This window comes from Dendrobates tinctorius, unplaced genomic scaffold (assembly GCF_039654945.1).
Source record: "Dendrobates tinctorius isolate UK_male_01 unplaced genomic scaffold, ASM3965494v1 ptg000348l, whole genome shotgun sequence".
NCBI lineage: Eukaryota > Metazoa > Chordata > Amphibia > Anura > Dendrobatidae > Dendrobates > Dendrobates tinctorius.
In genome coordinates, this window is record NW_027362014.1 from 1936741 (window position 1) to 2008829 (window position 72089).

A 72089-nucleotide genomic window follows, 5' to 3' on the forward strand; every position below is an offset into this window, starting at 1 on the left:
CCGCGATCTCACCCCGCACCGACCGCGATCTCACCCCGCACCGACCGCGATCTCACCCCGCACCGACCGCGCTCTCACCCCGCACCGACCGCGATCTCACCCCGCACCGACCGCGCTCTCACCCCGCACCGACCGCGATCTCACCCCGCACCGACCGCGATCTCACCCCGCACCGACCGCGCTCTCACCCCGCACCGACCGCGCTCTCACCCCGCACCGACCGCGCTCTCACCCCGCACCGACCGCGCTCTCACCCCGCACCGACCGCGATCTCACCCCGCACCGACCGCGACCTCACCCCGCACCGACCGCGATCTCACCCCGCACCGACCGCGATCTCACCCCGCACCGACCGCGCTCTCACCCCGCACCGACCGCGCTCTCACCCCGCACCGACCGCGCTCTCACCCCGCACCGACCGCGCTCTCACCCCGCACCGACCGCGCTCTCACCCCGCACCGACCGCGACCTCCCCCCGCACCGACCGCGACCTCCCCCCGCACCGACCGCGATCTCACCCCGCACCGACCGCGATCTCACCCCGCACCGACCGCGATCTCACCCCGCACCGACCGCGATCTCGCACCGACCGCGATCTCACCCCGCACCGACCGCGACCTCCCCCCGCACCGACCGTGCTCTCACCCCGCACCGACCGCGCTCTCACCCCGCACCGACCGCGCTCTCACCCCGCACCGACCGCGATCTCACCCCGCACCGACCGCGATCTCACCCCGCACCGACCGTGCTCTCACCCCGCACCGACCGCGACCTCCCCCCGCACCGACCGTGCTCTCACCCCGCACCGACCGTGCTCTCACCCCGCACCAACCGCGACCTCCCCCCGCACCGACCGCGATCTCGCCCCGCACCGACCGTGCTCTCACCCCGCACCGACCGCGACCTCCCCCCGCACCGACCGCGATCTCCCCCCCGCACCGACCGCGACCTCCCCCCGCACCGACCGCGACCTCCCCCCGCACCGACCGCGACCTCCCCCCGCACCGACCGCGACCTCCCCCCACACCGACCGCGACCTCCCCCCGCACCGACCGCGACCTCCCCCCGCAAAGAACCGCGACCTCCCCCCGCACCGACCGCGACCTCCCCCCGCACCGACCGCGCTCTCACCCCACACCGACCGCGATCTCGCCCCGCACCGACCGCGCTCTCCCCCCGCACCGACCGTGATCTCGCCCCGCACCGACCGTGATCTCGCCCCGCACCGACCGTGATCTCACCCCGCACCGACCGTGCTCTCACCCCGCACCGACCGCGACCTCCCCCCGCACCGACCGCGACCTCCCCCCGCACCGACCGCGACCTCGCCCCGCACCGACCGTGATCTCGCCCCGCACCGACCGTGATCTCGCACCGACCGTGATCTCACCCCGCACCGACGTGAGCTCTCCCCACACCAACGTGAGCTCTCCCCACACTGAGAGACCGACCGTGATCTCACCCCACACCGAGACCGACCGTGATCTCACCCCACACCGACCGTGAGCTCTCCCCACACCAAGAGACCAACAGCGCTCTGACCCCCACACCAGCCGTGATCCCATAATGGGAGATCGACCGTGCTTTCACCCCACGCCGACCGTGGTCTCTTCCCATACCGGGAACACGACTGTGATACCACTAATCCAGAAATCGCCCCAAAAAGTAACACCTGTATGACCCCAAACCACACACCATACATTGATATCACTCCTAGGATAAAAAACAAATTTCCCCAAATCCGAAGGCTCTGAAATCATCCCAAAACTGTGAGCCTGACTCTCGTTTCACCCCCAGGACAGAACCTGACCTTGAACCGTCTCCCAAATCAATGAGTCGGAGATCAGTCCGAAACCAGGCTTGTATCAGGACTTTCACTGGACAAAAATCTGCCGGACGTCACTGCACAAACCTGTACTGGTGTCATCCACGAAACCATGTTACATACTGGTATGACCCCAAGGACCCTGACCTCTTTGGCCCTGTTCTTACCCTGGGACCCCTTCTTTGACCCTGATATCACACTGGGACCCCTTCCCTGACCCTGATATCACCCCAGGAACGTTTCCCTGACCCTGATATCCCCCCCGGACCCTTTTTCCCTAAAAGAACACCCCAGAACCCCTTCCTTGACCCTGAAATCACCCATGGACCCTTTTTCCTTACCCTGAAATCACCCATGGACCCCTTCCTTGACCTTGAAATCACCCCAGGACCCCTTCCTTGACCCTAAAAAAACACCCCAGAACCCCTTCCCTGACCCTGATATCACCCCTGTACCCTTTCCTTGACCCTGAAATGACCCCAGGACCCCTGAAATGACCCCAGAAGCCCTTCCCTGACCCTGATATCACCCCTGTACCTTTTCCTTGACCCTGATATCACCCCAGGACCCCTGAAATGACCCCAGAACCCCTTCCCTGACCCTGATATCACCCTAGAATTTAATAACACACAATAAGCCTAGAGACAGGAAACCTATATTTTCGGGATCGGTATAATTAAAGCTATTCACAGCAGCGTTTTGCCACTTCTGGGGCCACCAGAAACCGAGAAAAGTCTATATGCCTCCGAGTAATATAGACATGTAATGTTTAGTATCAAAAGAAAGATAATTTTGTAAGCGAACATAAGATAACCCTGACGTCACTCTACGAGCTTCCCAGTCAAAGATGCGAAAGATAAACTTCTCTAAGAACTTTTAAAAGGGGGCGTATATCCTCTAGCTTACCCCCCCCCAGTGAGGTCAGCAAGGGAAAGGTATAAAGCTCCGATGCTGACTCAGGAGGGTGTCAGATCCAGGAGGGCCAGCCATGGAGCTGTGCCGATGGACCATTTTCCCTTGGGGAAGGCGCCCCTCCCCCCATCGACGCGTCATACCAGTGACTGAAACATAGTAAGTTCTTATTTTAATCGTCTTTTGTTTATAACTGTCTGTACATACTGTATTTTGTCTCCTTTTGTAATATCTTTGTCTTTTTGTAAACACTACCTATCTTCTTTTAAGTAAACATATAAGATTTGCTAGTTTCCTTTTCCTTGCTCTATGAACAATGGGTCGCCCTCCCAGGGCTGTGGGGTACTCGGAGCCGGCCCGTTGATTTCACTGGGGGTTGTCACGGTAGCTGTGACCCGGCCCGTGGCCCTGGGCGCCCATTGTAACCAATGGGTGAATGTTCAGTGTGCTTATGATGATTAGAGTTCATGAATGAATAGTTCGTGACGCCACCTGTGGTGTTCGGCAATGAAGATGTTAAGCCGACGCTGCAGACAGATCCTCCGGGACAGATGGTGGGGTGCAGCAATGATGTTATAGCCCTCCACAGGCAGTGCTGTAGTCCCAGGGCAGAGTAGGTGAAGTGACACGTAGATGGTGTAGTGTCAGGCGCAGGGGATGTAGCAGTGCGGAGTGTGTTGGCGCAGGAATAAGTGGAGGACACCAGGGCATTTAGTTCCAAAGCTTTACTCACAGTCTGTTGTGGCACAAGAGCCCGCATCCGCGCCGTGTCCTCTGGGTCAGGAGCTCAGCCAACTTCCAGGCAAGATGAAGTACTCCTTTCCAACACTCCGCCAACATATGTGCCTTTCTGAACGTCTCCTCTATAGCGCCTTTAGTGAAGTACTCTCAGTACTGAGTTACACTGAAGTTCCTCATGTCAGATGTTCCTATGAACTCTACTTGTACGGCAGACAGCTGTACTCTGCTTCGGGGACTCCTTACTACCTAGTCCCGGCTCACTATCGTTGCTATTGTGCCCCCAAGTCTGGTGTGGGAATAAAGTGACAACTTCTATTCCTCTGGTGTCTGCTGCAGGACCATTAGTATCCATACAACCTCGGGGACCGGACCCCGGCCTTGCGCTTAGAACTTGGGAAGGGTTCTCCTCTAAGCCTAATCCTTAGTTCTCTTCTTCTCACGTTCCGTACTAATCCTTTCCTTCTTATGGAGAGTCAGGCTTTCTATCAATGTTCCTTTCCAGTGCCAGCAGCTCCAGGTCACTGAGGTCGGCTGCAGCACTCCCTTCATCCATCCCACTCCAGGGATCTCCTCTCACAGACTGACCTCGTCTGACTCCTGTGACAAACTGACCCAATCCTACACTCTTCCCGCTCTTTTGGTGCAAAACTAAACTCCACCCGCCTCCCAGCACGCTTCGTGTTCCAAGCAGGGAGCCACCAAAGGGTGCTTTGCTACACTACTATGTGGTGTGGGGTGCAGGTGTTGGAGCGTGGTCAGGTATCTCCACCTTACCTGGATGGTGGGGTACCACACCTCAGGAGGAGGTGCAGTACCTCTGTGGTGACTGAACCCTCAGGGGCGCCACAAACAACCCACCACGTCCTCCGCGCTAAACTACGCTATCTTGTGTGGGGGTTCCTGTCCCGATATTGGTTTTAAAATCAAAGGAGGAGTGGCAGCAAAGTGTTCTGGGGATTTGGGAGGCCCTGGCAGTGACAGAACAGAGGTTTATGTGTGTATTGCCTGCCTGAGACGGGATATACAGACCGCCCTCACTGCAGAGTGCCCAATAGCCAGTACACGGCAAGGCAGCCTTTCTGGCGACTACTTATCCTAGGTTCACACATTGAAGTCAACTTTGACACAAGGCAAGGTTTTTAATATTAGACAGTGTAGGACTATCCCGAACAGAGTTACCGTGTCGTGGTAGGATGGCTTTCATGCTACTTTTGATCAAAAACAGTATTACTAAAAACTGTATTATTTAGTTGCACTTTTGCTTTTACTTGTTTAGTTACAGCAGGGTTTTTGCTAACTTTGTCTTTTGCAGGTTTTATCCTAGGTATAGTTCCCTCACTGACCTGAGGGTAAGGGGGGCGCCAGATAGCTGCAAGTTCCGAACCGGAATTGAGAGTAGGATAGACAAGTAATTCCCTGACATATTGATGGCAGAGTGGTGGGATCATAGAGCATTAGTGATCTGGTTTGAGCAATCATTCCTCTCACTAAAAGCTAGCACGGCTCTTGCAAGGACCCTGCGCAAAAATTTTTGGGGAACGAACTCAGTGTTTATTAGTGCTGAGACAATACTGTGTGTATAGCAGTTACCCCCTGCCCTTCTTTGTTTTTCTGTACTATCTTTTATTTGGCAATTATGGCTACGCTGGGAGAGGCTTGGTATAAGCAGCAGTCCAAGGACACTCTTGTTGCCCTTTGCATGCATAAACAGATTGACTCCACAGGCAAAGCCCAACTGGTTGCTGCCCTGATGCTATGTGGTTCAGAATCCAGTTCAAGAGCAGGTGGTGCTGCTGTGGAGGTCCAACCGATGCCTGCCAGCCCTACTCGCAACCAGGGTATTGTAAACCTGCGCCTGCAGATGGCCTTGGAAAAATTCCCCGCAGAGGATCAGGCGAGACGTCTGCAGCTGATCCAGCAATACTAAGAGGGCCGAGCGAGAGGCCCAAGCCCAGCGAGAGGCTGAGAGAGCCCAGAGGGAGCGGAAATAGAGACAGCCCGAATCCAGGACCAGAGGTCTTCCAGCCCAGCAGTGAGTCCAGCAACGCTGAGTTCCTTAAACCCCAGCCAGAGCACTTTCCAGTGATGGAAAAGGACAGGGACTTGGACATTTTTCTGTTCGGATTTGAAAAAGCCTGCAGACAGTACCAGCTGCCCGAGAACCAATGGGCCCGATATTTAACCCCAGGGCTCAAAGGAAAAGCTCTGGAGGCGTTTGCTTCTCTCCCTCAAGACCAAGATGGAAACTGAGGCCATCAAGCAGGCCCTGATAAAGAAGTACCATCTGACTCCTGAGGTTTACTGAAAAAAGTTTCGGAACCTCCAACGTGGCCCACACGACAGCTACAGTGATATGGTGGGCCAGAGGGGGGACTCGGCCTCCTCCACTGGAGGGGGGGGACTCGGCCTCCTCCACTGGGAGGGGGGAACTCGTGTGCGGATAAGAGCAGGGCAAGTGAGGGATTAGGTATCCTGCTCGGCGATGGGGTGATTGAACCCATATAGGGACGATAGTGAGATCAGGGCACATCCTCAGGTGAGTGCAGGAGGTGTCCATTCCCCCGCTCCCTATTGACAGGGCCCACCGTTGTAATAGTGTCCCTGGTGTTCCTTTGTGTGTTGTGCTGTTTGGTGACCGACCAACCCTTGGGTTGTGTCACACTAGGTCAGTCACTCCGTGACACAAACAGAGCAGTCAGACGTGTTTTGTAGTTGATGATGAGGCTTGCGCACATGTCAGGAGGAATTTTGGTCCACTCCTCTTTGCAGATCATCTCTAAATCATTAAGATTTTGAGGCTGTTGCTTGGCAGCTCGGAGCTTCAACTCCCTCCACAAGTTTTCTATGGGGTTAAGGTCTGGAGACCGGCTAGGCCACTACATGACCTTAATGTGCTTCTCTTTGAGCCACAACTCACAGAATCATCCAGGTGCTCATTGGAAAACTTCAGACGGGCCTGCACACAGGCTCGGACTGGCCCATAGGGTAAAAGGGAAATCCCCCGGTGGGCCCCTGTGCAGATCTGGGTCCCCAACCCCACTGTATGGGCAGTACTTGGCATAATTCACTTGATTCTCTTTGCACAGAAAATTCAGCATCTCATCATTCTCTGGTGACATCGGGGATGTCCTCCTTTCTCTGGTGACATCGGGGATGTCTTCCGCATTCTCTGGTGACATTGCGGTTTTCCTCCTCGTTCTCTGGTGACATCGGGGATGTCCTCCTCGTTCTCTGGTGACATCGGGGATGTCCTCCTCGTTCTCTGGTGACATCGGGGATGTTCTCCTCGTTCTCTGGTGACATCGGGGATGTTCTCCTCGTTCTCTGGTGACATCGGGGATGTTCTCCTCGTTCTCTGGTGACATCGGGGATGTTCTCCTCGTTCTCTGGTGACATCGGGGATGTTCTCCTCGTTCTCTGGTGACATCGGGGATGTTCTCCTCGTTCTCTGGTGACATCGGGGATGTCCTCCTCGTTCTCTGGTGACATCGGGGATGTCCTCCTCGTTCTCTGGTGACATCGGGGATGTCCTCCTCGTTCTCTGGTGACATCGGGGGTGTCCTCCTCATTCTGTGATGACATCGGAGATGTTCCTCCTCTTTCTATGGTGATATCGGGGATCTCTTCCGCGTTTTCTGGTGACATTGGGGAGGTCCTCCTAATTCTGTGGTGAAATCGGGGGTGTCTTCCTAATTCTGTGGTGAAATCGGGGGTGTCCTCCTCATTCTCTGGTGACATCGGGGATGTTCCTCCTCGTTCTCTGGTGATATCGGGGATGCCTAGTTCCGCGTTCTCTGGTGACATCGGGGATGTCCTCATTCTGTGGTGACCGAGGATGTCCTCCGTTCTCTGGTGACATTGGGGATGTCCTCCTAATTCTCTGGTGACATTGGGGATGTGTTCGTTCTCTGGTGACATTGGGGATGTCCTCCTCTTTCCCTGGGGACATAGTGATAGGACATATGTCGTTGCGGTACAGTGGCTGTACGTGATACCTATGAGATGTATTTAGCCGGGCAGAGGAATGCGGCCGCTCAGTGATGGACTCAGTCCAGACTTGTCAGAAGATGATTATCTCCTCTGCGTTCTGATTCCTTCTTCTCAGCTCTTGTCATATCTCAGCCTGAAGTTTTTGGTCACCGCACGTCTCCAACTTGTGGGGGTACATTGTCTCCACAGCCCCAACCTGGCAGCAGTGTGATTGGCATAAGAAGTGGCCACAGCAGAGTCTGGAGATTGGCGCCTCCATCCGCAGACACTTTGGACAGCAGCAATCCACTAGACTATTCTCCATGCAGGGTCTGGGACGTCCTTCTCGGGCTCCGTTGTGTGTCACTGCCGCCGCCGGCTCGTTCGCTGGTCTACATCGTATCATGGGGCACCAACTGCCTGCATTAAACCTCAATCACCGCCCCAGCGGCGCTCCGCTCACACATGACTATTGCTTTACACTGCAGCACTTCTTGTTCATGTTGACTGGTGTGCCAGATGCTCTGTAGGGTCCTCAGTATCATGGCTGGTAGGAAGAAGTTTCTCTCTGCACTTCTCACTTCCTGTGCTATCTGTACAGAGAGTGGACGACACAGCTGGATGATGGGGGTTGTAGGTGATGTGTCCGGCGGCCTCTAGAGCTGACCGTCTGATGTCGGACGAGACTGCTGGGCCCCGGAGCTGACAGTGTGATGTCAGACGAGACTGCTGGGCCCCGGAGCTGACAGTGTGATGTCAGACGAGACTGCTGGGCCCCGGAGCTGACAGTGTGATGTCAGACGAGACTGCTGGGCCCCGGAGCTGACAGTGTGATGTCAGACGAGACTGCTGGGCCCCGGAGCTGACAGTGTGATGTCAGACGAGACTGCTGGGCCCCGGAGCTGACAGTGTGATGTCAGACGAGACTGCTGGGCCCGGGAGCTGACAGTCTGATGTCAGACGAGACTGCTGGGCCCCGGAGCTTACAGTGTGATGTCAGACGAGACTGCTGGGCCCGGGAGGCGACAATCTGATGTCAGACGAGACTGCTGGACCTCTGAACTGACAGTCTGATGTCAGACGAGACTGCTGGGCCCCGGAGCTGACAGTGTGATGTCAGACGAGACTGCTGGGCCCGGGAGCTGACAGTCTAATGTCAGACGAGACTGCTGGGCTCCGGAGCTGACAGTCTGATGTCAGACGAGACTGCTGGGCCCCGGAGCTGACAGTCTGATGTCAGACGAGACTGCTGTTGGCTCCGGAGCTGACAGTCTGATGTCAGACGAGACTGCTGTTGGCTCCGGAGCTGACAGTCTGATGTCAGACGAGACTGCTGTTGGCTCCGGAGCTGACAGTCTGATGTCAGACGAGACTGCTGTTGGCTCCGGAGCTGACAGTCTGATGTCAGACGAGACTGCTGTTGGCTCCGGAGCTGACAGTCTGATGTCAGACGAGACTGCTGGGCCCCGGAGCTGACAGTCTGATGTCAGACGAGACTGCTGGCTTCCGGAGCTGACAGTCTGATGTCAGACAAGACTGCTGGGCCCGGGAGCTGACAGTCTGATGACAGACGAGACTGCTGGGCCCGGGAGCTGACAGTCTGATGTCAGACGAGACTACTGGGCCAGGGAGCTGACAGTCTGAAGTCAGACGAGACTGCTGGGCCCAGGAGCTGAGAGTCTGATGCAGACGAGACTGCTGGGCCTTGGAACTGACAGTCTGATGTCAGACGAGACTGCTGGACCTCTGAACTGACAGTCTGATGTCAGACGAGACTGCTGGACCTCTGAACTGACAGTCTGATGTCAGATGAGACTGCTGGACCTCTGAACTGACAGTGTGATGTCAGAAGAGAATGCTGGGCCTCGGAGCTGACAGTCTGATGTCAGACGAGACTGCTGGGCCCAGGAGCTGACAGTCTGATGTCAGACGAGACTGCTGGGCCCAGGAGCTGACAGTCTGATGTCAGACGAGACTGCTGGGCCCAGGAGCTGACAGTCTGATGTCAGATGAGACTGCTGGGCCCGGGAGCTGACAGTCTGATGTCAGACGAGACTGCTGGGCCCGGGAGCTGACATTCTGATGTCAGACGAGACTGCTGGGCCTCGGAGCTGACAGTGTGATGTCAGACGAGACTGCTGGGCCTCGGAGCTGACAGTGTGATGTCAGACGAGACTGCTGGGCCTCGGAGCTGACAGTGTGATGTCAGACGAGACTGCTGGGCCTCGGAGCTGACAGTGTGATGTCAGACGAGACTGCTGGGCCTCGGAGCTGACAGTGTGATGTCAGACGAGACTGCTGGGCCTCGGAGCTGACAGTGTGATGTCAGACGAGACTGCTGGGCCTCGGAGCTGACAGTGTGATGTCAGACGAGACTGCTGGGCCTCGGAGCTGACAGTGTGATGTCAGACGAGACTGCTGGGCCTCGGAGCTGACAGTGTGATGTCAGACGAGACTGCTGGGCCTCGGAGCTGACAGTGTGATGTCAGACGAGACTGCTGGGCGCCGGAGCTGACAGTCTGATGTCAGACGAGACTGCTGGGCCTCGGAGCTGACCGTTTGATGTCTGACGAGACTGCTGTACCCCTGAACTGACAGTGTGATGTCAGACGAGACTGCTGGGCCCCGGAGCTTATCTCAGATGAGACTTCTGGGCCCTGGTGCTGACAATCTGATGTCAGACAAGTTTGCTGGGCCCGGGAGCTGACAGTGTAATGTCAGACGAGACTGCTGGGTCCCAGAGCTGACAGTCTGATGTCAGACAAGACTGCTGGGCGCCGGAGCGGACAGTCTGATGTGTGGGACATTAGTTACTGCTGTTTCCATGGTAACCGCATGTTCTTGCAGCGGCTGCAGGTTCCGTCTGGTGATGAGATATTCCTGCACCGTGCGTCTGTAGGGGGCTTCATCATATCCAGACTGCAGATATTACCCCCCAGCCAGCACCAGGAGGGGGAGCTGACAACCTCATACGTGCACGCCCTGGTTGTCAGCAGTGATGGAGGAGTTGCGGCGTGGTGGTCTGTACACCAGTAATAACGTTAAAGCCTTACGTTGGGGTTTCCACTATTGGGTGACGACGGAGTGTTAGAAGTAAAGGATAGGAATATTTTATGGCCGTTCATCCAGACTGCATCCCCGGCCTTGGCAGTTAGGGTCAGGCTGCACTAATATCACGGCCACTGCTGGACGTCATGTGTGTGGTAGTTCAGCACTTAGATTGCTGAGACCTGTTGTCCCTTTTCCTGTCCACCTATGTTTAGCTGCAGTTTACTGGTACCTCCTCAGCTCTCTGCTGGCTGCGGCTCCTCTCCTATATAAACCCCAGCAGCCTGGTGTTAGTGCACCTAGACCTGGTCTATCCCATCTTCTGCTCTTGTGTGGTAGTCTGTGTATCCTGTTGTCTGACCTCAGATTGTATTTCGACCACACGCTTGCCTCCTGATTTTGTTCCTGATGTAACTTCTTGGTTTTTATTTCAAGTGACAACCTCTCTTGCCTCTGGCTTGCTCCTGCGGCCAGCAGCCCTTCTGTGGGAATAATCCAAGGGCGACATCCTGCTGAGGATTAGACTCTAGGCCACTGACTCAGAGATGAACGGCCCAGCCCTTCACCATGTTTCATTCTGGATTCACTCAACAAATGTTAGTTCCCATTTCCTAACTCTTCCTATGTAAGTCCGAGGCTGTGTCAGAAACACCGCACTGCACTTGCTCACTGAGCCAGTGCGCGTGTCTTGAGTGAAACAAACTGTGCCCAAAGATACCTGTGGAGCGGTGAAGATGCATGCTGCAGACAAACAGGACCTGAAGCATGTGACTGCTGGGGGCGGAGCCGGCCACAGGTCCCCCAGAGGAAGCAGGAGCAGAGAGAGATTGCTTGAGACAAATAGGACCTGAAGCACCTGACTGCTGGGGGTGGACCCGGCCACATGTCCCCCAGAGGAAGCAGGAGCAGAGAGAGATTGCTTGAGACAAATAGGACCTGAAGCACCTCACTGCTGGGGGCGGAGGCGGCCACAGGTCCCCCAGAGGAAGCAGGAGCAGAGAGAGAGATTGTTTCAGACAAACAGGACCTGAAGCACCTGACTGCTGGGGGCGGAGCCGGCCACAGGTCTCCCAGAGGAAGCAGGAGCAGAGAGAGATTGCTTGAGACAAACAGGACCTGAAGCACCTGACTGCTGGGGGCGGAGACCGCCACAGGTCTCCCAGAGGAAGCAGAAGCAGAGAGAGATTGCTTCAGACAAACAGGACCTGCAGGACCTGAAGCACCTGACTGCTGGGGGCAGAGCTGGCCACAGGTCCCCCAGAGGAAGCAGGAGCAGAGAGAGATTGCTTCAGACTAACAGGACCTGAATCACCTGACTGCTGGGGGCGAAGCCGGCCACAAGTCCCCCAGAGGAAGCAGGAGCAGAGAGAGATTGCTTCAGGCCAGATAGGACCTGAAGCACCTGACTGCAGGGGGCGTGGCCTAAGCACCATAGAGCTAGGAGCTGAAGAAAAACTCCTAGAAGGGTAACTACAGGACAATGTTACCAAGGGGCATAGACAGGGATGTAAACCAGATCAGGTCAGGGTCAAAGCATGAGATAGCACGACAGCACCAAAGGATTAGACAGAACGGATAGTCAGGATGTAGCCAAGGGGTCATACACAGAGAGGGCAGCAAAGTACAAGAGGGGCAGGCAAAACTCGTAACAGGGACACAGCCAAATCAGAACCAGACAGACGTAAAGAAGCACAGGCACAAAGTACAAACACAGCAGGGTCACACACACTTGGCCAAGGGTCAGAGTATAAGCGACAAGGAATGACCCTACAATGAGGCTATAAGAAGCCTCCCAGAATCCCAGAGTGAGGCCGTCCAGGTTAACCCAAAACCACCTAATCCCAGAAACTCAGCAGACCATGACAGGGTGCCGCCATGTTATTCTGCAAAATTGTCTGTCTTACCTTGAGGAATCTGCGGCTTCAGGCCTTCATTGTTTGTGGTTCTGCAGTGTCTAAAGATCTTGGCTTCCCCTGTACTAATATGTTTCGGGCTCTGTAATGTCTGCCTGTTACTCAGAATGCTGACATGTTCAGGGGCGACCATGTGGTCCTCTCTGGGTAACCTCCTGATATTATGGCCTCATCAGCTAGGTACATATTTCTGGGGTATATCTTGTCTGATAAATGGGCCCCTCTAAGGACTACGTTGTAAAGGATTTGGCTTTGGGCTTGTGTTTCCACCACCCGGTTGCCTCCTGATTGTGCCCTGACGTGACTTCTTAGTTTTGACCTCGTGTTACCACCGCTCCTGCCTCTGGTTTGCTCCTCTGGCCGGCAGCCCTTCTGTGGAAGTAATCAGGTGGACCCTGTTATAAGACCTCATCCCTGTAGGGTGAAGGCTTGGGGTCCACCTGGAATCTGCTGAACACAGTGGTCTGCACCAAGTCTTTCTGAGCCTGTCCCAGACTCTCCATTGTGTGGATCACCTCTGTCAGTCGCCTCTAGCAGCGCTGGGAAGAGCCCGACTAGTCTGAGCTCCAGTCTTGGTCCCTGGCCGGAAGTCTGTTTTCACAGAAATCACCACAACTTGTTTTGCATCTGCAAGTTGGTCAAAAAATTGTGACATTTCAAATATGTTTACTCCAGATTTTGATGGCAAACTGTTGGATGAATCCTAGTCTGGCTTCAGACATCCACAGTGTAAGTACAGTTGGCGACATACTTACGGGCTCTGGGCCCCGACCCAAGCTGCCAGCCGGGTCTATGGCTATGAGGCATGGCGGCATTGTATTCCTTCATCCCTTCATGGTGAGGCCTCATCATATTGCTGGCAAGCCTCACGCACCCGTCCATAAACCTGACATGTAAGAGCCGGAGTGCGAGGCGTTCCCACATTATTCTGCCCCCTGAAATGTGATCAGTAATAATTACATCTCAAAGCAACAAACCAGACGAGATCGTCCAGACTCCATATAGAGGCCCTGCTGATCCCAGCCGTCGCTCCAGAAACTGGTTCCACAGGTGTTCAGGCAGCGGCACCGGGAGGAAACCACCACTCTGACTGGTGTCTGACTGATGTACGTGTGTGTCACTGGTGTATGCGTGTGTCTGACTCATGTACATGTGTGTCACTGGTGTATGTGTGGCTAATGTACGTGTGAATCCCTGGTGATGTGACTAATGTACGTGTGAATCCCTGGTGATGTGACTAATGTACGTGTGCATCGCTGGTGTATGTGTGCATCGCTGGTGTATGTGTGCATCGCTGGTGTATGTGTGCATCGCTGGTGTATGTGTGCATCGCTGGTGTATGTGTGCATCGCTGGTGTATGTGTGCATCGCTGGTGTATGTATGTGTGCATCGCTGGTGTATGTGTGCATCGCTGGTGTATGTATGTGTGCATCGCTGGTGTATGTATGTGTGCATCGCTGGTGTATGTGTGCATCGCTGGTGTATGTGTGCATCGCTGGTGTATGTATGTGTGCATCGCTGGTGTATGTATGTGTGCATCGCTGGTGTATGTGTGCATCGCTGGTGTATGTATGTGTGCATCGCTGGTGTATGTGTGCATCGCTGGTGTATGTGTGCATCGCTGGTGTATGTGTGCATCGCTGGTGTATGTATGTGTGCATCGCTGGTGTATGTATGTGTGCATCGCTGGTGTATGCGTGCATCGCTGGTGTATGTGTGCATCGCTGGTGTATGCGTGCATCGCTGGTGTATGCGTGCATCGCTGGTGTATGCATGAATCGCTGGTGTATGCGTGAATCGCTGGTGTATGCGTGAATCGCTGGTGTATGTGTGCATCGCTGGTGTATGTGTGCATCGCTGGTGTATGTGTGCATCGCTGGTGTATGCGTGCATCGCTGGTGTATGCGTGAATCGCTGGTGTATGTGTGCATCGCTGGTGTATGCGTGCATCGCTGGTGTATGTGTGCACACTGGTTTATGTATGTGTGGTATCTGGCCCAACCCTCCTTTCCAGGGACACTGAGGTGTCCATCTTTTTTTGTTTCCTGGACTCCAGGGGATTTCCCCCCTCCAGAAGGACGTCCATCTTCCTGAGGAGGGACCCGCCACTCCCTGAAAGCCCATCAGATGTTGCCCCCGGCTCTTTTGTCCCATCCTCCATCGATGAGCTTGGAATCGGTTGGGGAGGGCGATCAGAGGGGAGCCGGGGAGCCCTTATTTGGGCACTTTCACGGTTGTGGGTTGGGAAGGGGTTTTTTTTACGCTCTTCTTCCTTTTGTTATATTTGAAACTGTCAGGAAAATGTAAGTTATTTCCTAATATCCTAGGTACACATCCAGGGCTGCCTGTTGCCCCCCCCCCCCCCCCCCGATTGGTTTGTGAGAGACCAATCTCACAAGCGATCCCCCTCGCAGCTGCAGCCCCCTCAGTCTGCCTCTGTGAAATTCTATCCACCCCCCCTCCCTTCAGCAGATGGTCACTTTTATTGCTCTGGTTAGTTAAGTGTGGGTTTTCTTTTTTTCCCGCCAGATTTTCCTTGTCTTTTCCAGGTCGAATTTAATAACACACAATAATCCTAGAGACAGGAAAAATAGATTTCCAGGATCAGGGAAATTAAGGCTACGCACGGCAACGTTTTGCAACCGGTATGGCCATCAGAGTCCCGGGAAATAGTTTCTGCCCCCCAGTAACTTGCAGACATGTCATATTTGGTCTCAAAAGAATGGTCACATCGCAGGGGAAAATGTAATGCCCCTATCGTCGCCCTGTGAGCCCCCCAGCCAAAGATATGGAAGATAGGAGTTTTTAATAATTTTTCAAAAGGGGCGTATGTCCTCTAACACAGCCCACCAAGTGAGGTCAGCAAGGGAGGAGTCCCTAGGTTTGGGGGCCATGCATAAAACTCTATAATCTCTCTCTCTCCTCGGGCATTTTCCCATCCTCCTTCAAACACGCCATCGTTACTCCATTACTAAAGAAACCTGCTCTCAACCCATCCTGCACAAACAACTACAGACCAGTCTCCAATCTCCCCTTCATCTCTAAACTATTGGAACGCCTAGTTTACTCCCGCCTTACCCGTTACCTCTCCATTCACTCCCTTCTAGACCCTTCACAGTCCGGCTTCCGCCCCCTACATTTGACTGAAACTGCACTCATCAAAGTGACCAATGACCTTCTGACAGCAAAACGTAAAGGAGACCACTCTCTGCTCATTCTTCTTGACCTATCTGCAGCTTTCGATACTGTTGACCACCATCTCCTACTCTCTAGGCTCCAGTCACTAGGCATTAAGGACACTGCTCTCTCCTGGTTCTCTTCCTATCTCTCTGACCGCTCCTTCAGTGTTTTGTTCTCTGGCTCCACGTCATCTCCTCTTCCTCTCACTGTCGGGGTACCTCAGGGCTCAGTCCTTGGCCCCCTTCTCTTCTCTCTCTACACAGCCCCAATTGGACAGACCATCAGCAGATTTGGCTTTCAGTACCATCTTTATGCTGATGACACACAGCTATATACGTCTTCCCCCGACCTTACCCCCGCTGTACTACAGAACGCCAGTGACTGTCTGTCCGCAGTCTCCAATATCATGTCCGCTCTCTATCTGAAACTCATCCTCTCCAAAACTGAATTTCTTCTGCTCCCGCCGTCTACTAACCTCCCTAAATCTGACATTTCCTTCTCCGTGGGTGGTACCACAATAACACCCCGGCAGCAGGTGCGCTGTCTGGGTGTTATGTTTGACACCAATCTCTCCTTCACATCCCATATACAATCTCTTTCCCGCTCTTGCCGCTTACACCTAAAGAACATCTCTAGAATCCGCCCTTTTCTCACCAAGGAAACAACAAAACCCCTCACTGTAGCATTGATCCACTCCCGCCTGGATTACTGCAACACTATTAATTGGCCTCCCCGTCACTCGACTATCCCCTCTCCAGTTCATCGTTAATGCAGCAGCCAGGATCGTCCATCTGGGTAATCGGTACTCGGACGTGTCCGCTCTTCGCCAGTCCTTACATTGGCTGCCCATTCATTATAGGATCCAATTCAAAGTACTTGTTCTCACCCACAAAGCTCTTCACAGTGCGGCACCCCCTACATCTCCTCCCTCATTTCTGTCTATCGGCCTAGCCGACCGCTGCACTCTGCAAACGACTTTCAACTAACCTCTGCACTAATCCGTACCTCCCACTCCCGACTCCAAGACTTCTCCCATGCTGCTCCTATCCTCTGGAATGCTCTACCCCAAGAAATTAGGACTAACCACAATTTGCATAGTTTCAGACACTCCCTCAAAACACATTTGTTCAGAGCGGCCTATCACATTCACTAATCACAGTCATTCTCTGTGTAAGTGTGCGTGTGTAGCCCATTCACTATCTCCATCCATCCCCCATTCCCACAAGATGGCTGCACCTTCATTGTAGATACACCCCTGTGCTCTGTATCTCCCCCACCTCACTGTAGATTGTAAGCTCTCACCAGCAGGGGCGGCTGATTTTGTCTTATTTTGCTTTAATTATTGTATTGTTAACGTTGTTACTTATGACTTGTGTTTTGAAACTGTTAAACTGTGAAGCGCTGCGGAATGTGATGGTGCTATATAAATATAGATTATTATTAGTATAAAACTGAAACCCTGAATTGGTGGAGGTGTCAGATGCCTAGAGAGCCAGCGAAACATCATGCTGTGCTGATGAACAATTTTTCCTTGGGAAGATTCTCCTCCCCTCATCGACACGCCCTACCTGTGACTGAGAGTAAGTTTCTTATCTTAATCCCTTTTATTTGTAACTGTCTGTACATACTGTATTGTGTCTCCTTTTGTAATATCTTTTGTATTACACTGCCTGTTCTGCTCTCTGAATACAGGGTAAATATGTTTGTATCATTCTGGTTAGCACCATCTAGTGGTGGCTGAATTTATAGTTGTGTCTTAAAGGGAATCTGTCACCCTTTTTTTTTTTTAATATGAGCTGCCGGCACCGACATCAGGGACTTATCTACAGCATTCTGTAATGCTGTAGCTAAGCCCCCGATGTAACCTGAAAGATAAGAAAAAAGAGATTATACTCACCGGGGGGGCGGGGTCCGGTGGGTGTCGCGGTCCAGCGCCTCCCATCTTCATACGATGCCGTCCTCTTCTTTGCTGCCTGTCGTGGCTCTGGCGCCTGCGCACTGCAGTATTCTGAGGGAGAGTAGTGCGCCCGCGCAGGAGCCACGACAGGAAGGAAAGAAGAGAACGGCATCGTATGAACATGGGAGGCGCTGGACCGCGACACCCACCGGACCGCCCCACCCCCCGGTGAGTATAATCTCTTTTTTCTTATCTTTCAGGTTACATCGGGGGCTTAGCTACAACATTACAGAATGCTGTAGATAAGCCCCTGATGTCGGTGTCGGCAGCTCATATTAAAAAAAAAAAGAGGTGACAGATACCATTTAAATAGCATTTACAGCCTGCGCCTTTAACAGAAGTGTTCCAAGTGGGATTGTAGCAATGCATTCTGGGATGAGGAAGATGCCATTTTATTCTGTGTATTTCATAAGGACACACGTGTTTATCTGTCCTCCTATCCGGGTAAAGCATACCTGGTAAGATTAATATCTTTCTTGCAATGCAGTTTGTTCAGAGATGTTATTAACTGTACAGCAGCCAGTGCTCAGTGGATGTAATTAGACACCTGTGTATTCCATGTGAAGTTTGCATCACATTGTTATACTTCCTGTAATTGTGTTAGCTGTGTGATCATCTGCCCAATACTTACCCATGTCGCTTGTATTCTTTATAGTTTTACCGCATGTTCTATACTCTTCACCAATAAACAAGTTAGACTACAGAGAACGGTCTGCTTATTTTGGAAGATAGAAGGTGGTTTATGCTGTATGCTAGAGTGCACACCGTGTCAAAGTGTATGAAGGCAGAACATTGCCTATATTTTCTGGAGTAAACTTATAAATGTACTAGTTTCGTTCTCCGACATGTACTTCGCACCAAATCACGCTACCTGTGGGTTGGTTCCTGACCCGATATACTGTAAGCTAGTATCAAACGAGGAACTGGTGGCAGCATAGCGTCCTGGTGGTATTGGGGAACCCTGGCAGTGATGGATCAGAGGTTTATGTGTGTATTCCCGGCCTGGGACTGATGATATACATACCACCCTCACTGCAGAGTGCCCGCTAGCCAGTACGTGACAGGGCAGCCTTAATTACACTAGGTGCAGTTTCCTGACTGACTTGAGGATAAGGGGAGCACCAGAGAGCTACAAGTTCCTAACTGGAACTGAAAGTGGAAACGAAAGCTGTGTGGGGTATTATATCCATGAGAAATTCATGACAGGCACCTCCACCCTTTTCTCTAGGCTGCTCTACAATCTCCTCATCCAAACTTTCATATTGGGAGGAATTATCGGGATCAGCTAACTCCTCCTTCTCCATCCTCCTGATCTCTTCGCATACCTCTTCCTTTTAATCATCCTCCTCTTCCACATGGTTGGGAGTCCGTGACACCTCCAGGAGCCCCACCGATCAGGGTTCTAAACCGGTCATTGTTCTCCAGCTTTTCCTGGTAGAAGCCGCTGCCGGTGAGAATGACTGCCCTCCTTTTCCTCTAGCTTCTGGATGGACCCCTTCTGCCTCTTCCCCATGACGGAGAGGTCCAATCTCTTTGAGCCATAGGCTCTGTTTGCTTTGTCTCTTGCTTCCCTCAATTCCTCCTGTCCTGGAAAAACCGCAGCTTTTTTGCGGCCTCTTCGTATTCGCAGAGGTGCATGTGAATGCGGGAACCGTAGGTGGTGACAAGCTCCCGCGCTCCCTTACTGCCCCAGTCATGGGGCACCGCCACTGCACTTTTGCCAGTCCCTTACCTCTGGGAGGAGCCGCCATGGCTTCAGGGGTCCTGGGGTACACCCGAGGTCCTTGTCTGAGGCCCCAGGCTTGCTCCATCCAGGGATCCGCATGACCGGGTTGACTCCTTAGCCGGTTCTTGTGGCCTCCCGCCGGCCTGGACCGACAGGTGGAAGCCGGGGGGGCCCAGCCCCAGGATCCAGTCCAATCAATGCCTTTTCTTTGCTGAGAAGGGGTAGACAAAAAGTCCCAGGTGGTAGTTTCTTCCTCTCTTCCTAGCTCCTGCAGCACACATACACCTGCAGCAGACTCTTCCTCCACACAAGACCTACCGTATACCAGGAACACCCCACAAGACCTGCCGTATACCCGGAACACCCCACAAAACCGGCATATCACAGGAACACCCCACAAGACTGTCGGTGTACCAGGAGCATCCCACAAGACTGACCGTATACCAGGAATACCCCACACGACCTGCTGTATACTGGGAACCCCCAACAAGACCTGCTGTATACCGGGAACACTCTACCAGACCCTCTATATACTGGGAACCCCCAGAAGATGTGCTGTATATTGGGAACCCCCCATAAGACCTGCCATATCCTGGGAACACCCCACAAACATAGCAGCATAGTTAGGAACGCCGAAAAAAGACATTAGTCCATCCAGTTCAGCCTATATTTCATCAGAATAAATCCCCAGATCTACGTCCTACTAAAGACCCTAATAACTGTAAGATACAATGTTGTTACGGTCCAGGAAGACATCTAGGCCTCCCTTGAACCCCTCGACTGAGTTCGTTATCACCACCTCCTCAGGCAGGGAATTCCAGATTCTCACTGCCCTAACAGTAAAGAATCTTCTTCTATGTTGGTGGAAAAACCTCTCCTCCAGACGCAGAGAATGCCCCCTTGTGACCGTCACCTTCCTCGTATAAACAGATCCTCGGAGAGATATTTATATTGTCCCCTTATATACTTATACATGGTTATTAGATCGCCCCTCAGTCTTCTTTTCTTAAGACTAAATAATCCTCGTTTTGCTAATCTCTCTGGGTATTGTAGTTCCCCCATCCCCTTTATTAATTTTGTTGCCCTCCTTTGTACTCGCTCTAGTTCCATTTTATCCTTCCTGAGCAGCAGTGCCCAAAACTGTACACAGTACTCCATGTGTGTTCTAACCAGGGATTTGTACAGAGGCAGTATAATGCTCTCATCATGTGTATCCAGACCTCTTTTAATGCACCCCATGATCCTGTTTGCCTTGGCAGCCGCTGCCTGGCACTGGATGCTCCAGGTAAGTTTATCATTAACAAGGATCCCCAAGTCCTTCTCCATGTCAGATTTACCCAGTGGTTTCCCGTTCAGTGTGTACCTGCTGTATACTGCGAACACCCCACAAGACCCGCCGTAACCAGGAACACCCTACAGGACCTGCCATATACTGGGAACATCCCACAAGACCTGCCGTATACCAGGAACCCCCCACAAGATGTACTGTATACTGATAACACCCCACAAGACCTGCCGTATACCAGGAACCCCGCACAAGACCTGCCGTATACAAGGAACCCCCCACAAGACCTGCTGTATACTGGAAACACCCCACAAGACCTGCCGTATATCGGGAGCACCCCACAAGATTCACTATATGTTGTGAACACCCTACAAGACCCTTTGTATACTGGGAAGATGTGCCGTATATTGGGAACACCCCACAAGACCTGCTGTATACCAGGAACCCCCCACAAGACCTGCTGTATACTGGAAACACCCCACAAGACCTGCCGTATACCAGGAACCCCCCACAAGACCTGCTGTATACTGGAAACACCCCACAAGACCTGCTGTATACAAGAAACCCCCCACAAGACCTGCTGTATACTGGAAACACCCCACAAGACCTGCCGTATATCGGGAGCACCCCACAAGATTCACTATATATTGTGAACACCATACAAGACCCTTTGTATACTAGGAAGATGTGCCGTATATTGGGAACACCCCACAAGAACTGCTGTATACTGGAAACACCCCACAAGACCAACCGTATACCAGGAACATCCCAAAAGACCTGCTATATACCAGGAACCCCCCACAATACCCACTCTATATTGTGAACACCCTACAAGACCCTCTATACTGGGAACCGCCTCAGAAGACCTACCATATACTGGGAACATCCCACAAGACCCTCTGTATAATAGGCAACCCTCAGAAAACGTGCCGTATACTGGGAACACCCCACAAGATCTGCCATATACCTGGAACGCCCCACAAGAACTGCTGTATACTGGGAAGCCCCCAGAAGACCTGCCTTATACTGGGAACATCCCACAAGAACAGCTGTATACCGGGAACAGCTCACAATATCTGCTGTATACTGGGAACATCCCACAATACCTGCTGTATACTGGGAACACCCCACAAGCCCCAGTGTATATTGTGAACACCCTACAAGACCCTCTGCATACTGGGAACCCCCCAGAAGACGTGCCGTATATTGGGAACCCCCCACAAGACCTGCCGTTTACTGGAAACATTTAACAAGACCCTCTATATACTGGGTAACCCCCAGAAGATGTGCCGTGTATTGGGAACACCCCACAAGAACTGCCGTATACTGGGAACCCACCACAAGACCTGCTGTATACCAGAAACACTCCACAAGACCTTCTGTATAATGGAAACACTCCACAAGACCTGCCGTATACCAGGAACACCCTAAAAGACCTACTGTATATGGGGAACATCCTACAAGACCTGTCGTATACTGGGAACACCCCACAAGACCCGCCGTATACCAGGGACACCCCACAAGAACTGCTGTATACTGGGAACCCCCCACAAGACCTGCCATATACCAGGAACACCCCACAAGACCTGCCGTATACTGGGAACATCCCACAAGATGTCTGAACTGCTGTATACTGGGAGCACCCCACAGGACCTGCTGTATACTGGGAACACCCCACAAAACCCACTGTATATTTTCAAAACCCTACAAGACCCTCTGTATACTGGGAACCCCCAGATGTGTCGTTTATTGGGAAACCCCAACAAGACCTGCCGTATACTGGGAACGTCCCACATGACCCTCTGTATACTGGGAACCCCCCCAGAAGACGTGCCGTATCCTGGGAACACTCCACAAGACCTGCCGTATACCGGGAACACCCCACAAGAAGTGTATACTGGGAACCCCCCCACAAGACCTGCCGTATCCTGGGAACCCCCACAAGACCCTGTATATACTGGGAACCCCCAGAAGATGTGCCATATATTGGGAACACCCCACAAGACCTGCCTTATATTGGGAACCCCCCACAAGACCTGCTGTATACTGGGAATATCCCACATGACCCTCTGTATACTGGGAACCCCCCAGAAGACCTGCCTTATACTGGGAACACCCCAGAAGACGTGCCGTATATTGGGAACACCCCACAAGACCTGCCGTATACTGGGAACGTCCCACAATACCCTGTTTATACTGGGAACCCCCAGAAGACCTGCCATATATTGGGAACACCCCACAAGACTTGCTGTATACCGGGAACTCCTCACAAGACCTGCCGTATACCGGGAACACCTCACAAGACCTGCCGTATACTGGGAACACCCCATAAGACCTGCCGTATACTGGGAACGTCCCACATGACCCTCTGTATACTGGGAACCCCCCTGAAGACCTGCCTTATACTGGGAACACCCCACAAGACCTACTGTATTCCGGAACTCCCAAGTCAGGATGATTGTGCATGTCACCGTCGCCACTCTGCCTGATCACTAGAGTGCTAGTTCAAGGATCCGGCAGCTGGTTGCCATGTGCACTCATGGTTTCTGGCGTCTCCCATCCTCGACGCTGTAGCTTCATGACTTTGTGCTGGAAAGAGAACATAACTCACGGGATGCCGGTGCTGCCCGGACCACGTGTGCTGCCCAGCCTGGGGCCGAGATCAGTCAGGGCAATGGGGGGGATACAAAGGGTCAAAAGTGCTGCGGGCATTGTCGGCACAAAAAGAGTCCTTTTCGTATGGGAAGTCATAGTGTTAAATAGTGGAGCAGGATCGTCAGCAGCATAGAGGATGTCAGGAGAGCAGCGAGCTGATGCTATATCCCAGAGAGGGCTCGGTCACACTGGAAAATCGGACCAATGTTGTTCCACGAGGCCGCACAGATCTGCAGCGTTTTTCTCCGCTCTATTCAGCTGCAGTTTGACTCCGAGATCAGACAGTGCGAGAAAAGAATGTCGCTCCGCACAGAGATCATCGCCGCGTCCCACGGTCACAGATGATTTACATTCTGTAATGTGGGAAATGCTAAATGGTCGTGTAAAGGATTAATAGCTGCTGAGTAAGAAACCGCACTGTACACAGACGGCAGAGAATCGCGCCACTCTCCAGGATGAGAATGGGAACAAGCACTTTGGCTATGTGCACACGCTGCAGATTCACCTGCGTTTTTTTCCACGCTGAACCGCAGGTAAAGTGACCTGCAGTTTAGTCTGCGATTTTGCCCTGCGGTTTCACACCTATACTATGTTAAAGGTGTGAAACCGCCCTAACAATTGACATGCTGCGGTTTGTAAACCGCAGGAAAGCCGCCCGGAAAAAAACGCACCGTCAGCACAGCGTTTTTGAAAACCCATAGGGTTTCATTGTACTGTACTAGGTCAGCGGAACTGCTGCGTTTCCGCAGGGCCAAAACCGCTGCGGAAACGCAGCAGAATCCGCAACGTGTGCACACAGCCTTACACGCCAGTGTGAATAAACCCTAAGCGGAAGATGAGCAGGGGATTGCAGAGGCACATGTATCTGAAGCCTCAGCCGCCTTCCCTGCCTTCTACCTGCAGATAATTGTAGATTGTTCTCCCTGGTTTCGCCCGGAGCTCAGTGCAGATATTTTGGGGATGAGAGGGTCCATTGTGTGAAGAAGAGCATAACTCGGATCTGAAGTGAGAAAGTCTGAGTTACGATAGTGGACGCACTGCCAATGTTTGGCACCATGCCCTCTCCACCCTTTGGCCTCCTTCTCTGCCCTGGGGGTCTATGTGTTCTGAACATTTTTCCAGTAAGGACAAAACGGGGAAGAAAAGTAATGATCTGTATACTGGATATAGCAGTACTCCAGCCAACCAGGACCTTATCCAACCAACCATGCTACTAGAACCTCATCCAAAGATCCATACACCTGACAAATGCTATTGAGGACTCTGCTATTAGAAGTGGAAAGGAAGAACAAAGACGAAAGAATCTAATTAATAAAAATATTGGAGAAAGAGAAACCAATCACAAACTAAAATGTCTCTATACTAATGCACAAAGCATGGGCAACAAACAAGGAGAATTGGAACTACTAACACAGGAAAAGAAATATGATGTCATTGGAATCACTGAGACTTGGTGGGACAATACACATGATTGGAATACAAGACTAGAAGGATACAACTTATTTTCAAGAAACAGACTTGATAAACGAGGAGGGAGTGTTGCATTGTATGTTCGAAACGCGTATATCTGCACAGAGATTGAAGCTTCAGAGACTGGGAGTTCTGTGGAAACTTTGGGTAAGAATACAAGGACAGAACAATGGAAAGGACACCATTGTAGGCATTTACTACAGGCCGCCTGTGCAAGCCGAAGATATGGATGAACTCTTTATGCATCAAATGGCCAAGTTCTCCAAAAAATATGACATAGTTGTCATGGGAGATTTCAACTATCCAGACATTTGTTGGGAATCTCTCTCAGGCAAAACTAACAGGTCAAGGAAATTCTTATCCTCTCTTGCTGACAACTTTATCTTCCAAAAGGTAAGGGAGAAAACAAGGGGAACTGCTACCTTGGATCTAATCCTTATAAACAGGGAGGAAATGGTTGAGGAGGTAAAAGTGGCTGGGACCCTAGGAGGTAGCGACCATGCTATTTTAGAATTTTGGATAACTAGAGGAGGAAGACCTGTGAAGACTCAGACGTCAAGGTTAGATTTCAGAAAGGCAGATTTTAAGGGATTCAGAAAGAGAATTGGAGGGATCCAATGGCTGGATATCCTTAAAGACAAAAATGTCCAGGAAGGATGGGAAATCTTGAAAAATGAAATTCTCAAAGCATAGTTGTTAACAATTCCGAAAAGAGGGAAGAATAGGAAGCATTTAAGGAAACCAGGATGGATGAACACAGAACTTAAGCACATGCTAAAAAGGAAGAAATAAATGTTTATAAAATGGAAAGAGGGAGGCATATCTAAAGAAGAATATAATGCTGTCTGCAGAAACTGCAGGGCACAAATCAGATTACTAAAGCTGAAAATAAATTGAGGCTTGCAAGAGATGTCAAAAGCAATAATAAAGGATTTTGGGGATATGTCAAAAGTAAAAGAAAAGTCAAAGATGCTATAGGATTTTTACAGGATGAAAATGATGAAATGGTAAGACAGGATGTTGAGAAGGCTGAACTTTTAAATTCCTATTTTGCATCTGTTTTCTCTCAGAAAGGAAATGTAACATCAACAGTTATTCACTGTCCTATTAAGGGAATAGAAGAATCCAGGATATCTATAAACAGAAAGATAGTGAGGAAACACTTAGCTAACCTAAATGAATTCAAGTCTCCAGGTCCAGATGAATTACACCCCAGAGTACTGAAGGAGATAGCAGAAGAAATTTTTGAACCCCTCTCCATAATCTTTGAAAATTCTTGGAGAACAGGAGAAGTGCCAAAAGACTGGAGAAGAGCAAATGTTGTTCCTATCTTCAAAAAGGGGAAGAAGGTGGACCCAGGTAACTATAGGCCGGTGAGTCTGACTTCTATACCAGGAAAGATCTTTGAACAAATTATTAAACAACATGTATGTCAATACCTGGATAAGAATGAAGTGATTAAACAGAGTCAGCATGGGTTTGTAACTAATAAGTCATGTCAGACTAACTTAATTTCCTTCTATGACGGTATCACTGATTGGGTGGATCAAGGAAATGCTGTAGATATAGTATATCTTGACTTCAGCAAAGCATTTGACAAAGTCTCTCATACTATCCTTATTGAAAAAATGACTAAGTATGGAATGGACAAGGCAACTGTTAGGTGGATTCATAACTGGCTTAGTGATCGGACCCAAAGAGTGGTCGTAAATGGCTGCACATCCAGTTGGAAGAATGTCTCAAGTGGGGTACCACAGGGCTCTGTCCTGGGCCCTGTATTGTTCAACATCTTTATCAACGATTTAGATGAAGGAATTAAGGGTAAACTGATTAAATTTGCTGATGACACAAAGCTAGGAGGGATAGCTAATACTAGAGAAGAGAGAGAGAGGATTCAAAAAGATTTAAATAAACTGGAGAAGTGGGCAGCAACTAACAGAATGGTTTTTAACAGGGAGAAATGCAAAGTACTACATCTGGGCAATAAAAATGAAAAAAGCATATATAGAATGGGAGGAATAGGGCTAAGTGACAGCACATGTGAAAAAGATTTGGGTATACTAATAGATCACAGACTGAATATGAGTCAACAGTGTGATGCAGCAGCAAAAAAGGCAAATGCAATTCTAGGATGTATTAACAGAAGCATGCAGTCTAGATCACGTGAAGTCATTATTTCCCTCTACTCCTCGTTGGTCAGACCTCATCTGGAATATTGTGTCCAGTTTTGGGCACCACATTTTAAAAAAGACATCAACAAACTGGAGCAAGTTCAGAAAAGAGCAACCAGAATGGTGACCGGTCTGCAAACCCTGTCTTATGAGGAAAGGTTGCAGGATTTGGGAATGTTTAGCTTGCAAAAGAGAAGACTGAGAGGAGACTTAATAGCTGTCTACAAATATCTAAAGGGCTGTCACATTGTAGAAGGATCGACTTTATTCTCATTTGCACAAGGAAAGACTAGAAACAATGGGATGAAACTGAATGGGAGGAGACACAGATTAGATATTAGAAAAAACTTTTTGACAGTTAGAGTGATCAATGAGTGGAACAGGCTGCCACGAGAAGTGGTGAGTTCTCCTTCAATGGAAGTCTTCAAACAGAGGCTGGACAGACATCTGACTGTGATGATTTAGCGAATCCTGCTTTGAGCAGGGGGTTGGACCAGATGGCCCAGGAGGTCCCTTCCAACTCTACGATTCTATGATTCTATGATCCAAGACATTGTCCAACCAACCAGGACCACATCATCTAACCAAGCAAGGCCTCATCTCACCAAACAACCAGTGTCATGGTTAGGACATGGTTAATGTCCTGTTTTCTCAGGGCAAATTTTGCTGGCCTCCCTTTGGATCTGGGAGGGGTATTTATACTCACTCCAGACTAGGATTCCCTGTCAGCTATACTGTTATTCTGGCTGTGTGCCTGACCCCCTGGTGTGCATGTATACTGCATTGCTTGTCTGCTTCCCGTGTATGACCCGGTCTGTCCCCTCACTCTGTTCTCTGTCTCACGTTTTGGTACTATTGTCTTCTCCGGTTCTGACCTCCTGGCTTGGCTATTGTTACTCCGTTACAGTTTGTTCCTATTGTACCGTCTATTGCCCGTTCTGGTTTTCTGATCTATTGCTACGTCCTGACTATCCGTTCTGTCTAACTCTTTGGTACTGTCGTGCTATCTCGTGTTTTGACCCCGACTTGATCTGCTTTATGCCCCTTGGTAACTTTGTCCCGTAGTTACCTTTCTAGGAGTTTTCCTATAGCTCCTAGCTCTCTGGAGTTTAGGCCATGCCCCCAGCAGTCACGTGCTTTAGGTCCTGCTGGTCTGAAGCAATCTCTCTCTGCTCCTGCTTCCTCTGGGGGACCTGTGGCCGGCTCTGCCCCTTGGCAGTCACGTGTTACAGATCCTGCTAGTCTGAATCACGCATCTTCACCGCTGCTGCCCCGCTCCACATGTATCTCTGTGCACAGTTTGTTTTACTCAGGACACGTGCACTGGCTCAGTGAGCTAGTGCAGTGCGGTGTTCCTGACAACCAGTACCTCATCCAGCAAAACAAGATCACATCCAACCAAGGAGGATCACATCCAAGCAAGCATCCAGAACTTTATTGAACCATGAAACCAGAATCTCATCCATCGAAGCAACAGGACCTCATCCAATCAAGCAACTAGGACCTCATCCAGCTATCCAGGAATTTCGTACAACCAACCAAGATCTCATCCAACCATGCAACCATCACCTCATTCAACTATGCAACCAGGACCTCATCCAATCAAGCATCCAGGACATCACCAAGCTACTTGGACCTTATCCAGCCAAACGACTAGGACCTCATCCTGCCAAGCATACAGGACCTCATCCAATTACGCAACCAGGACCTCATCCAATCGCACAACCAGGATCTCATCCAACCAACCAGGACCTCATCCAGCCAACCAGCACCTCCATCCAGCCAAGCAACCAGGACCTCAAACAACCAAGCAACCAGGACCTCATACAACCAAGCAACCAGGACCTCATACAACCAAGCAACCAGGACCTCATACAACCAAGCAACAAGGACCTCATACAACCATTCAAGGCCTCATCTTACAACCAACCAGGACCTCACTAACCAAATAGGATTTCAACGAGCCAACCAGGATCTCATCCAAGGAAGCGACCATGATCTCATCCAACCAATCGACCGACCAACCAACCAGGACCTCATCCAACTATCCAAGGCCTCATCTAACCAACCAACCAGGACCTTATCCAGTGAACTGGGACCTAATCAATCCAATCAACCAAGACCTCGTCCATCCTATCTGAGTCTTCCTTCCAGTCAGGGATATAACTGGGACAGCTGCCTCGTGTGTCTACCTGAGGTCACCAGCAGTGACTGGGCCCTGCTTCTGAGGGCACCTGATATCTTGACTTCAGCAGTGCAGAGCTCCAGTGGTCATTTTGCTATTACTCTTTTATCATTCTTTGATAAATTACTTTTTAGCAGTATAAAAAATAAATGCAGCCAAGACCCTGAAAAATGCAGGGCCAGGAATAATGTGGGTGATATGAGAGAACGGATATCTGCGATTGGCCTGATGAACAGTGATGTCCTGTGGAGAGCCTGGGCTTGGCGGGTCGAAAAATGCAGGAACCTAGATACCCCCTGACGCTCTGGTAGTCATTCTGCAGGACTTACTGGTCTCACATTTTTGGCCTCGTCTTCAGGATGTGACAGTGATTTATGGGGAGGTGGCGGCTACACTGATAACTTTTCACCACTGTCATTTAATAATCTTGTAAGGTGCAGATAACCGCAAGTGTCTTGTCCTCCGCCATTTACATAGATTGATCGTGGGTCCGCAGGCTCATAAATTACAAGAACTTCACATGGATGGAGGATAAACCGCAGGGATCCAGGAAGATCCCAACAGATTCACCGCCCAGCCTCGCTACCATGATCAATGCACGAAGGTCCACAAATCCCTTGTAGGGAGTAGCAAGAGTGGACCCTCTGTGTCGCGGTACCGGGATCCCTGGGGCGAGCTGGCCAGGTGGTGCTGACCCCTATACAGGGACCGTTAGGAGCAGGCCCGAAGGAGTCGGATAACGCAACAGCTGATACCAAGAGGGGCGGCTCAAGTGCGGATGAGACAGCAAGTCAGAGGAACAGGAGCGACCGTAATCAGGAGCAACTAGAGTCAGGAGTAACCGGATTCAGGAGCGACTGGAGTCAGGAGTAACCGGAGTCAGGAGCGACCAGAGTCAGGAGTGACCGGAGTCAGAAGCGACCAGAGTCAGGAGCGAGCAGGGTCAGGAGCGACTAGAGTCAGGAGTGACCAGAGTCAGGAGCGAGCAGGGTCAGGAGCGACTAGAGTCAGGAACGTCTGGTGACAGGCGCGACAGGACGGGGCCAGAGTATTGTACAGGAAGGTGTCAGGGTCCTGACAGCGCCGGCGTGCAGCCTCCGCTAAGCAGGGACTCACCCGCACCGTAGGGACCCCTGGGGACAAGAACAGCCGGAAAATAAAGATGCACAGGACCTGAATATAGAAGTTTAGTAAGCCGGCACAGGACCTACGGTCATGTGAACGGTCATGTGGCTGCAAGGGGGCGGGGCTTAGCGTCCTGCTTTCAAAGAAGGTAGAAAACTCAAAGTCGTGCAAAGTGGGGGTCATGCACAGTACAGGCAAGCGAGGTACAGGAGGGATAAACAGACGGGAGGTCAGACAAGCCAAAGATCATACACAAGATATCAGTAAAGTACCAGGGATGAGACAGAACGGATAGTCAGGGCCAAGCAGAGATCAAAACCAAACAGACGTAGGAGGTACCAGGCAGAATCCAAATCAAAATCCAGAGAACAGACCGAGTCATACACAGAGAATCATGCAACCAGAACACAGCACTAACACACTCAGGGGTCACCACACAATGCCAAGGGCGAAAGTATAACTGATAGGGGATGGGAGCTTCCGGAGGCTATAAGAAGCCTCCCCAGAACCAATGAGAGGCCACCATAATAGGTCCCAGGTGTGCAGTTGAGAGTCTGCACTGAGGTCAGAACATTAACCCCAGCAGTGCCGGTCACCCAGCACTGGTATCATGACAGAAGGCACACGATAATCAGGCGCCTCCAGGAAGGAGGAGCCGCCTGATATACTCCGCGCCGGCTCCCGATTGGAGATCACTCCTTAGGGACGGTTCTGAAGGGTTAAGAAGGGATGGGAGCGCGCGCACGCGGCCTAAGGCGCATGCCCGGAGCTAGAGCAGGGCAGAAGGAGGAGGGAGGAGAGAGCCCACGCTGGATCCCCCGGGCGGCAGGACAGGATGCAGGAGTCGCAGCGCGGCGCCGGGAGTGGTAAGCATGGGGCCGAGAGACGCAGAGACAGCAGGAGCGGGCACCGGCATGGCAGCCGACGCCGGCGTGATAGCTGGCGCCGGCATGACAGTACCCCCCCTTTATGTCTCCTCCTCCTGAGATTAGTCAAGAATCTGTTCAGAATGCAGGGGGCATCAACATTCTCTCGAGGCTTCCAAGACCTTTCCTCAGGACCGAACCCTTTCCAATCAATAAGGAAGAAGGTCCTTCCCCTAACCCTCTTCATGGCCAAAATATCTCTCACTTCAAAGATGTCATTGGCCTCTACTGGCTGAGGAACAACAGGAGGCACAGGGCAAAACTGATTGAGGATGACTGGTTTCAGGAGCGAGACGTGGAAGACGTTAGGGACCCGGAGTGAAGAGGCAGCCTCGATTTATAGGCCACATTGTTGATGCGTCCAAGAATTTCAAAGGGACCGATGTACCGGGGGCCCAGCTTATAGGAAGGGATATTCAAGCGGATGTGCTTGGTCGACAGCCAGACTTTGTCTCCTGGATGGTATGGTGGGAGATCCCTCCGCCTCTTGTCGGCATGTCTTTTCATCCGGACTGCGGCTTGTACGAGAGCCTCCTTGGTCCTCCTCCAGACTTGGGAAAACTCTTGGGAGAGGGCATCGGCAACAGGTACACCAGAGGACGAAGATACTGGAAGAGGTACACCTGGGTTCTGACCGGATACCACAAAAAACGGGGACTTGGTGGTGGCTTCACTGGAATGATTGTTATGGGCGAACTCTGCCCACGGACGCAGATCAACCCAGTTGTCTTGATGGGCGTTAGAAAAGTTCCATAGGTAGGAGGTCAAAACTTGGTTAACCCGTTCGACTTGCCCGGTAGTCTGTGGGTGATAAGCGGAAGAGCAATCCAGAGATATGCCCAAGAGTTTACAAAGTGCTCTCCAGAAGCGAGAGGTAAACTGTACCCCACGGTCAGACACGATCCGCTGAGGAAGCCCATGCAATCTGAAAATCTGATTAATGGAGATTTTGGCCAATTCAGGGGCCGTGGGCAAGCCAGGTAGCGGAACAAAATGGTCCATTTTGGAAAACCGAATGACTACTACCAGGATAGTCATGCATCCGGAAGAATGGGGTAAATCGGTAACAAAATCCATGGCGATATGTTGCCAAGGAGCTTCGGGAACAGGCAATGGCTGAAAGAGGCCAGAGGGCAAGCTTCTAGGTACCTTATTCCTGGCGCAAATTGAGCAGGAGGCCACGAAGTCCAACACATCTTGGCGGAGAGAGGGCCACCAGTAATAACGGGAAACCAGAGCAAGAGTCTTCTTGGTGCCAACATGTCCAGCGATCTTGGAGGAGTGACCCCAGTGTAGTACTTCTACCGTTTTGCCTTGCTGGACGAGGGTCTTACCAGGCGGCACGGAACGAAGACTCACGGGAGCCACCGTGATAAACCGGGCAGGATCGATAACATGCGACAGAGCCTCCTCCACTTCGGGTGACTGCAAGGACCGGGAGAGTGCATCTGCTTTGGTATTCTTGTCACCGGGTCGGAAGTGGAGCTCGAAGTCGAAGCGAGAGAAAAACAATGACCACCTGGCTTGTCTGGAGTTGAGTTTTTGAGCCGACTTGAGGTAGGCCAGGTTTTTGTGGTCAGTGAATATTGTGAAGGGATGGACTGCCCCTTCCAGAAGATAACGCCACTCCTCCAGCACCATCTTTATGGCCAGCAATTCTCGATCCCCAATCGTGTAGTTACATTCTGAGGGTGAAAATGACTTGGAGAAGAACCCGGACGGAGCCAAGCGCCCAGTAGTGGTCTTTTGGGAGAGAATCGCCCCAGCTCCCGTAGAAGAGGCGTCCACCTCTAAGAGGAAGGGCTTGCCGACCTCTGGCCGATGCAAAACCGGGGCTGTGGCAAAGGCCTGCTTCAGGGCGAGAAATGCGTTGTTACGTGTTACAGAACCGTTCAGCACCCAGAATATGTTGTGCAGTTATATGTATGTATAATAGGTTCTATGTGAGATGCATGTCCCTAATGCATCAGCCCACAGGCTGCACCCCTGGGCAGAGGGGACACGATATTCTCCTTTTGTCCGCCCTCCCCCGACCTTTGTAATTCCCACAGTAAACATTGGCAGGCTCCGGCCACCTGCGGCTTTTGTAATGCATGTCTGGCCTGCCGCTTTTCTATTGGCCTGCACTCTATATCTGTGTGATATATTCTGTGTCCTGTGAGTAAAGTGTTGTCAGACTGGAAATACGTGGAGAAGCAGTGATCTTTTATATGCGCCCATGTAACCAAGGAATTCCAGCCAGTGTCATTCATTCAGACTCCAGCCAGCGCAGAGCGGACCTCCGAAAACACGGGGTGGTACTGAAAGAGGTACTCCAGCTTGGTTAGACCCCGTTACATGCGTCCTCAGCTTCTGAGGGCCAGATGTTCGGCCTTGCTCCCTTCTGGGTAAGAGCCACAATAGGCTTGGTTAAAGAGGATAAGTGTGGGACGAATTGCCTATTATAATTTGCGAAGCCCAAGAATCGTTGGATGGCTTTCACTCTGACAGGTCGCGGCCATTTGAGCACCACGGACAATTTCTCTGGGTCCATTCGCAACACCGAGTCCGTGATAATATACCCCAAGAAGGGTAGGGAGGTCTGTTCAAATAGGCATTTCTCTATCTTGGGATAGAGTCGATTCTCCCGCAGGCATTACCAGGCAAACGTTCCTCTTGTGAGAGGACAGGTATGAAAAGATGAGGATGTCATCTAAGTATACCACGAGGCATGAGTACAGAAGATCCCGGAAGACTTCGTTAACAAATTCTTGAAAGACCGCTGGGGCGTTACAAAGTCCAAAGGGCGTGACCAAATATTCATAATGGCCATCCCGCGTGTTGAAGGCGGTCTTCCACTCATCTCCGGCACGTATTCGGACCAAATTGTAGGCCCCCCGTAGATCCAGTTTAGTAAAGATCCGGGCCCCACGTAGGCGGTCAAAAAGTTCGGGGATAAGTGGTAGAGGATACCTATTCTTGATCGTGATGTTATTTAAGCCTCGGTAGTCGATGCAAGGTCGAAGGGATCCATCCTTCTTCCGAACAAAGAAAAACCCGGCCCCTGCTGGGGAAGCCGACTTCCGGATAAAGCCCCTAGCTAAGTTCTCCCGGATGTACTCCGTCATGGCTGAGGTTTCTGCAGGTGACAACGGGTAGATTCTGCCTCTGGGGGGAGTAGCTCCAGGAACTAGCTTGATTGGGCAGTCATAGGCCCGATGCGGGGGAAGGGTCTCAGCTTCCTTCTTGTCAAAGACATCCGCGAACGAATGATAGGCCACGGGAAGCCCAGGAAGGTCCGTGGGTCCTTGGTGCAGACTGGTACAGGTATCTGGCAGCAGACAACGTTCTTGGCAAGAGTGAACACAGCGAAGGACTTCCCCAGAGCGCCAAGCTAAGACTGGCTCATGAGACCGGAGCCAGGGCATGCCAAGAAGCAGAGCATGAGACAAATTAGGCAAAACATAAAAAGCAATTCTCTCCTGGTGTAGGGCTCCGATTTGCATCTCCAGCTCGAGAGTGACCGTGGTGACGGGGACAGGTAATGGTTTGCCATCCACAGAGGTGATCACGTGGCGCTTCAAGGGTGACAACAGGAATCAGGAACTTGTCCACCTCTTCCAACTGAATGAAGTTGCCTGCCGCACCTGAGTCCACATATGCATCCACAGATCTACGCTCCAAACCTAGGAGAAGTAATGCTGAGATAGTAAGGGGTAGAGAGGGAACAGAGTCACCTAGGGAGGCCACTCTTATCTGGCCTAGGCGGAGGAGTTTCCTGGCCTCTGCGGACAGAAACGCAGAAAGTGGTTGGTTCCACCACAATAGAGGCATAAACCTTGATCCAATCTTTCCTTGCGCCGCAGCTCAGGTAACTTTACACAATCCACCTGCATGGCCTCCGGGGCACAATTACTGGCAGGCTTGGTCTAACGAGGACTAGGGACTGGGTTAAACCTAGACGGGCCTCTCTCCCTGACTGACTCGCGAGAACGTTCCTGGAACCGTAAATCAATACGAGTGGCCAGAGATATAAGGTCCTCTAAAGAAGTGGGAGTGTCCCGACCAGCAAGCTCGTCCTTGATTTTCTCCGAAAGCCCCCTCCAAAAGGCCCCTACCAGTGCCTCATTATTCTACCCCAGCTCTGAGGCCAGTGTCCGGAAGCGAATGGCGTACTGTCCCACGGTAAGAGTTCCCTGTCGAAGATTGAAAAGGGACTCAGTGGTGGTGGCCAGACGCCCTGGCTCGTCAAAGACCTGGCGGAAGGTGTCCAGTAAGTCTTGTATGCTGGATACTACCGGGTCATCCCGTTCCCACAGGGAGTTCACCCATGCCAAGGCCTCCCCCTCGAGATGGGACACGATAAATGCCACCTTAGCCCTATCAGTCGGGTACTGCAGGGGCAGCAACTTGAAATGTAGGCGGCACTAATTAAGGAACCCTCGGCACAATTTGGGATCCCCGCTATATCTTGGAGGCTTCCCCAGACGTGGCGGCGGGTGAGGTGCAAGATCGCGGGGCGGAGCAGAGACCGCGGCAGAAGACTGAAGGGACTGTAAACGATCATCAACGGAAACCATGTAACTAAGAATATGGGACTGTGTATCACGCTGCTGCACGAGCTCCTGCTGGAGTCCCGCCAGCAGAGGGCGCTCCCTGGATCGGAGGTTTGAATGGCGGACAACCGAGTGTCCATGGACTTCATAAATGCTGTAATCCGGATTTGGTTCTCCCGCAAAAAGAGTTATTCTTTTTGGGTCGCTGCCGAGGCACCAGCCGGGTCCATGGCCTGATTATGCTGTAGGGAGTAGCAAGAGTGGACCCTCTGGGTCGCGATACCGGGATCCCTGGGGCGAGCTGGCCAGGTGGTGCCGACCCCTATACAGGGACCATTAAGAGCAGGCCCGAAGGAGTCGGATACCGCGACAGCTGATACCAAGAGGGGCGGCTCAAGTTCGGATGAGACAACAAGTCAGAGGAACAGGAGCGACTAGAGTCAGGAGCGACCGGAGTCAGGAGCGACCGGAGTCAGGAGCGACTAGAGTCAGGAACGTCTGGTGACAGGAGCGACAGGACAGGGCCAGAGTATCGTACAGGAAGGCACACGATAATCAGGCACATCCAGGAAGGAGGAGCCGCCTGATATACCCTGCGCCGGCTCCCGATTGGAGATCACTCTTTAGGGACGGTTCTGAAGGGGTTAAGAAGGGATGGGAGCGCGCGCACGCGGCCTAAGGTGCATGCCCGGAACTAGAGCAGGGCAGAAGGAGGAGAGAGCCCACGCTGGATCCCCCGGGTGACAGGACAGGATGCAGGAGTCGCAGCGTGGCGCCGGGAGCTGTAAGCAGGGGGCCGGGAGACGCCAGAGGCAGCAGGAGCGGACACCGGCATGGCAGCCGACGCCGGCGTTATAGCTGGCACCAGCATGACATCCCTCCTTATGGCCGTGTTCACATCCCTGGTTTTTGGTTCATTCTGGACACCTCATATATGTGCACCAGGCTATCAAATGGCCGGTTCGGCATCACTGGCCATACTCTGAGCAAGGACCACATCACGAGAGCCAGCTAATCACGAAGGACAGAAGGGCCGCATTCCTCATACAGTTGTGTTCAAAAATTTGCATATCCCGGCAGAATGTTTGCTTTCTTGGGCTTTTTTTCAGAGAATTAGAATCACACCAAAACTGAAGCCATTTATTATCAAACTAATGTGTTTTCTCTTTTTAAATCATAATGACAACCCAAAACATCCAAGTGACCCTGATCAAAAGTTTATGTGAAGAAGTCAGAGTATATCTTAATTACCTAGACGACTATGTTTTTGGCAAACCAAAAAGAATTGACTTTATCTGTATATTGGCTTGTGGATTTAAGTGTTTATTTCTGGGGGATCAAGAAGACAGTTGCAAACTGATATACTGTGTAAAGGTACTGTCACACTTAGGGATGTACCAGCGATATGACGCGGTCAGGATCGCTGGTGCATCGCTAAGTGGTCGCTAGTGAGCTGCCACACAGGCAGATCTCACCAGCGACATCACTGGGGACGGGGGTCGCTACTTACCTGTCACACTAGGCGATCCTGCGTCCTCCCGCCCGGCTCCACGCTCGTCGCTCGTCTCTCCACAGGAAGGGCCGCAGGAAGCTGACGACGAGAAACGGTCCTGGACGTTCTCGCGCGATCAGCGATAAGCAGCGGGGGAGCGAGTCGGAGGAAAGTATCAGACACAGCGATATCGCTATAACGTCACAAGTTATAGCGATATTGCTAGAGACATCGCTTAGTGTGACAGGCCCTTTAGTCTGTTATAGAGATTTGTACATAGTGTGTGTTTATCTTTGTTTATTGTCTACTGATATGCTAATTGTGCATTGTATTCTGGAAACTGTTGACTTCAAAAGTAAAGAGGGAAAAGAATGTGAGTGTGGACTGAAGGACGCTGGCTAATTCTAAAAATAGCTCTGGTATAAAGATACTCAGAGAGCAGACAGAGCTACCAGTCGGACATTCTGCAAAACACCCAACGGACGAGAGACAGGACTGCATTCATCATGGCACCATCACGAGGGACATGGATCTATGATTCTATAGGAAATAACCTAGGGGTTTTGGGCTCTGGTTGGAAGGACACAGATCTGATCCAGTGACCATCTCTGAATCATGGATATATTTGGAGAAAGCCAGGTTTTGGGACGCGCTGGTCACCTGGTTCCATGGAGATGGTCGGATAAGCCAGGTGGTGACTCTCGTATCAACTGGCTTTGGACCTTGTACGGACTCTATGGACTGATCTCTGTCATCTCCTTATGCTTGTCGATATCTCTTCTCTGTGTGTGTATCACAGGTGGAATAGCGACCCTGGGAGCTCCGACGGAACATCTACCTTGATCCCGCCGAGTCAGTGGAAGGGTGAGACCCTGTAAGGTGCACCATCTTGGGGGTAATTGCTGGGACTGTTCTGTTTCCTATTGGGAGTTGTGGGTCAATAAAGTATTGCCACACTGTTTTACCCTAACCCTGCGTTGTCTGTGTAGCGTTGTGCCCACGTTTAATGGGAGAGCGGGCGCTAGGCAGGACGATCCCTGGTCCATGCTGTTTTGGCTAACAGGCTTGGGCGCCCGTCGACATCCCCCCCCGTTTCCCCGCAATTGATGGTAGCAGTGGGATACTACTCAGTCCAGGGGAGCTGCAGGGGGCTGGTGTACTCACACACTGTCCAGGGCTCCACAACCAGGGAGGAATACAGACAGACTCAGAAGACCAGTGATGCTTTGTTTGCTATTGGGTGTTGTGGTTCAATAAAGTATTGCCACGCTGTTTTACGCTGTGTTGTCTGTGTAGTGTATTACCCACGGGAAGATATAGCGGGCGTTCAGTGGTATGAACCCTGATCCATGCAGTCTTGCTAAACGCAGCCGGACCAGTAGATGAGAGCACCTACTGACCCCGTTTGTCCACAGTTTACATACCCCATTTCATAATACCGTGTATTGCCCCCTCTAACATCAATGACAGCTTGAAGTCTTTTGTGGTTGTTGTGGATGAGGTTCTTTATTTTCTCAGATGGTAAAGCTGCCCACTCTTCTTGGGGAAAAAGCCTCCAGTTCCTGTAAATTCCTGGGCTGTCTAGCATGAACTGCGCGCTTGAGATCTTCCTAGAGTGGCTCAATGATATTGAGGTCAGGAGACTGAGATGGCCGCTCCAGAACCTTCAGTTTGTTCTGCTGTAGCCAATAACAGCTCAACTTGACTTTGTTTTGGATCGTTGTCGTGTTGGAACGTCCAAGTATGTCCCATAGGAAGCATCGGTGCTGATGATTGCAAATTTTCCTCAAATATATGAAGATAATGTGCTGCATTCGTCTTTCCTTCAAGTTTGACCAAGTTTCCTGTGCCTTTATAGCTCACACATCCCAAAAATATCACCAATCCAACCTCCGTGCTTTACAGTAGTACTGGTGTTCATTTCATCATAGGTCTTGTTGACCTCTCTCCAAATGTAACGTTTATGGTTGTGGCCAAAAAGTTCAGTTTTGGTCTAATCACTCTAAATTATCTTGTTCAAGAAGTTTTGAGGCTTGTCTCTGTGCTGTTTTGTGTACTGTAGGCGAGATACTTTGTGGCATTTGCGCAATAATCGCTTTCTTCTGGCGACTCAACCATGCGGCCCATTTTTCTTCAAGTACCTCCTTATTGTACATCTTGAAACAGCCACACTGCTAGTTTTCAGAGAGTCCAGTATTTCAGCTGATGTTATTTGTGAGTTTTTCTTTGCATCCCGAACAATTTTCCTGGCAGTTGTGGATTAAATTTTTGTTGATCTACCTGACCATGGTTTTGTTTTTATAGAGCCCTTGATTTTCCATTTGTTAATCACAGTTTGAAAGCTGCTGACTGGCATGATCAATTCCTTGGATATCTTTTTGTATCCCTTTCCTGTTTTATACAGTTCAACTACCTTTTCCTGTAGATCCGTTGACAATTCTTTTCCTTTCCCCATGACTCACAATCCAGAAACGTCAGTGGCTGGATGAAAGATGCAAGAGTCTGTCTGGATCCCAGAAACTCACTCAGCTTTTATGCGCACACTGATTATAAGCAAACAGGTCACAGGTGAGGATGGTATTACCTTTAGTAGCCATTCACACCCATTTGTGTCAACTTCTGTGCAAGTTATCAGGCCAAAATCACCAGGGTATGCAAACTTTTGATCAGGGTCATTTGGATGTTTTGGGTTGTCATTATGATTTGATTTAAAAAGAGAAAACACAGTAGTTTGACAATAAATGGCTTCACCCAACCACTAAACCATGAGTGGAGAAAAAGTTCTGGTGTTATCATTCATATTCTCTGAAAAAAGGCCAAGAAAGCAAATATTCTGTCTGTAAACTTTTGAGCACAATTGTAAGTGAGGGGAACCTTGCGTCAGTTAATCCACTGCACACAACACCCTCACTTACATATTGAAAAACATTTTTGGGGGGGGACAAAGAACAAAAGGATTTAATAATAAAATAATTTTTATTATTGTTTCTTCTCTTACGAGGCTACAACAGAAAGAACGAAGCATCACAGGCGCAAAACAAAATGGCCAGTGACTGCCAGGAAGAAGAGGCGCAAAACTCAATGACAAGTGACTGCGAGCAAGCTGAGGTGTGAAACTAAGTGACTGCGAGCAAGAGGAGGTGCAAAACTAAATGACCAGGGTCTGCCAGGAAGAAGAGTCACAAAACTAAATGACCAGTAACTGCCAGGAAGAAGAGTCACAAAACTACATGACCAGTGACTGCCTGGAAGAAGTGCGACACTAAGTGACCAGTGACTTCCAGGAAGAAGAAGAGCAAAACTAAGTGACCAGTGACTGCCAGGAAGAAGAGGCGCAAAACTCAATGACCAGTGACTGCCAGGAAAAAGAGGAGCGAAACTAAATGACCAGTGACTTCCAGGAAGAAGAGAAGCAAAACTAAGTGACCAGTGACTGCCAGGAAGAAGAGGAGCAAAACTAAGTGACCATTGACAGCCAGGAAGAAGAGGCGCAAAACTAAATGACCAGTGACTGCCAGGAAAAAGAGGAGCGAAACTAAATGACCAGTGACTTCCAGGAAGAAGAGAAGCAAAACTAAGTGACCATTGACTTCCAGGAAGAAGAGGAGCAAAACTAAGTGACCAGTGACTGCCAGGAAGAAGAGGAGCAAAACTAAGTGACCAGTGACTTCCAGGAAGAAGAGGAGCAAAACTAAGTGACCAGTGACTTCCAGGAAGAAGAGGAGCAAAACTAAGTGACCATTGACAGCCAGGAAGAAGAAGAGCAAAACTAAGTGACCAGTGACTGCCAGGAAGAAGAGTCACAAAACTAAATGACCAGTAACTGCCAGGAAGGAGAGTCACAAAACTACATGACCAGTGACTGCCTGGAAGAAGTGCGACACTAAGTGACCAGTGACTTCCAGGAAGAAGAAGAGCAAAACTAAGTGACCAGTGACTGCCAGGAAGAAGAGGAGCAAAACTAAGTGACCATTGACAGCCAGGAAGAAGAGGCGCAAAACTAAATGACCAGTGACTGCCTGGAAAAAGAGGCACAAAACTAAATGACCACTGACTGCCAGGAAGAAGAGGCGCAAAACTAAGTAACCTGTTACTGCCAGGAAGATGAGGCGCAAAACTAAGTGACCACTGACTGCCAGGAAGAAGAGGAGAAAAACTAAGTAACCTGTTACTATCAGGAAGAAGAGGTGCAAAACTAAATGACCAGTGACAGCCAGGAAGAAGATTCAACTCCCCTTACTTGGTCTTCTCCCGGCTTTGCTCAGTGGATGACTTCACAAACTCCCCTCTCCTGCTCTCTGACCACAACCTTCTATCATTCTCTATCAAGAATTGCCATCCCGCCCAGGTCACCCCCACTTACCACACTTTTAGAAACATACAGGCCATTAACACCCAGAAACTTATGAAGAACTTGCAGTCTTCATTGGCCCCTATCTCCTCCCTCTCCTGTCCTGATTCTTCACTGAAGCATTACTGTACAATGAAACACTTCAAAGTGCCCTGGATGAAACCACCTCCTATACATAGAACACCACAACACAGATGGCAACAACCCTGGCTCACGCTGCGAACACGCTTCCTACAGCGGTGCTCCAGGTGCGCTGAACGTCTGTGGAGAAAATCCAATCTACACGAAGATTTCATCCATTATAAGTTTATGCTTAAAACATACAACACTGCCCTTCACCTCTCCAAACAAACCTATTTCACCACCCTCATCACCTCACTGTCCAATAACCCGAAACGTCTCTTTGACACTTTTCCTTCTCTACTCAACCCAAGAGTACAGGCCCCAACCACGGAGCTCCGAGCTGACGATCTGGCCAATTACTTCAAAGAAAAAACTGACCATATCCGACAGGAAATTATCTCCCAATCACCTCATACCATGCACTCTCCTCCCTCCCCCACTGCATCTAGCTCACTCTCTGATTTTGAACCAGACACAGAAGAAGAAGTAAGCAGGCTCCTTGCATCTTCTCGCCCAACCACTTTCACCAGTGACCCTATCACATCTCCTCCAGTCCCTTTCCCCTGCTGTTACCACTCACCTAACAAAAATATTTAACCTCTCTCTCTCTTCTGGTATCTTTCCCTCCTCATTTAAGCATGCCGTCATACATCCACTACTTAAAAAACCATCCCTCGACCAAAACTGTGCCGCTAACTATAGACCTGTCTCTAATCTTCCCCTCATCTCTAAACTCCAGGAACGCCTGGTCCACTCCCGTCTTATCCGCTATCTCTCTGATAACTCTCTTCTCGACCCTCTCCAATCCGGTTTCCGCTCTCTACACTCTACTGAAACTGCCCTCACTAAAGTCTCTAATGATCTACAAACAGCTAAATCTAATGGTCATTACTCCATGCTAATTCTCTTGGATCTCTCTGCAGCATTCGACACTGTGGATCATCAGCTCCTCCTCACTATGCTCCGCTCCATCAGCATCAAGAACACCGTTCTCTCCTGGTTCTCCTCCTATCTCTCCGACCGCTCCTTTACTGTATCTTTTGCCGGTTCCTCCTCCTCTCATCTTCCCCTTACTGTTGGGGTCCCCCAAGGATCGGTTCTAGGCCCCCTCCTCTTCTCCTTGTACACTGCCCCTAATGGTCAAACAATCAGTAGATTTGGTTTCCAGTACCATCTCTATGCTGATGACACCCAATTATACGCTTCTTCTCCTGACATCACGCCAGCCTTTCTAGAAAACACCGGCGATTGTCTAAACGCTGTGTCTAACATCATGTCCTCACTATATCTGAAACTGAACCTGCCAAAGACTGAACTCCTTGTGTTTCCTCCCGCTACTAATGCACCTATACCCGACACTGCCATTTCCGTGTGTGGTTCCACTATTACTCCCCAGCAACAGGCCCGCTGTCTTGGGGTCATACTTGACTCCGAGCTTTCCTTCTCCCCCCACATCCGATCACTGGCTCGCTCTTGTCATCTGCACCTCAAAAACATTTCTAGAATTTGACCTTTTCTTACTTTTGACTCCGCAAAAACTCTTACTGTTTCTCTTATTCATTCTCGTCTCGACTATTGTAACTCCCTTCTAATCGGTCTCCCTCTTACCAAACTCTCCCCTCTCCAATCTGTCCTGAATGCTGCAGCCAGGATCATATTCCTCACCAATCGTTACACCGATGCCTCTACCTTGTGCCAGTCATTACACTGGCTACCCATCTACTCCAGAATTCAGTATAAACTTATTACCCTCACCCACAAAGCCCTCCATGGCTCAGCACCACCCTACATCTCCTCCCTTGTTTCAGTATACCACCCTACCCGTGCCCTCCGTTCTGCTGATGACCTGAGGTTAGTATCCTCAATAATCAGAACCTCCCACTCCCATCTCCAAGACTTTACACGTGCTGCGCCAATTCTTTGGAATGCACTACCCAGGTCAAAACGATTAGTCCCCAATCCCCACAATTTTAAGCGTGTCCTGAAAACGCATTTATTCAGACTGGCCTACCGCCTCAACACATTAACCTAATCTATCCCTGTGTGGCTCATTTCAAATTTTTTCCCCTAACCAGGTTCCTCGCATCATGTTCCCACATGCTTTATGCATTTAATAGCCCTCTGTGTCTGTACTGTTACATATTTAGACTGTTAACTGGTTCATGCAGCAACAGGAACACCCGAGTCTTACACTAGGGATGGTCCAAACCATAAAAACAATAAAAGCAACTGTTACCACCCACCTTTCGTGTCTCCCTTTTTTCCTCATAGACTGTAAGCTTGTGAGCAGGGCCCTCACTCCTCTTGGTATTTTTTATAATGTGATTATTGTTATGCTGCAATGTCTATTGTCTGTACAAATCCCCTCTGAAATGTAAAGTGCTGCGGAATATGTTGGCGCTATAGAAATAAAATGTATTATTATTATTAAGAGGTGCAAAACTCAATGACCAGGGACTCCCAGCAAGAAAAGGCACAAAATGTGACCGAAAAGGAGATAGTGCAGAAGGATCCTCATGTGACAAACGCAGCGGGATGGAGACCGTCCTGCAGAAACTGATCCGGAAACCAGGAACTACCCTCCAGTCACCTCCAGAGCTGCAGTCACTATTCTGCTCTTCCATCATGGCTTATCCTCCAGTCACCTCCAGAGCTGCAGTCACTATTCTGCTGTTCCATCATGTCTCGCTGGCTCCATGGTAGCAGCTCTGGGATGTTCTGGTGACGTTGCGTTTCCCAGTGCATGGTCTGCACAGCGCTGTACGCAGCTCCTTGTCTTCTGCTGATTACTGTGATATACTTGATAGAAGCTGCAGCCTCTGGAGATTCCGGCAATGACAGCTGAAGGTGAGCGCTGACAGCCTGACTCCTCGCCTGCAGAAACCACTGATCGCAGCTGATGAGCAGATGATCGGAGACTTTGTTGTGGAATCTAACCAGAATGAATATTCAGCAGCCGCCACTGAGTCCAGGGACTATCAACCCCTCATCCTCCACACAACTGCTGGGAGGAGGAGGATCACTACTGTCTGGTCACTCAGAGGTTAATAGTAAGAACTTTCCCAAAACACAAAGCGCCAATCTTGTCTAACAAGTATTCAGTATGTATTATACTGCAGCCAATCACTACCTGCGAGACCTGATCACTGACAAAAAGCTAGGAGCAGTATTATAGTAGTTATATTCTTGTACATAGGGGGCAGTATTATAGTAGTTATATTCTTGTACATAGAGGCAGTATAATAGTTATATTCTTGTACATAGGGGCAGTATTATAGTAGTTATATTCTTGTACATAGAGGCAGTATAATAGTAGTTATATTCTTGTACATAGAGGCAGTATAATAGTAGTTATATTCTTGTACATAGGAGGCAGTATTATAGTAGTTATATTCTTGTACATAGAGGCAGTATTATAGTAGTTATATTCTTGTACATAGGGGCAGTATTATAGGAGTTATATTCTTGTACATAGGAGGCAGTATAATAGTAGTTATATTCTTGTACATAGAGGCAGTATAATAGTAGTTATATTCTTGTACATAGAGGCAGTATAATAGTAGTTATATTCTTGTACATAGAGGCAGTATAATAGTAGTTATATTCTTGTACATAGGAGGCAGTATAATAGTAGTTATATTCTTGTACATAGAGGCAGTATAATAGTAGTTATATTCTTGTACATAGGGGCAGTATTATAGTAGTTATATTCTTGTACATAGAGGCAGTATAATAGTAGTTATATTCTTGTACATAGGAGGCAGTATTATAGTAGTTATATTCTTGTACATAGGGGGCAGTATTATAGTAGTTATATTCTTGTACATAGGGAGCAGTATTATAGTAGTTATATTCTTGTACATAGGGGGCAGTATTATAGTAGTTATATTCTTGTACATAGGGGCAGTATTATAGTAGTTATATTCTTGTACATAGGGGCAGTATTATATTAGTTATATTCTTGTACATAGGGGGCAGTATTATAGTAGTTATATTCTTGTACATAGGGGCAGTATTATAGTAGTTATATTCTTGTACATAGGGGCAGTATTATAGTAGTTATATTCTTGTACATAGGGGCAGTATTATAGTAGTTATATTCTTGTACATAGGGGCAGTATTATAGTAGTTATATTCTTGTACATAGGGGGCAGTATTATAGTAGTTATATTCTTGTACATAGGAGCAGTATTATAGTAGTTATATTCTTGTACATAGGGGGCAGTATTATAGTAGTTATATTCTTGTACATAGGGGCAGTATTATAGTAGTTATATTCTTGTACATAGGGGCAGTATTATATTAGTTATATTCTTGTGCATATGAGCAGTATTATAGTAGTTATATTCTTGTACATAGGGGCAGTATTATAGTAGTTATATTCTTGTACATAGGGGCAGTATTATAGTAGTTATATTCTTGTACATAGGGGCAGTATTATAGTAGTTATATTCTTGTATATAGGAGCAGTATTATAGTAGTTATATTCTTGTATATAGGGGGCAGTATTATAGTAGTTATATTCTTGTACATAGGGGCAGTATTATAGTAGTTATATTCATGTACCTAGGGACAGTATTATAGTAGTTATATTCTTGTATATAGGGGGCAGTATTATAGTAGTTATATTCTTGTACATAGGGGGCAGTATTATAGTAGTTATATTCTTGTATATAGGGGCAGTATTATAGTAGTTATATTCTTGTACATAGGGGGCAGTATTATAGTAGTTATTGTACATAGGGGCAGTATTATAGTAGTTATATTCTTGTATATAGGGGCAGTATTATAGTAGTTATATTCTTGTACATAGGGGGCAGTATTATAGTAGTTATATTCTTGTATATAGGGGCAGTATTATAGTAGTTATATTCTTGTACATAGGGGGCAGTATTATAGTAGTTATATTATTGTACATAGGGGGCAGTATTATAGTAGTTATATTCTTGTACATAGGGGGCAGTATTATAGTAGTTATATTCTTGTACATAGGAGCAGTATTATAGTAGTTATATTCTTGTACATAGGGGCAGTATTATAGGAGTTATATTCTTGTACATAGGGGGCAGTATTATAGTAGTTATATTATTGTACATAGGGGCAGTATTATAGTAGCTATATTCTTGTACATAGGGGGCAGTATTATAGTAGTTATATTCTTGTATATAGGGGCAGTATTATAGTAGTTATATTCTTGTACATAGGGGGCAGTATTATAGTAGTTATATTCTTGTACATAGGAGCAGTATTATAGTAGTTATATTCTTGTACATAGGGGCAGTATTATAGGAGTTATATTCTTGTACATAGGGGGCAGTATTATAGTAGTTATATTATTGTACATAGGGGCAGTATTATAGTAGTTATATTCTTGTACATAGGGGGCAGTATTATAGTAGTTATATTCTTGTACATAGGGACAGTATTATAGTAGTTATATTCTTGTACATGGGGACAGTATTATAGTAGTTATATTCTTGTACATGGGGGCAGTATTATAGTAGTTATATTCTTGTACATGGGGGCAGTATTATAGTAGTTATATTCTTGTACATAGGGGCAGTATTATAGTAGTTATATTCTTGTACATAGGGAGCAGTATTATAGTAGTTATATTCTTGTACATAGGGGGCAGTATTATAGTAGTTATATTCTTGTACATAGGGAGCAGTATTATAGTAGTTATATTCTTGTACATAGGGGCAGTATTATAGGAGTTATATTCTTGTACATAGGGGCAGTATTATAGTAGTTATATTCTTGTACATAGGAGCAGTAATATAGTAGTTATATTCTTGTACATTGGGGCAGTATTATAGTAGTTATATTCTTGTACACAGGAGCAGTATTATAGTAGCTATATTCTTGTACATAGGGGGCAGTATTATAGTAGTTATATTCTTGTACATAGGGGGCAGTATTATAGTAGTTATATTATTGTACATAGGGGCAGTATTATAGTAGTTATATTCTTGTACATAGGAGCAGTATTATAGTAGTTATATTCCTGTACATAGGAGCAGTAATATAGTAGTTATATTCTTGTACATAGGAGCAGTATTATAGTAGTTATATTCTTGTACATAGGGGGCAGTATTATAGTAGTTATATTCTTGTACATAGGAGGCAGTATTATAGGAGTTATATTCTTGTACATAGGAGCAGTATTATAGTAGTTATATTCTTGTACATAGGGGCAGTATTATAGTAGTTATATTCTTGTACATAGGAGCAGTATTATAGTAGTTATATTCTTGTACATAGGAGCAGTATTATAGTAGTTATATTCTTGTACATAGGGGCAGTATTATAGTAGCTATATTCTTGTACATAGGGGGCAGTATTATAGTAGTTATATTCTTGTACATAGGAGCAGTATTATAGTAGTTATATTCTTGTACATAGGAGCAGTATTATAGTAGTTATATTCTTGTACATAGGGGGTAGTATTATAGTAGCTATATTCTTGTACATAGGGGGCAGAATTATAGTAGTTATATTCTTGTACATAGGAGCAGTATTATAGTAGTTATATTCTTGTACATAGGGAGCAGTATTATAGTAGCTATATTCTTGTACATAGGGAGCAGTATTATAGTAGCTATATTCTTGTACATAGGAGTAGTATTATAGTAGTTATATTCTTGTATATATAGGGGGAGTATTATAGTAGTTATATTCTTGTACATAGGGGGCAGTATTATAGTAGTTATATTCTTGTACATAGGGGCAGTATTATAGTAGTTATATTCTTGTACATAGGAGCAGTATTATAGTAGTTATATTCTTGTACATAGGGGGCAGTATTATAGTAGCTATATTCTTGTACATAGGGAGCAGTATTATAGTAGCTATATTCTTGTGCATAGGAGTAGTATTATAGTAGTTATATTCTTGTACATAGGGGCAGTATTATAGTAGTTATATTCTTGTACATAGGAGTAGTATTATAGTAGTTATATTCTTGTACATAGGAGCAGTATTATAGTAGTTATATTCTTGTACATAGGAGCAGTATTATAGTAGTTATATTGTACATAGGAGCAGTATTATAGTAGCTATATTCTTGTACATAGGGGGCAGTATTATAGTAGTTATATTCTTGTACATAGGAGCAGTATTATAGTAGTTATATTCTTGTACATAGGGAGCAGTATTATAGTAGCTATATTCTTGTACATAGGGAGCAGTATTATAGTAGCTATATTCTTGTACATAGGAGTAGTATTATAGTAGTTATATTCTTGTACATAGGGGCAGTATTATAGTAGTTATATTCTTGTACATAGGAGTAGTATTATAGTAGTTATATTCTTGTACATAGGGGCAGTATTATAGTAGTTATATTCTTGTACATAGGAGCAGTATTATAGTAGTTATATTCTTGTACATAGGGAGCAGTATTATAGTAGCTATATTCTTGTACATAGGGAGCAGTATTATAGTAGCTATATTCTTGTACATAGGAGTAGTATTATAGTAGTTATATTCTTGTACATAGGGGCAGTATTATAGTAGTTATATTCTTGTACATAGGAGTAGTATTATAGTAGTTATATTCTTGTACATAGGGAGCAGTATTATAGTAGTTATATTCTTGTACATAGGGGCAGTATTATAGTAGTTATATTCTTGTATATAGGAGCAGTATTATAGTAGTTATATTCTTGTACATAGGGGCAGTATTATAGTAGCTATATTCTTGTACATAGGGGCAGTATTATAGTAGTTATATTCTTGCACATAGGGGCAGTATTATAGTAGTTATATTCTTGTACATAGGGGCAGTATTATAGTAGTTATATTCTTGTACATAGGAGCAGTATTATAGTAGTTATATTCTTGTACATAGGGGCAGTATTATAGTAGTTATATTCTTTTACATAGGGGCAGTATTATAGTAGTTATATTCTTGTACATAGGAGCAGTATTATAGTAGTTATATTCTTGTACATAGGGAGCAGTATTATAGTAGCTATATTCTTGTACATAGGGGCAGTATTATAGTAGTTATATTCCTGTATATAGGGGGCAGTATTATAGTAGTTATATTCTTGTACATAGGGGCAGTATTATAGTAGTTATATTCCTGTATATAGGGGGCAGTATTATAGTAGTTATATTCTTGTACATAGGAGTAGTATTATAGTAGTTATATTCTTGTACATAGGGGCAGTATTATAGTAGTTATATTCTTGTACATAGGGGTAGTATAGTAGTTAAATTCTTGTACATAGGGGCAGTATTATAGTAGTTATATTCCTGTATATAGGGGCAGTATTATAGTAGTTATATTCTTGTACATAGGGGCAGTATTATAGTAGTTATATTCTTGTACATAGGGGCAGTATTATAGTAGTTATACTCTTGTACATAGGGGCAGTATTATAGTAGTTATATTCTTGTACATAGGGGCAGTATTATACTAGTTATATTCTTGTACATAGGGGCAGTATTATACTAGTTATATTCTTGTACATAGGAGCAGTATTATACTAGTTATATTCCTGTACATAGGAGCAGTATTATAGTAGTTATATTATTGTACATAGGGGCAGTATTATAGTAGTTATATTCTTGTACATAGGGGCAGTATTATAGTAGTTACAGTTGTGGCCAAAAGTATTGACACCCCTGCAATTCTGTCAGATAATACTCAGTTTCTTCCTGAAAATGATTGCAAACACAAATTCTTTGGTATTATTATCTTCATTTAATTTGTCTTAAATCAAAAAACACAAAAGAGAATGAAGCAAAAAGCAAAACATTGATCATTTCACACAAAACTCCAAAAATGGGCCAGACAAAAGTATTGGCACCCTCAGCCTAATACTTGGTTGCACAACCTTTAGCCAAAATATCTGCGACCAACCGCTTCCGGTAACCATCAGTGAGTTTCTTACAATGATCTGCTGGAATTTTAGACCATTCTTCTTTGGCAAACTGCTCCAGGTCCCTGATATTTGAAGGGTGCCTTCTCCAAACTGCCATTTTTAGATCTCTCCACAGGTGTTCTATGGGATTCAGGTCTGGACTCATTGCTGGCCACCTTAGAAGTCTCCAGTGCTTTCTCTCAAACCATTTTCTAGTGCTTTTTGAAGTGTGTTTTGGGTCTTTGTCCTGCTGGAAGACCCATGACCTCTGAGGGAGACCCAGCTTTCTCACACTGGACCCTACATTATGCTGCAAAATTTGTTGGTAGTCTTCAGACTTCATAATGCCATGCACATGGTCAAGCAGTCCAGTGCTAGATGCAGCAAAGCAACCCCAAAACATCAGGGAACCTCCGCCATGTTTGACTGTAGGGACCGTGTTCTTTTCTTTGAATGCCTATTTTTTTCTCCTGTAAACTCTATGTTGATGCCTTTGCCCAAAAAGCTCTACTGTTGTCTCATCTGAGCAGAGAACATTCTTCCAAAACGTTTTAGCCTTTTTCAAGTAAGTTTTGGCAAACTCCAGCCTGGCTTTTTTATGTCTCGGGGTAAGAAGTGGGGTCTTCCTGGGTCTCTTATCATACAGTCCCTTTTCATTCAGACGCCGACGGATAGTACAGGTTGACACTGTTGTACCCTCGGACTGCAGGGCAGCTTGAACTTGTTTGGATGTTAGTGGAGGTTCTTTGTCCAACATCCGCACAATCTTGCGTTGAAATCTCTTGTCAATTGTTCTTTTCCGTCCACATCTAGGGAGGTTAGCCACAGTGCCATGGGCTTTACACTTCTTGATGACACTGCGCACGGTAGACACAGGAACATTCAGGTCTTTGGAGATGGACTTGTAGCCTTGAGATTGCTCATGCTTCCTCACAATTTGGTTTCTCAAGTCCTCAGACAGTTCTTTGGTCTTCTTTCTTTTCTCCATGCTCAATGTGGTGCACACAAGGACACAGGACAGAGGTTGAGTCAACTTTAATCCATGTCAACTGGCTGCAAGTGTGATTTAGTTATTGCCAACACCTGTTAGGTGCCACAGGTAAGTTACAGGTGCTGTTAATTACACAAATTAGAGAAGCATCACATGATTTTTCGAACAGTGCCAATACTTTTGTCCACCCTCTTTTTTTATGTTTGGTGTGGAATTATATCCAATTTGGCTTTAGGACAATTCTTTTTGTGTTTTTTCATTTAAGACAAATTAAATGAAGATAATAATACCAAAGAATTTGTGTTTGCAATAATTTTCAGGAAGAAACTGAGTATTATCTGACAGAATTGCAGGGGTGTCAATATTTTTGGCCGCAACTGTATATTCTTGTACATAGGGGCAGTATTATAGTAGTTATATTGTTGTACATGGAGCAGTATTATAGTAGTTATATTCCGGTACATAGGGGCAGTATTATAGTAGTTATATTCTTGTACATAGGGGCAGTATTATAGTAGTTATATTCTTGTACATAGGGGTAGTATTATAGTAGTTATATTCTTGTACATAGGGGTAGTATTATAGTAGTTATATTCTTGTACATAGGGGGCAGTATTATAGTAGTTATATTCCGGTACATAGGGGCAGTATTATAGTAGTTATATTCTTGTACATAGGGGGCAGTATTATAGTAGTTATATTCTTGTACATAGGGGTAGTATTATAGTAGTTATATTCTTGTACATAGGGGGCAGTATTATAGTAGTTATATTCTTGTACATAGGGGTAGTATTATAGTAGTTATATTCTTGTACATAGGGGGCAGTATTATAGTAGTTATATTCTTGTACATAGGGGGCAGTATTATAGTAGTTATATTCTTGTACATGAGGCAGTATTATAGTAGTTATATTCTTGTACATAGGGGCAGTATTATAGTAGTTATATTCTTGTACATAGGGGGCAGTATTATAGTAGTTATATTCTTGTATATAGGAGCAGTATTATAGGAGTTATATTCTTGTACATAGGAGCAGTATTATAGTAGTTATATTCTTGTACATAGGGGCAGTATTATAGTAGTTATATTCTTGTACATAGGGGCAGTATTATAGTAGTTATATTCTTGTATATAGGGGGCAGTATTATAGTAGTTATATTCTTGTACATAGGAGCAGTATTATAGTAGTTATATTCTTGTACATAGGAGCAGTATTATAGTAGTTATATTCTTGTACATAGGAGCAGTATTATAGTAGTTATATTCTTGTACATAGGGGGCAGTATTATAGTAGTTATATTGTACGTAGGAGCAGTATTATAGTAGTTATATTCTTGTACATAGGAGCAGTATTATAGTAGTTATATTCTTGTACATAGGGGCTGTATTATAGTAGTTATATTCTTGTATATAGGGGGCAGTATTATAGTAGTTATATTGTACGTAGGAGCAGTATTATAGTAGTTATATTCTTGTATATAGGAGCAGTATTATAGTAGTTATATTCTTGTATATAGGGGGCAGTATTATAGTAGTTATATTCTTGTACATAGGAGCAGTATTATAGTAGTTATATTCTTGTATATAGGAGCAGTATTATAGTAGCTATATTCTTGTACATAGGGGCAGTATTATAGTAGTTATATTCTTGTACATAGGAGCAGTATTATAGTAGTTATATTCTTGTACATAGGGGCAGTATTATAGTAGTTATATTCTTGTACATAGGGGCAGTATTATAGTAGTTATATTCTTGTACATAGGGGAAGTATAGTAGTTATATTCTTGTATATAGGAGCAGTAGTATAGTAGTTATATTCCTGTACATAGGGGCAGTATTATAGTAGTTATATTCTTGTACATAGGATCAGTATTATAGTAGTTATATTCTTGTACATAGGGGGCAATTTTTATTGTATAAAACCAACAAATACAATTAAAATAAACAGAATTCTTCCTTAATACAAAACATAAATTCTCATGAATGCATCAGACAATAATTATAGAACTAAATTAATACATTAGGAATAAAGGTAACTTAGAGTTCACTCCTGTGGAAGGAAGAATATGAAATAAACACTTTTAGTAACACGATCATGTTATTATCCCACAGACACATTCCTCCATAGTTTCTCATTACTCTGACTTTTCTTTATCTCTATCGCTCTCATCCATCTGAGCTCGGACAGTATCTTTGTGGCTGCGGTGACGGGATGGAAGGGCTCACTGTGGAGGGACACTCGGGTTCTCATGTGCCAGTGGTAATACTTAATGGTGGTAATGATCAGGTACATTGTCCCCCTGTCGATGGTACCGTCAGTGGATGGGACACCATAGATAATGTCAGGTTATTCAGGGACAGCAGTCTGGGGATTTTCAGCTTGGTCGATACTTCCGTCCATATTTCCCTACCTCCCCAGCAATCACAAATAAAATGCTCCATGGTTTCCTCCTGACAACCAAGGGGACAGTTCCGATCCGAAACACTTAAATATTTTAAGTTCCCCCTCACAAAGAGCTTCCCATGTAGCGACAGCCAAGCAATGTCAAAAAACTTTGCTGGAAGTCGCCTCCCGTTGAGGAACCGGAGACTGTCCTGAAGGGTCCTGGTGGCACAATCCCTTAGGGCCAGTGGAGAGTGGAAGAAAGTCCTACATATATGAGCACACAGATCTTTCCTCGTATTACTCTCAATGTAAGATTTCTCCAGTCCCCACTTCCTGACACACTTCAGACCATATTCCAGATACTGGGGGAGGTGGTCACCTGTCCATCTCCTCTTGAGACTGCCGCCTCGCACCCAAGATTCCGCAAAAGGCAATATCCAATACCTGATACTATTCGCCCACAGGGAGCTACTGTTTGAGTCCATGCTCCCAAAATTTACTTTCAGAAACAAGGAGTCAAAGAAAACCCTTGGATTCACCATATCCAGCCCGCCCTCACTCCGCCGTAGGTACGTTATTCCCCTCTTTATCAGGTTCATCCTGTTCCCCCACAAGAGCTGGAAGAACAGGCTGAGGAGCCTCGCCGAGAAGGATTCTGGCAAAGGAAAAACGACAGAGACATACAAGAAGACGGGGACCAGGTAAGTCTTCAACATAGCAACCCTTTCTCTGTAAGTCAGCCTCCAGTTCTTCCATCGCTGAACCTTTGCATTTCCGGTCTCTAATTTTTCCTCCCAATTTAGGCTGGCATTATCTTCCCTCCCAAATTTAACCCCTAAGATCTTAATATGGGTGGAGGCCTTAACAAACTGCGGCAGATCAAAGTCTGCGTCAGATTGCAATGTCCACAGAGCTTGACTCTTCTCAAGGTTGACCAGAGACCCAGAGGCCTCTGAGTAACTTCTGATGGCCGCAGACAACATCTTCACCTCATGAGGATTAGATATCACCAGCGTCACATCATCCGCGTAGGCAACCACCTTCAGAGGCAAGCAGTGGGGGACCGGCACCCCCCAAAAGTTACACTCCTGCAGTGACCTCAAAAACGGGTCTATGGCAAAAACATACAGGAGTGGACTCAGCGGGCAGCCCTGTCTCACCCCCGCCTCAACTCCAAAAGTGCCACCCTGCCAACCATTAATCAGAGGAAAGCTCACCGCCTCTCTGTACAAAGTCTTCAGCCAATCCACAAATTGTCCTGGAATACCGTACTTTGACAAAGTGGCCCACAGATAATCATGATCAACTCTGTCAAAGGCTTTAGCCTGGTCCAGACTGACAACATATCTCCCACACCGCAGAGCTTTACATCTCTCAAACATCTCCCGTATCGAGATGACTGCTCCAGAGATGTTCCGCCCTTTTACCGTGCCAAACTGAGAGCCTACCAACAGTGTCGGGGACAAACAGACTAACCTAGAAAACAGGATCTTTGCCAGAATCTTCCTGTCAACATTCAAGAGGGCAATTGGCCTCCAGTTCTTGATGTCGCTCGGCTCCTTACCTTTAGACAGCAGAATTAATGAGGACACTCTCATGGATGGAGGTATCAGGTGATTTTCTAGACAATTTTTGTAAACTTCCACAAGAATTGGAGCCAGGAGGTCTCTGAATTTCTTATAAAATTCTGCTGTTATACCATCCGGACCTGGTGCCTTCTTCAGATGTAACTTATCAATGGCCTCCTTAACCTCCTCCACCGTTAATTCTGCTGTCAAAGGAGAAAAGTCCAGATCATTAATATCAGGTGTTGGAGTTGCCTCCAAGAATTGAGTCATTTTATGTTTATCCAAAGCCTTCCTCTGAAACAAGTCAGTATAATAAGATTTCACAACCCCCAGGATACCCTCCCGAGATTCCTGCAACACACCCTGGGAGTCAATGAGACCTGTGACCAATTTATTGGCCACCCGCTCCCGGCAATTCTCAAAGGGATCAGGTGCCCCTAAGACCCCATAATCCCGTTCAAGAACCAAGGAGGTATACCTGCTGTACTGATACTGCCTTATCTCAGATTTCAACTGGTCGATCTTCTCTTTGTTACCCCCGCCCTCCGAATAGAGTGACTCCAATTCTTTGCGCAGCCTTAGGTACTGGCTATACTTACTCCTGCCTTTCTTAACTGACAGTCTCTTCAAGAGGTATCTGATATCATCCTTGACGTCCTCCCACCAGTCGGCCATGTTGTCATAGAAGTCCACTCTCTGTAGATGACCCTGCAAAAGGGAGTGGACACAACTCTGGACAGAGACATCATGGAGGAGGCTAGAATTGAGTCTCCATAACCCCCTACCAACATCAGCTCGCTTAGTGGCCCCGAGGCAGAAATATAGGGCAAGATGGTCTGAGTATTGGACGACTCTCTCACTCATGGCACCAATGACTTCCATGGGACTTAGAAAAGCCAGATCTATTCTACTGCCTCTATTGGAGCAGGAATAGGTTAATTTTGGCTTTCGTCCTCCCCGTTTAAAGACATCCCCTAATCCGGCCTGCAGGACTATGTTATTCAAGATCCTACCATCTCTCGTCACGGTTCTACCTGAGGAGCTGTCACCTGATGTCAGTATGGCATTAAAGTCCCCCGCCATTATCACTGGAAGAGAGGTGAACAGATAAGGCTTGACATCATTAAATAACTGTATCCTGTCAGTCACTGTCTGTGGCCCATAGATGTTAATAAGCCGGAGTCGCCTCCCATAGACAGTGACTTCCAGGACCAGACACCTTCCCATAACCACCTCCGTCATCCTATGTACTGTCACATCCCTGGTGTTAAACAGAATGGCGACCCCGGCGTACGGCTCCACAGCCAGTGACCAAAAAGAGGGACCAGACCGCCATTCCCTCTCAGCCTCCCTCATGAGCCCCTGAGTCGTCAGCCGCGTCTCCTGCAGAAAGAGGACATCTGCGTCCAGGTATCGGAGATGGTCATAGACAGTGTGCCTCGTCCTCCTCACCTTAATGCTGTTCACATTACTGGATGTTACTTTTAATGAGAAATCCGCCATCACAATACCACAACAGAGGAGCAGAGATGTAAAAGCCGCCATCATAAGTCTGGGTCACAGATGTTCTGACTACCACCGGTCTCCATGTCAGACTGTATCTCAGTGTCAGCAGGTACGGGCTTCCGTTTTGTAGGGGGATGGTCCGCTACGTCCCTGTCATACTCAGTCTCTATTCTTTTTATCTCTTCCTCCAAGTCCCCATCAGACTCAGACAAAACATCAAACTTATTGGACACGACCATCACACCTGCCGAACTCTGGACTTTTTTCCTGCCACCCTGGCTAGTGACATACTCCTCCTCAGGTTTACGGGAGGCCTTGTCCTTTTTTTTCCTTTTTACCTGATTACAGCCACTTTCTTCAGCTAGAGATGGTGATACTGAAGTGGTGGCTACATGTGGCTGCTGGACCTGAGGGACGACCTCCATGCTCCCCTCTGTACCCTCTGTACAAAGCTGCTCTGATGTTACCTGAGCGGACCCCTGGTGGACCTCTGACCTGGTCAGTACTGTCCCTGACATTAAAGCCTCCTCCTCCTGAGCCTCTGTCCCTGTCACTAACTCCTCATCAGGAAGGAGCTTGCATATACTGTGCCAGGCATCAGGACAGTCCCTGTGAGGGTGGCCGATCTCCCCACAGAGGTTGCACTTGATGTTCTGGCAATCTGCCGCTAAGTGGCCGACTTCCCCGCACAGGCTGCACTTTACCACGGTACAGGTGTTTGCCAGGTGACCCACTTTACCACACTTATAACACTTTCGTGGCTGCCCAGGGTAGAAGCAAACCTCCTTCTCCCTCCCGATAAAGAAGGAGTTGGGTAAGTGAGCCGTGATATTGTTGTGCTGGTGCAATTTCACCAGCACCTTCCATCCACCGGTCCATATACCGTCCTCATCCCTGTTTTTGGTGAGGTCGGAGACAAGGTCACAATGTCTCCGGAGCCACACCACAATGTCCTGCGGGGGAACAGCCTCATTCCAAAAGATGATGTTAACCGTGGCAGTATCTAGCTTAGATATTGGAATGAAGCTAAACTTATTCCAGCCATCAGCGTCCCTGAATTTGGGGAAATTGGCCCAGAATCTGTCCAGATCAGACATAAGCTTAAAGCTGATGTCATAGCCCTGTCTGTCTGGCAGATTGATGACCGCCAAGATATTAACCGGCGCAAACCCCATCTGGTGGCACAGAAGCTCCCTGACCACCAGCCTCCTGTCCGGCAGATCCTCCTTGGCACCTCTGTGCCTGAACCGCACCACATTCCTCCTTTTGAAAGCCTGCCCAGTGTAATTGGCGCCGGAGGTAAAGGACGGAGCGCCGCGGCTCCAAACATTACTGGGAGGGACCTGTGGGGCCACACTGGGCTGACTGACAGGGCGAGGGTCTGCAGCGGAGGGGCCTGTTGCACCTTGTGTGCTGGAAACCAAAGGGGGGAAATCACAGACATTTTGCACATTATTATCATCATCATCAATCTCAATAGCGTCATCAGGATGCGCAATGTCCACCACAGTCTCTGTACCCCCTTCAGCCCCCAACCCCACATGAACAGTATCAATATCCCCAGAATTAGTGCTCTCCTGGACACCAACAGTAGATGCAGTCTCATGTCCACTGTCTTGCTGTTGTGCTGGGCATGCTGGGACTTGTGGTACCGCTGGGATCTGAGCCTCTTGCTCCTGCTTGGGGTCTGCCGCAGGTAGTTGCGGCTGCTGGTGCAGTATCTGACCCTCCTTAAAACAGAAGCTAGCGGGCTGCAGCACCGGCCGTACCTGCTGCCGGGTCCCCCCTGGGACAATGTCTGTGCGGGAACCAGCAGAGTCCTGCGTGCAGGACCTAAACCGCTCCTGGTTCCTATATGTCTCTGCCAGGGGCCCCATCCTCGCCAGCACACAGTCCATGTCCCGCACCACAGTCGCCAGCTCTACTCCCAGTGCATTCAGTCTCTGGTCATATACAGAGTGATCCCCAGGATTAGCAGCCTTCACCTTGTAAATACAGTCAATTTCCATTTGCAGAAGATTCCTCTGCTGCTGCAACTCACCCATCCTCCTGACCAGTCCTGGTATCTCCTCTGCCAGCTGTAGCTCCGGGGCACGCGGCGGCTCCTTCTGGGGTCTTGCTTTAGGGGTTGACTCCTTGGTTTTTAATGTCGCTGGTTTTGTGGCTCCAGCCTCCACAACACATTTACCGCTGCCACCAGCCTGCAACCTCGTGCGTCCAGAGCTCGCCATGCTGGTCACCACATGTCCCAGCTGAAGGTTCTCCTGGAGTGTTTGCTTCTCCAGAGATGTCCGTCTCTGTCTGCCTGGAGTGAGCTGCACACCTGAAGCTGGTGATGGACTCTGCCTCACCTTCTGTGCAGCCACCTGCCCTCCAGCACTCAGGTTCTCAGCAGAAGATGCCTTCTGGGATTTCCTTCCAGGCTCTGGACACTGTGCCTTGACTGGCTGACTGTTTAACTGCACCATCCTTGCACACAGACAAAGCTTTCTCTTGTTTCTTTCCTGTGCTGAACTTCAACACAGGATCTTTCTCCATGCTGCTGGGACTTCCATTCTGAGGTTTAATTTCCCCAGAGGCAACTCTGGGATTTCCATCCACATGAGAAGGATGGGAGTTTCCTCCCAGTGTAGGCCTGGAAGCCTGGGCCTTGCTTGGGGAGCTTCCCCGCCCAGGGTGGCCCCTCCCTGGGCTTGCTCCAGACATGAGGAGAACCACAGACACACAACCTCACAGCTAGGAGGCAGTATTATAGTAGTTATATTCTTGTACATAGGAGCAGTATTATAGTAGTTATATTCTTGTACATAGGGGCAGTATTATAGTAGTTATATTCTTGTACATAGGGACAGTATTATAGTAGTTATATTCTTGTACATAGGGGCAGTATTATAGGAGTTATATTCTTGTACATAGGGGCAGTATTGTAGTAGTTATATTCTTGTACATAGGGGCAGTATTATAGTAGTTATATTCTTGTACATAGGAGCAGTATTATAGTAGTAATATTCTTGTACATAGGAGCAGTATTATAGTAGTTATATTCTTGTACATAGGGGACAGTATTATAGTAGTTATATTCTTGTACATAGGAGCAGTAATATAGTAGTTATATTCTTGTACATAGGGGACAGTATTATAGTAGTTATATTCTTGTACATAGGAGCAGTATTATAGTAGTTATATTCTTGTACATAGGGGCAGTATTATAGTAGTTATATTCTTGTACATAGGGGCAGTATTATAGGAGTTATATTCTTGTACATAGGGGCAGTATTGTAGTAGTTATATTCTTGTACATAGGAGCAGTATTATAGTAGTTATATTCTTGTACATAGGGGCAGTATTATAGTAGTTATATTCTTGTACATAGGGACAGTATTATAGTAGTTATATTCTTGTACATAGGGGCAGTATTATAGGAGTTATATTCTTGTATATAGGGGCAGTATTATAGTAGTTATATTCTTGTACATAGGGGCAGTATTATAGTAGTTATATTCTTGTACATAGGGGCAGTATTATAGTAGTTATATTCTTGTACATAGGGGCAGTATTATAGGAGTTATATTCTTGTACATAGGGGCAGTATTGTAGTAGTTATATTCTTGTACATAGGGGCAGTATTATAGGAGTTATATTATTGTACATAGGGGCAGTATTATAGGAGTTATATTCTTGTACATAGGAGCAGTATTATAGTAGTTATATTCTTGTACATAGGGGGCAGTATTATAGTAGTTATATTCTTGTACATAGGAGCAGTATTATAGTAGTTATATTCTTGTACATAGGGGCAGTATTATAGGAGTTATATTCTTGTACATAGGGGCAGTATTATAGGAGTTATATTCTTGTACATAGGAGCAGTATTATAGTAGTTATATTCTTGTACATAGGGGGCAGTATTATAGTAGTTATATTCTTGTACATAGAGGGCAGTATTATAGTAGTTATATTCTTGTACATAGGGGCAGTATTATAGTAGTTATATTCTTGTACATAGGGGCAGTATTATAGTAGTTATATTCTTGTACATAGGGGCAGTATTATAGTAGTTATATTCTTGTACATAGGAGCAGTATTATAGTAGTTATATTCTTGTACATAGAGGGCAGTATTATAGTAGTTATATTCTTGTACATAGGAGCAGTAATATAGTAGTTATATTCTTGTACATAGGGGACAGTATTATAGTAGTTATATTCTTGTACATAGGAGCAGTATTATAGTAGTTATATTCTTGTACATAGGGGGCAGTATTATAGTAGTTATATTCTTGTACATAGGAGCAGTATTATAGTAGTAATATTCTTGTACATAGGAGCAGTATTATAGTAGTTATATTCTTGTACATAGGGGGCAGTATTATAGTAGTTATATTCTTGTACATAGGGGCAGTATTATAGTAGTTATATTCTTGTACATAGGGGGCAGTATTATAGTAGTTATATTCTTGTACATAGGGGCAGTATTATAGTAGTTATATTCTTGTACATAGGGGCAGTATTATAGTAGTTATATTCTTGTACATAGGGGCAGTATTATAGTAGTTATATTCTTGTACATAGGAGTAGTATTATAGTAGTTATATTCTTGTACATAGGGGACAGTATTATAGTAGTTATATTCTTGTACATAGGGGCAGTATTATAGTAGTTATATTCTTGTACATAGGGGGCAGTATTATAGTAGTTATATTCTTGTACATAGGGGCAGTATTATAGTAGTTATATTCTTGTACATAGGGGAAGTATTATAGTAGTTATATTCTTGTACATAGGGGACAGTATTATAGTAGTTATATTCTTGTACATAGGAGTAGTATTATAGTAGTTATATTCTTGTACATAGGAGCAGTATTATAGTAGTAATATTCTTGTACATAGGAGCAGTATTATAGTAGTTATATTCTTGTACATAGGGGACAGTATTATAGTAGTTATATTCTTGTACATAGGAGCAGTATTATAGTAGTAATATTCTTGTACATAGGAGCAGTATTATAGTAGTTATATTCTTGTACATAGGGGACAGTATTATAGTAGTTATATTCTTGTACATAGGAGCAGTAATATAGTAGTTATATTCTTGTACATAGGGGACAGTATTATAGTAGTTATATTCTTGTACATAGGAGCAGTATTATAGTAGTTATATTCTTGTACATAGGGGGCAGTATTATAGTAGTTATATTCTTGTACATAGGGGCAGTATTATAGTAGTTATATTCTTGTACATAGGGGGCAGTATTATAGTAGTTATATTCTTGTACATAGGGGCAGTATTATAGTAGTTATATTCTTGTACATAGGGGGCAGTATTATAGTAGTTATATTCTTGTACATAGGGGCAGTATTATAGTAGTTATATTCTTGTACGTAGGAGCAGTATTATAGTAGTTATATTCTTGTACATAGGGGCAGTATTATAGTAGTTATATTGTTCTACATAGGAGCAGTAATATAGTAGTTATATTCTTGTACATAGGGGCAGTATTATAGTAGTTATATTCTTGTACGTAGGAGCAGTATTATAGTAGTTATATTCTTGTACATAGAGGCAGTATTATAGTAGTTATATTCTTGTACATAGGAGCAGTATTATAGTAGTTATATTCTTGTACATAGGGGCAGTATTATAGTAGTTATATTGTTCTACATAGGGGCAGTATTATAGTAGTTATATTCTTGTACATAGGGGGTAGTATTATAGTAGTTATATTCTTGTACATAGGGAGCAGTATTATAGTAGTTATATTCTTGTACATAGGGAGCAGTATTATAGTAGTTATATTCTTGTACATAGAAGAAGTATTATAGTAGTTATATTCTTGTACATAGGGGCAGTATTATAGTAGTTATATTCTTGTACATAGGGGGCAGTATTATAGTAGTTATATTCTTGTACATAGGGGCAGTATTATAGTAGTTATATTCTTGTACATAGAAGAAGTATTATAGTAGTTATATTCTTGTACATAGGGGCAGTATTATAGTAGTTATATTCTTGTACATAGGGGCAGTATTATAGTAGTTATATTCTTGTACATAGAAGAAGTATTATAGTAGTTATATTCTTGTACATAGGGGCAGTATTATAGTAGTTATATTCTTGTACATAGGGGGCAGTATTATAGTAGTTATATTCTTGTACATAGGGGCAGTATTATAGTAGTTATATTCTTGTACATAGGGGCAGTATTATAGTAGTTATATTCTTGTACATAGGGGGCAGTATTATAGTAGTTATATTCTTGTACATAGGGGCAGTATTATAGTAGTTATATTCTTGTACATAAGGGGCAGTATTATAGTAGTTATATTCTTGTACATAGGGGGCAGTATTATAGTAGTTATATTCTTGTACATAGGGGGCAGTATTATAGTAGTTATATTCTTGTACATAGGGGCAGTATTATAGTAGTTATATTCTTGTACATAGGAGCAGTATTATAGTAGTTATATTCTTGTACATAGGGGGCAGTATTATAGTAGTTATATTCTTGTACATAGGGGCAGTATTATAGTAGTTATATTCTTGTACATAGGGGCAGTATTATAGTAGTTATATTCTTGTACATAGGGGGCAGTATTATAGTAGTTATATTCTTGTACATAGGGGGCAGTATAGTGGTTATATTTTTAGCAGATGGGCAGTTTTGAAGATATTGGGGTTGGGGTCACATTGGTAGATTTTCTCTCTGGATGACTTTCATGAGCAGGATGACAAAGACCATACTAAGGACCAGAGCCGTCAGACTGTGGATTCCGACCACAAGAGGTAGGAATGGCCGACACTGTAACAGCTTTTACATGGCCGGATGCTTTTCTTACAAGAAATGTTAATGTGGTTTGTAGATTATCCGTAGACAGAGAAGGTAGGAAGAGAGATGGTTCTAGACCTCCATGTTTTCATCCTGTGTGACTGTGCTTGGGTGAGGTGGGGCCGGGTGCGTCGCTCCTCGGGTTTTATGAGGCTCTGGTTGTTTGTCCTCAGATGTGGCCTATAATTATGTTGTAGATGAATGTATTTTTGCTCTTGGTGACGCTTTGTGTGAAGAGCAGTAAATCTGTTCTACGGGTCCTGTATGATGCCACTTAGAGGCACCGAGATTCCCATTATTAGTGCCTCCACTCACAGGAAGTTTACAATGCGTGGCCCTAGTCAGCAGATGGAGACCAATATTGTGGGACATAGAAAATATAAAGGGCCAAATGAGCCCCCAAAACATGCTACATGTAACAGTGAGGCCTGGACAGAGCTTTGTTATACCCCACTTGTAACACTGGGGCCAGGACAGAGCCTTGTGGTACCCCACTTGTAACACTGGGACCAGGACAGAGCCTTGTGGTCCCCACTTGTAACACTGGGGCCAGGACAGAATCTTCTTATACCCCACTTGTAACACTGGGGCCAGGACAGAATCTTCTTATACCCCACTTGTAACACTGGGGCCAGGACAGAGCCTTGTGGTCCCCACTTGTAACACTGGGGCCAGGACAGAATCTTGTGGTCCCCACTTGTAACACTGGGACCAGGACAGAATCTTGTTATACCCCACTTGTAACACTGGGGCCAGGACAGAGCCTTGTGGTCCCCACTTGTAACACTGGGACCAGGACAGAGCCTTGTGGTCCCCACTTGTAACACTGGGGCCAGGACAGAATCTTGTGGTCCCCACTTGTAACACTGGGACCAGGACAGAATCTTGTTATACCCCACTTGTAACACTGGGGCCAGGACAGAGCCTTGTGGTCCCCACTTGTAACACTGGGGCCAGGACAGAATCTTGTGGTCCCCACTTGTAACACTGGGACCAGGACAGAATCTTGTTATACCCCACTTGTAACACTGGGGCCAGGACAGAGTCTTGTGGTACCCCACTTGTAACACTGGGACCAGGACAGAGCCTTGTGGTCCCCACTTGTAACACTGGGGCCAGGACAGAGCCTTATGGTCCCCACTTGTAACACTGGGACCAGGACAGAGCCTTGTGGTCCCCACTTGTAACACTGGGGCCAGGACAGAGCCTTGTGGTCCCCACTTGTAACACTGGGGCCTGGACAGAGCCTTGTGGTCCCCACTTGTAACACTGGGACCAGGACAGAGCCTTGTGGTCCCCACTTGTAACACTGGGGCCAGGACAGAATCTTGTGGTCCCCACTTGTAACACTGGGACCAGGACAGAATCTTGTTATACCCCACTTGTAACACTGGGGCCAGGACAGAGTCTTGTGGTACCCCACTTGTAACACTGGGGCCAGGAGAGAGCCGTGTGGTTCCCCACTTGTAACACTCGGGCCAGGCCAGAGCCTTGTGGTACCCCACTTGTAACACTGGGGCCAGGCCAGAGCCTTGTGGTACCCCACTTGTAACACTGGGGCCAGGACAGAGTCTTGTGGTACCCCACTTGTAACACTGGGGCCTGGACAGAGCCTTGTGGTACCCCACTTGTAACACTGGGGCCAGGACAGAGCCTTGTGGTACCCCACTTGTAACACTGGAGCCAGGACAGAGCCTTTTGGTACCCCACTTGTAGCACTGGTGCCAGGACAGAACCTTGTGGTACCCCACTTGTAACACTGGGGCCAGGTCAGAACCTTGTGGTACCCCACTTGTAACACTGGGGCCAGGCCAGAGCCTTGTGGTCCCCACTTGTAACACTGAGGCCTGGACAGAGCCTTGTGGTCCCCACTTGTAACACTGGGGCCAGGACAGAGCCTTGTGGTCCCCACTTGTAACACTGGGGCCAGGACAGAGCCTTGTGGTCCCCACTTATAACAGTGGGGCCAGGACAGAGCCTTGTGTTCCCCACTTGTAACACGGGGGCCAGGACAGAGCCTTGTAGTACCCCACTTGTAACACTGGAGCCAGGACGGATCCTTGTGGTACCCCACTTGTAACACTGGGGTCAGGAGAGAGCCTTGTGGTTCCCCACTTGTAACACTCGGGCCAGGCCAGAGCCTTGTGGTACCCCACTTGTAACACTGTGGCTAGGCCAGAGCCTTGTGGTACCCCACTTGTAACACTGGGGCCAGGACAGAGCCTTGTGGTACCCCACTTGTAACACTGGGGCCTGGACAGAGCCTTGTGGTACCCCACTTGTAACACTGGGGCCAGGACAGAGCCTTGTGGTACCCCACTTGTAACACTGGGGCCAGGACAGAGCCTTGTGTACCCCACTTGTAACACTGGAGCCAGGACAGAGCCTTTTGGTACCCCACTTGTAGCACTGGTGCCAGAACAGAACCTTGTGGTACCCCACTTGTAACACTGGGGCCAGGTCAGAACCTTGTGGTACCCCACTTGTAACACTGGGGCCAGTCCAGAGCCTTGTGGTACCCCACTTGTAACACTGGGGCCAGGACAGAGTCTTGTGGTACCCCACTTGTAACACTGGGGCCTGGGCAGAGCCTTGTGGTACCCCACTTGTAACACTGGGGCCAGGACAGAGCCTTGTGGTACCCCACTTGCAACACTGGGGCCAGGACAGAGCCTTGTGTACCCCACTTGTAACACTGGGGCCAGGACAGAGCCTTGTGGTACCCCACTTGCAACACTGGGGCCAGGACAGAGCCTTGTGTACCCCACTTGTAACACTGGAGCCAGGACAGAGCCTTGTGGTATCCCACTAGTAACACTGGGGCAAATACAGAGCCTTGTGGTACCCCACTTGTAACACTGGGGCCTGGGCAGAGCCTTGTGGTCCCCACTTGTAACACTGGGGCCTGGACAGAGCCTTGTGGTCCCCACTTGTAACACTGGGGCCAGGACAGAGCCTTGTGGTCCCCACTTGTAACACTGGGGCCAGGACAGAGCCTTGTGGTCCCCACTTGTAACACTGAGGCCTGGACAGAGCCTTGTGGTCCCCACTTGTAACACTGGGGCCAGGACAGAGCCTTGTGGTCCCCACTTGTAACACTGGGGCCAGGACAAAGCCTTGTGGTCCCCACTTGTAACAGTGGGGCCAGGACAGAGCCTTGTGTTCCCCACTTGTAACACTGGGGCCAGGACAGAGCCTTGTGGTACCCCACTTGTAACACTGGGGCCAGGACAGAATCTTGTGGTACCCCACATGTAACATTGGGGCCAGGACAGAGCCTTGTGGTCCCCACTTGTAACACTGGGGCCAGGACAGAGCCTTGTGGTACCCCACTTGTAACACTGGGGCCAGGACAGAGCCTTGTGGTCCCCACTTGTAACACTGGGGCCTGGACAGAGCCTTGTGGTCCCCACTTGTAACACTGGGGCCAGGACAGAGCCTTGTGGTACCCCACTTGTAACACTGGGGCCAGGACAGAGCCTTGTGGTCCCCACTTGTAACACTGGGGCCAGGACAGAGCCTTGTGGTCCCCACTTGTAACACTGAGGCCTGGACAGAGCCTTGTGGTCCCCACTTGTAACACTGGGGCCAGGACAGAGCCTTGTGGTCCCCACTTGTAACACTGGGGCCAGGACAGAGCCTTGTGGTCCCCACTTGTAACACTGGGGCCAGGACAGAGCCTTCTGGTCCCCACTTGTAACTGGGGCCAGGACAGAGCCTTGTGTTCCCCACTTGTAACACTGGGGCCAGGACAGAGACTTGTAGTACCCCACTTGTAACACTGGAGCCAGGACGGATCCTTGTGGTACCCCACTTGTAACACTGGGGTCAGGAGAGAGCCTTGTGGTTCCCCACTTGTAACACTCGGGCCAGGCCAGAGCCTTGTGGTACCCCACTTGTAACACTGGGGCCAGGCCAGAGCCTTGTGGTACCCCACTTGTAACACTGGGGCCAGGACAGAGTCTTGTGGTACCCCACTTGTAACACTGGGGCCTGGACAGAGCCTTGTGGTACCCCACTTGTAACACTGGGGCCAGGACAGAGCCTTGTGGTACCCCACTTGTAACACTGGAGCCAGGACAGAGCCTTTTGGTACCCCACTTGTAGCACTGGTGCCAGGACAAAACCTTGTGGTACCCCACTTGTAACACTGGGGCCAGGTCAGAACCTTGTGGTACCCCACTTGTAACACTGGGGCCAGGCCAGAGCCTTGTGGTCCCCACTTGTAACACTGAGGCCTGGACAGAGCCTTGTGGTCCCCACTTGTAACACTGGGGCCAGGACAGAGCCTTGTGGTCCCCACTTGTAACACTGGGGCCAGGACAGAGCCTTGTGGTCCCCACTTGTAACAGTGGGGCCAGGACAGAGCCTTGTGTTCCCCACTTGTAACACTGGGGCCAGGACAGAGCCTTGTAGTACCCCACTTGTAACACTGGAGCCAGGACGGATCCTTGAGGTACCCCACTTGTAACACTGGGGTCAGGAGAGAGCCTTGTGGTTCCCCACTTGTAACACTCGGGCCATGCCAGAGCCTTGTGGTACCCCACTTGTAACACTGGGGCTAGGCTAGAGCCTTGTGGTACCCCACTTGTACCACTGGGGCCAGGACAGAGTCTTGTGGTACCCCACTTGTAACAATGGGGCCTGGACAGAGCCTTGTGGTACCCCACTTGTAACACTGGGGCCAGGACAGAGCCTTGTGGTACCCCACTTGTAACACTGGGGCCAGGACAGAGCCTTGTGTACCCCACTTGTAACACTGGAGCCAGGACAGAGCCTTTTGGTACCCCACTTGTAGCACTGGTGCCAGGACAGAACCTTGTGGTACCCCACTTGTAACACTGGGGCCAGGTAAGAACCTTGTGGTACCCCACTTGTAACACTGGGGCCAGGCCAGAGCCTTGTGGTAACACACTTGTAACACTGGGGCCAGGACAGAGTCTTGTGGTACCCCACTTGTAACACTGGGGCCTGGGCAGAGCCTTGTGGTACACCACTTGTAAAACTGGGGCCAGGGCAGAGCCTTTTGTACCCCACTTGTAACACTGGGGCCAGGACAGAGCCTTGTGGTACCCCACTTGTAACACTGGGGCCAGGACAGAGCCTTGTGGTCCCCACTTGTAACACTGGGGCCAGGACAGAGCCTTGTGGTCCCCACTTGTAACACTGAGGCCTGGACAGAGCCTTGTGGTCCCCACTTGTAACACTGGGGCCAGGACAGAGCCTTGTGGTCCCCACTTGTAACACTGGGGCCAGGACAGAGCCTTGTGGTCCCCACTTGTAACAGTGGGGCCAGGACAGAGCCTTGTGTTCCCCACTTGTAACACTGGGGCCAGGACAGAGCCTTGTAGTACCCCACTTGTAACACTGGAGCCAGGACGGATCCTTGTGGTACCCCACTTGTAACACTTGGGTCAGGAGAGAGCCTTGTGGTTCCCCACTTGTAACACTCGGGCCAGGCCAGAGCCTTGTGGTACCCCACTTGTAACACTGGGGCCAGGCCAGAGCCTTGTGGTACCCCACTTGTAACACTGGGGCCAGGACAGAGTCTTGTGGTACCCCACTTCTAACACTGGGGCCTGGACAGAGCCTTGTGGTACCCCACTTGTAACACTGGGGCCAGGACAGAGCCTTGTGGTACCCCACTTGTAACACTGGGGCCAGGACAGAGCCTTGTGTACCCCACTTGTAACACTGGAGCCAGGACAGAGCCTTTTGGTACCCCACTTGTAGCACTGGTGCCAGGACAGAACCTTGTGGTACCCCACTTGTAACACTCGGGCCAGGTCAGAACCTTGTGGTACCCCACTTGTAACACTGGGGCCAGGACAGAGCCTTGTGTACCCCACTTGTAACACTGAGGCCTGGACAGAGCCTTGTGGTCCCCACTTGTAACACTGGGGCCAGGACAGAGCCTTGTGGTCCCCACTTGTAACACTGGGGCCTGGACAGAGCCTTGTGGTCCCCACTTGTAACACTGGGGCCAGGACAGAGCCTTGTGGTACCCCAATTGTAACACTGGGGCCAGGACAGAGCCTTGTGGTCCCCACTTGTAACACTGGGGCCAGGACAGAGCCTTGTGGTCCCCACTTGTAACACTGAGGCCTGGACAGAGCCTTGTGGTCCCCACGTGTAACACTGGGGCCTGGACAGAGCCTTGTGGTACCCCACTTGTAACACTGGGGCCAGGACAGAGCCTTGTGGTCCCCACTTGTAACACTGGGGCCTGGACAGAGCCTTGTGGTCCCCACTTGTAACACTTGGGTCAGGAGAGAGCCTTGTGGTTCCCCACTTGTAACACTCGGGCCAGGCCAGAGCCTTGTGGTACCCCACTTGTAACACTGGGGCCAGGCCAGAGCCTTGTGGTACCCCACTTGTAACACTGGGGCCAGGACAGAGTCTTGTGGTACCCAACTTGTAACACTGGGGCCTGGACAGAGCCTTCTGGTACCCCACTTGTAACACTGGGGCCAGGACAGAGCCTTGTGGTACCCCACTTGTAACACTGGGGCCAGGACAGAGCCTTGTGTACCCCACTTGTAACACTGGAGCCAGGACAGAGCCTTTTGGTACCCCACTTGTAGCACTGGTGCCAGGACAGAACCTTGTGGTACCCCACTTGTAACACTCGGGCCAGGTCAGAACCTTGTGGTACCCCACTTGTAACACTGGGGCCAGGACAGAGCCTTGTGTACCCCACTTGTAACACTGAGGCCTGGACAGAGCCTTGTGGTCCCCACTTGTAACACTGGGGCCAGGACAGAGCCTTGTGGTCCCCACTTGTAACACTGGGGCCTGGACAGAGCCTTGTGGTCCCCACTTGTAACACTGGGGCCAGGACAGAGCCTTGTGGTACCCCACTTGTAACACTGGGGCCAGGACAGAGCCTTGTGGTCCCCACTTGTAACACTGGGGCCAGGACAGAGCCTTGTGGTCCCCACTTGTAACACTGAGGCCTGGACAGAGCCTTGTGGTCCCCACTTGTAACACTGGGGCCAGGACAGAGCCTTGTGGTCCCCACTTGTAACACTGGGGCCAGGACAGAGCCTTGTGGTCCCCACTTGTAACAGTGGGGCCAGGACAGAGCCTTGTGTTCCCCACTTGTAACACTGGGGCCAGGACAGAGCCTTGTAGTACCCCACTTGTAACACTGGAGCCAGGACGGATCCTTGTGGTACCCCACTTGTAACACTGGGGTCAGGAGAGAGCCTTGTGGTTCCCCACTTATAACACTCGGGCCAGGCCAGAGCCTTGTGGTACCCCACTTGTAACACTGGGGCCAGGCCAGAGCCTTGTGGTACCCCACTTGTAACACTGGGGCCAGGACAGAGTCTTGTGGTACCCCACTTGTAACACGGTGGCCTGGACAGAGCCTTGTGGTACCCCACTTGTAACACTGGGGCCAGGACAGAGCCTTGTGGTACCCCACTTGTAACACTGGAGCCAGGACAGAGCCTTTTGGTACCCCACTTGTAACACTGGTGCCAGGACAGAACATTGTGGTACCCCACTTGTAACACTGGGGCCAGGTCAGAACCTTGTGGTACCCCACTTGTAACACTGGGGCCAGGCCAGAGCCTTGTGGTCCCCACTTGTAACACTGAGGCCTGGACAGAGCCTTGTGGTCCCCACTTGTAACACTGGGGCCAGGACAGAGCCTTGTGGTCCCCACTTGTAACACTGGGGCCAGGACAGAGCCTTGTGGTCCCCACTTGTAACAGTGGGGCCAGGACAGAGCCTTGTGTTCCCCACTTGTAACACTGGGGCCAGGACAGAGCCTTGTAGTACCCCACTTGTAACACTGGAGCCAGGACGGATCCTTGTGGTACCCCACTTGTAACACTGGGGTCAGGAGAGAGCCTTGTGGTTCCCCACTTGTAACACTCGGGCCAGGCCAGAGCCTTGTGGTACCCCACTTGTAACACTGGGGCTAGGCCAGAGCCTTGTGGTACCCCACTTGTAACACTGGGGCCAGGACAGAGTCTTGTGGTACCCCACTTGTAACACTGGGGCCTGGACAGAGCCTTGTGGTACCCCACTTGTAACACTGGGGCCAGGACAGAGCCTTGTGGTACCCCACTTGTAACACTGGGGCCAGGACAGAGCCTTGTGTACCCCACTTGTAACACTGGAGCCAGGACAGAGCCTTTTGGTACCCCACTTGTAGCACTGGTGCCAGGACAGAACCTTGTGGTACCCCACTTGTAACACTGGGGCCAGGTCAGAACCTTGTGGTACCCCACTTGTAACACTGGGGCCAGTCCAGAGCCTTGTGGTACCCCACTTGTAACACTGGGGCCAGGACAGAGTCTTGTGGTACCCCACTTGTAACACTGGGGCCTGGGCA

General features: G+C 48.2%; 1 long non-coding RNA gene across 1 annotated transcript; it reads left to right on the forward strand.

The window, feature by feature from the left end:
- The first annotated feature begins 1132 nt into the window (after positions 1 to 1132).
- On the forward strand, positions 1133 to 50195 carry LOC141075028 (uncharacterized). The gene is made up of 2 exons (XR_012227262.1): positions 1133 to 2896; positions 40118 to 50195. It is a non-coding gene; the product is annotated as an uncharacterized lncRNA (long non-coding RNA).
- The last annotated feature ends 21894 nt before the right edge of the window (positions 50196 to 72089 follow it).